Source organism: Vicia villosa, unplaced genomic scaffold (assembly GCF_029867415.1).
Source record: "Vicia villosa cultivar HV-30 ecotype Madison, WI unplaced genomic scaffold, Vvil1.0 ctg.000163F_1_1, whole genome shotgun sequence".
Classification (NCBI taxonomy): domain Eukaryota; kingdom Viridiplantae; phylum Streptophyta; class Magnoliopsida; order Fabales; family Fabaceae; genus Vicia; species Vicia villosa.
In genome coordinates this window covers 344649-416737 of record NW_026705046.1, presented here as the reverse complement: position 1 = coordinate 416737, position 72089 = coordinate 344649, and the positions used below count along the sequence as shown (strand labels likewise).

Genomic DNA, 72089 nt, shown 5'->3' with positions numbered 1-72089 from the left:
TTTTCTAAGTACCTTTTGAGGTAGTCTTCTTCAAGACATTCTTTTTCTAAATACCTTTTCAGGTAGTCTTCTTCAAGACGTTACTTTTCTAAGCACCTTTTCAGGTAGCCTTCTTCGAGACATTCTTGTCCTAAGCACCTTTTCAGGTAGTCCCTTTAAAAAAAAACAATTCGTCATCCCTCTCAAGAACCTCTTCAGGTAGTCTTCTTTAAGACATCTTTCAACCTTTTCAGGTAGTCATCTTTAAAGACATTCTTTATCCCTTGCTAAGAACTTTTTCAAGTGATCTTCTTTAAGACAAATTTCTATCTACGCTAAGAGCCTTTACAGGTGGTCTTCTCTAAGACAAATTGCTACCATTTCGATAAATCATTTCAGATAGTCTTCTTTAAGACAAACATTCACTTCCATTCCAAAAAGACCTTTTCAGGTAATCTTACAGAAGACATTACTTCGTTCCACTCATTACGTCAACCAAACATACGCATAAGTATAAGCATACATAAACATTACAAAGCCAGCATAAGCATAGTCAGGGTATAAGTGCAAGCATGGAATAAACAAGTTCAATGGGTTTGAGGAGATAAAACCATGGGATTGCATCAGCATTAGCATACATGCATACGTATTAGCATTAGCATATACATATCACAAAAGCCCAATTTTTATTGGCAAACCAAACCAGTTCAAAGTCCAGTTCTCGTCCTGGAAAATCATTAAATCCAGTTCCCGTCTGGTAGTCAGTTCCCGTCTGACTATTACATCAAAATCCAAATCACACTACAAAAGCCTAGTCTCCAACCCTCGTGTTGTGAAAGGTGTATTTTCTCCGACCCTATAGTCGTGAGTCTCCAAAACAGGTGAATCTTTTTCGTGCAGGTGAACTTGCTAGAACTATAGCAAGCAATTCTATAGGGGTCCACAAACTACGAAAACTTACCAGAACTATGGTAAGTGAGAGGTTCACAAACTGCGAGTAACTTACCAGCACTATGGTAAGTGAGAGGTTCACAAAATGCGAGTAGCTTACCAGCACTATGGTAAGTGAGAGGTTCACAAACTGCGAGTAGCTTACCAGCACTATGGTAAGTGAGAGGTTCACAAAATGCGAGTAGCTTACCAGCACTATGGTAAGTGAGAAGTTCACAAGCTGCGAGTAGCTTACCAGCACTATGGTAAGTGAGAGGTTCACAAACTGCGAATAGCTTACCAGCACTATGGTAAGTGAGAGGTTCACAAAATACGAGAAGACTTACTAGAACTATGGTAAGTAGGGGTTCACAAACTACGAAGACTTACTAGAACTATAGTAAGTAGGGGTTCACAAACTGTGGAGACTTACTAGAACTATAGTAAGTGAGGGGTTCACAAACTACGAAAACTTACTAGAACTATAGTAAGTAGGGGTTCACAAACTGCGGAGGCTTGCTGGCCATAGCAAGCCGATTACACAACCAACAGAGGTCCTCGCTATGTAAGACTCAGGCTTTAGCAGGACATTTCTCTTCATCCATACTCAAATTCAAGGCAAATTTAAGGGTCTTCCAGTATTTAATAACTCTTCGATCGGAACGACGCGAGGTCTACACGCCCTCTTGTCACCCAATCCAAGGTAATTAAATAGGGGCAGCTGTCATACCCCAAAATTTACCTCCCACACTTCTCTCATAACAAAGGCAAGTTCAAATCTCAAGACATGGCTCATTTAAATGAGCCAGATAATTCACAGTCAATTGATTCAAACTGAAAGGTCAATCACAATCAAGGCATGATGCAAATCATAATCATTGGGCAAGCATCAAGTATGGGGTGCATAACCATCATTTGATCAAGAATTGATCATGATTCCATTAATAGAAACTCAGAGATGAATAAATATGAAAAGGTTCAAATTAGGGTTTCTTAGGAGAAAGTCAACCCAACTTTGACTGGGCATAACTTTCACATGGAACATCAGAAATTCCCCACTCAAAGCCTATTCTGAAGGAAATTGAATTCTCTACAACTTTGTGTCTCACAAGCCAAGGCTAGAAATGCTTCATTTAGGAGATACAAGGCAAAAGATTACAGGTCATTATCAGGCATCCTTCAAAAGCAGTTTTTTCCCAAAGAGAATATGGTCAAGATAAAAGCTTCAAATGAAGAATATGTTCCAAAGTGGCTTGTAGAGGACCTCTTGAGGTTTCTAAAAAGTATTAGAACTCCCTCATAGCTCAAAAATTGAGGGAGATATGCTTGATCAAAGTCAAGTGATTTTTAGGGACCAAATGTGAAAAAGGAGGGTTCAAATGGAGAAACTTTGCAAGAGGGCCCATAGTATTTTCATACAAACTTGGTCCACAAGCTATTAGCATGCCCAAAAATCACTTGCCACAAAAATTAGCATTATATTTGAATTAATATAATTTTTATTTCATTTTTATGATTTAATAAAGACTAAAAATCAAATATTTTGTTAAAATTATATTTTGTTTGATTTCCAATCAGATTTGATAATCAAATATAATGTAATTTCGTGCATAGTGATTGGAGAAGGAAATTAATACAAATTGGGCCAAATATAGTAGCTTAGAATTCAAGAAATCAAGTCAAATTCTCAAACATGGAAAGATTTGATTCAAAGAGTTTTTGGTTCTTTTCTTGACCTAATTTTATTCCCTATAAGTATACAACATCAAGCACCAGACTAGGGGACGCAAAAATTGAGAGAGAAACATAAGGGCAAGAACAAGAAAATCACCAAAGAACTTGGATTCGGATTTTGAGTTTTAGGAGGTTTCAGTAAGAATTAAGAGGCGCAAACGCTTCCTTGGAGACTTCTGAACGTGTCTGGATCGAAGCGCGACATCAGCACCCCCAGAAATACCTCATATCCGTCAAGGTAAGTCGTTTCAAACTTCTCTTCGATCTGAACAATACAAGCATCTTCATAATGTTTTAATCATATATTCTGGTTGGTATTGATGCTCTGATCATGTCTGGATTGTTTTCTTGGTGTTTATGTGCCTTAAGCATGATTTGCCATTAGAGGCCGGTTTGAGTTCTAGGTTTTCCAATTTGGGGTTTCTTATTGGGGTTAAAATTAGGGCTAATTGAATATACGAATGAACTCGCGTGGTTTGGGTGAGACGATTGCAGGGGTCGCGAAAGATTTATGTGAAAGTATAGCCTAATCGCTATTTTCGTATTCTGATTTGCTACGAGTAAAACCGTAGCAATTTCGTAGCTAAACTTACAGGCCTTTAGGGAAACTTGCGAGGAAGATGATGCGTTGGCATCCGTTGGTTGGATCGTTTGAATATTCGCGCGCATGATCTCCATTTAGAGTCTTGTTTTGTATTTGTTGTACTGAAAGCGTATTATAAACAAGCGCGTCATATGGTTGGAATGGTTAAGAAGCGTGTCATGGAGGGTGAGGTCACAGGTTCGAGCCTCCCCTCCCACATATTATTTTTCTGAGAATTTCTAGTGGATCCGGTGCGCCTCAGGGCATAACTCCCATCATGCACCCTCACGATCCCACCTTCAATCCTCCATTAACTTCAGATCTAACGCCCCTGGTTGAGTCCCTATAATATGAATCCTCATGGTTACCACATGGAATCAAAACCTTAATAAACTAAATAAATTCTATTTGTTTTGTTTATTTCTTTAATTAAAATGCATATGTTTAATATATAATAATAATTGTATTATAATAGAATAAATACATGATATTTATATTAAATATTTTTAATTTGTTATTCGTGCCGATTAAATCGATTAATCGCTGTGGGTAACAATAATTTTAATTAAAATGCCATTTAATTAAAAATAAAAATCAAACTAAATTCGATTAAATGGCTGCAATCATCTTATTGATTGTGGTGATTAATCCTGCCTCGTTCTATAATTAATCTGTTATTATTTGTGACCGTATTAACCGGTTATGAGCGGTAACAGTATAAAATAAAATTCATAAAAATAATAAAATACAATAAGTTGTTATTAGTGATAATCGAATTAATCGATTTGAATTGGTAACAATGCAAATCCTTAATCTGTTAACTATGGTGATCAAACCTATTGATCATTGCGGTTAATTGTGCCAAATCAGGGTTGTACGCCCAAACACTTAAAACACACTAAACCACGATACTACGGATTTTAATCCTTTCCAATCAGGCAATTCTAAATGCCTTTCAAATCGCAAACTACGATAGGCCATTCAAAAAGCCTCAAAACAACTTCAAATTCAAATGGCGTACAACCCTCCCCGAACTACGTAGACTCTGATCCTCCCTAAGGAGATACGTAGGCACTTGGCAACAAGGCGAGTCCCCTTCCTCAAAAATCTCAATTTTCCCCCTGTCCAATTCTTTAGCTATAAAACCTTAATAGTTAGCCATAAATCTTTATCTTTGAATGTTAGCCTTTAGGGAAGGGTTTTGGGTGCCTAACACCTTCCCTTAACCCGAATATAGTATCTTACCCTAAATCTCTTAATCATTAAAGGTTTCCTATTCGCCTTGGTAGAATAGGTGGCGACTCTAAAGCTAAATTTTTAGGGCAGGTTGCTACAGCTGGCGACTCTGCTGGGGACATACTTAACAGTGAATTACTATGCTCCTAAGGCTTGAGAGGGTTTAGGTTTAGGTTTGTGGCAAACGGTTTAGGTTTTTGGCGAAATTTTTAGGGTTTGGCTAATACGCCAAAAATTAGGGTTTATTTATTTTTGTAAATATCTATTTTTTTAATTTTTTGTTATTCATTTATTTGTGAATATATATTTTTAAATATTCGCTGCTTTAATATATTGTCTAAACTATAAGCGGCCGGATTTCGAGGTTAGTATAAATATTTAAATTTTATTTATTTATCTTCCTCTGCGATTTCATTACTGCAATGTAATTAAATATTTATTTAAGTGAATATTCTATTTCTATTGCATCTGTTGGGTATATTATATTGTTGTTAAAACCTAAGTGTGGGAGTTAACTTTGAGACCAAAAGGGGACATGAATCGCCTTACGAGTCTCACTGATAACTCCACTCGGAGTGGGTTAGGTATTCGGAAAGGTCCGAAACGAAGCTTGACTTTGTGGAGGGCTGGACTGGATACTTAGCTGATCTCTCCGGGAACCTACCCCAAAAATTCGAACCTCATGGATAAAATGAGTTGTTCCAAAATCCGAAGAGACGAAAAAGTCTCGGAGGCTACGAACGACCCCATGAGACCTTCTAGAACACTCCCAAAAAAAAGGGTAGGCTCCCTAGAGCCGCTACGTCGAACCTATGAACCTAGGACTTTTGTGCTGCTGTTCTCTTCATATGTTTGCAATTTATATACTTCGAATATCCATGTGCTTCGATTTTGCAGGTATCCCCACGTGGTCCCTAGCCTGTAGGGACTCTAATTTCTAAAGATCATGTCTTTCCCACAAAGGACATCACCATCTACGCACTCCTTAACCTGTAGGGATTTTACTTTTATATCCTTGTATCTACAACTGCGTGTCCTTCCCCGAAGGACATTTCCATTAACACACGTCAATTGGCCTCTCGATGGCCATGCGATTCAGTGACTGTCTTAAACGGTCACCCCGTGCTTACTCCTACGTACTCCCTAGCCTATAGGGATTTTCTTTCACACTCGTGCGTTTTCACAACGACGCGTCCTTCCCCGAAGGAAAACTTCACTAGCATGCGTTCGATTGGCCTCTCGATGGCTATGAAAGCTAGTGACTGTCCTGAACGGTCACTCCATGCTCATTCCCGCGCACCCTCTAACTTGTAGAGTTTGGGATCTCCATTTACACATCACATCCCTAGCCTGTAGGGATTTCTCTTCGTCCATATCGTCCTTAGATAGGTTGTGTTCCGCATAGAGAACCTTCCCACGAGGGACAAATTCATTGGTACACGTTGATTGGCCTCTCGATGGCCATGAGATTTAGTGACTATCTTGAACGGTCACTAGCCGCTATCTTCTGCATACTCTCGAATCCAAGGGATTTCCTTTAGCGTGTCATAACATTTATCCTGCAAAGATTCCAAGAGGGTCTAATGTCGCCTCTAAGGCTATCCCTAGGATTACATGTCACTCGTCTGCATTGCATACACGGAGTTACAATATAAGGAGTCTCTCGCGTACGCGTACATTTGCATTTTCATGCATTCATGCATTTACATTTGCATCTTCGCCCGCATCCACACTTACCATGCTAGCCGGTTTCCCGAAACTTCAAAAAAAATCAAAGGATCGTAGACTATGGAGCAAGGAGAATAAAAGGTCCTAGTCTTGCTAAAGAAAAGAGGATGTCTTTCACCATGCTAGCCGCATGTCCATGCCTTGTCATAACAGAATTATAAATACAATAAAGGTTGTCATCGAGCAAGGATTAGTTCAACAAAGAGTTCCCTCATAGACACACTCAAGATGTATCTAATCATAAGGGGTTCATCTACGAACATAACAAACTTACACGGACGCTCTACGATAACCTGGGGGCAAGGATTAGTCCAACTGGGGCAAAATCCTGAACAAAGATGCATGACTACTATGAAGGGAAGGCGACCTGTGTTAACTCCACGCCAAGGGAGAAAGGGTCATAGATTTTCTTCATTAATTTACAAACGCTGAAGGTTGCAAATGGTGTGATACTATCCTGAAAAAAAAGCAAAAGAGGTTCAGTCTAAGGAAACTCATGAAGTTCCGATACGACGAAAACCCACCGCTAACGATTTATTCCCGCCAGGTTTGACATGTCCAAAGAAAATTCGAGGTTGACCTCACCTCTACAAGTTTAAGAATCTAAGGAGTGAAACAAGGTCAGTGGATCTACAAAGGAGATTATCCCTAGGATCAATAGGTGTTTACCGTGCTCACAATTTCAACCCTTACGACCGCTAAGTGTTACTCAAGATAAAAGTTGTACCTTCGGATTAGTAATTCTAAGGGGACAACCATGCAGGTTTTGGAGTCAATTCATTCACTCACTACCATGACTTTCCAGTCACACACTTCTATTTTTAGGGTTATTAACAAACTTGAGGGAGAATGACGAATACAAAAACTAAGTCCAGCTAAATATATGCTTTCAAGGTAAGACCAAGCCGAGGATGTACAGGCATTGTTTCCATTCCCAAACAGTGGAGATATAAGGATGTTAATCCCTCGTTACCCCCTCGAGCCAGGAGTTGGAGTTTGTTTCTACTTTTCAAAAGAACCTTGATTTTAACCAGGGGCAGGGTAGATGTCAACTAATTCAATGATGTATTTTGGTTGCCAAGAGAATCAGTCAATCCAAGCATAAGGTTCAAGCATATCTTCTTCCTCACATTCATCCAAGATTGAGGAAGCAATAGAGGTAACATTTACAACACCTTCTTCCTCATTACATCGTTCAAGATCGAGGAAGTATCAAAGGCGAAGCTTACAAATCAAAATCAACATAGCAGTCACAACATGCAATATCCAAGAATCAATCTCAAAAGGAGCTTTCAAGAATAAAAAACGCCTGCTAAGTCAAAATGAAAATTCCATAAAAGGAAACAAAAAGACTTAGGCAAAATTGGGCCATCCCGATGGGTCAAATTCAAAAGAATTAGCTCATGCAAAAATAAGGGATAAAAACAAAGGCAAAATACAAAGGATAATCTTGTGACTGCTAAACCATCAAAGCTTCACATCAATGCTTGGATCTTTACAACATATGTCATCAAAGTTTGGATCTCTACTAAGGCTTCTGCTCAACATCGAAACTGAAACGATTCTCTTGCAAACAAAGCACATCCATTGGATTAGGCGAATTTTTAGGATCTGGAGAACATCAAGGAGAAAGGGGTGGGATAAATAAAATTTTGAGCCTTATATCCATTGTTTCTTAAAACATGAACCAGGCCAAGTTACAACATTTAAAAGTCCTAATTGAGGCAAGGTTAACTACGAAAGCATATTAAGCAGGAATTTGTTATACTGACTCCTATGTTTGTTAAAACTACTTCTAATCACTATGCTTCTTCAAGCATTCTTTTCAAAACCATCCAGTCCTAATTCATAACGGACTTCGATTTCAAAACTTGCATACGCATTCCATTGGAGCTACTTCTCAAAAAGTACAACACCATCTACGAGTATACACTTAGTATCGAGGAAATCTCGAAATGGGTTAATCAAAGGTGATCATTACTAATAAAGACCCTGGAGTCGGGGAAACCACATCTAGGGGGTTCTCCTAAATAGGGGCAAAAATTTCAAGGAGCACAGGGGCATACAATCGAACATCCTATTAACTAGGGGCAGTCTTCCTAAGGTTCAATCGACTTGGGGCACATCTCAAAGCAATCTCAAACAGGGGCATGTCAGACATGGGAAGAATTCAAATTCAAAGGATAGAACACTATGGATAACCTTCCATGACCTGGAGATCAGGGGCACACCCTTCAATCTAAACATCGAAGCATATGACAAGGCTATTCCCTGGGACACTTCCTTCATAAGCATCTTTCTCCATGAAAATATTGGGGCAATGGATATCAAATCCATAAGACACGCAGCATAAAAAAGGGCGTTCTCGCACTTTACAACATCGAACAAATCTTTCTCCTAACTACGATCTTCCAAGCTCAAACAAAACAGGTATTGGGAAATCGCGCTAGCATCACACCCCATCCTAACAAACAGACCTACAACTCCAGCGAACTATATACGCTTTGGTTATCAATAACCTACCATTGGAGCATCATACAAATACATATAAATCATGCATTTACACACATTGGTTGACACATTACACCATACCTTTTTAGGCAGTCTTCCTTAAGACAAATCTTACGATCCTGTCCAAAAACCTTTCTAGGAGTTTCCTCAAGCTGTCTTATGCAAGACAAATTATCACTATTTCCAAGAACCTCTTTAGGTAGTTTTTTTTCAAGACATTTCTTTTCTAAGTTCCTTTTCAGGCAGTCTTCTTCAGGACATTACCTTTCTGAGTACCTCTTGAGGTAGTCTTCTTCAAGACATTCTTTTTCTAAGCACCTTTTCAGGTAGTCTTTTTAAAGACATTTCTTTTTCCAAGTACCTTTTGAGGTAGTCTTCTTCAAGACATTCTTTTTCTAAGCACCTTTTCAGGTAGTCTTTTTTAGACATTTCTTTTTCAAAGTACCTTTTGAGGTAGTCTTCTTCAAGACATTTTTCTTCTAAGCACCTGTTTAGGTAGTCTTCTTCAGGACATTCTTTTTCTAAGTACCTTTTGAGGTAGTCTTCTTCAAGACATTCTTTTTCTAAATACCTTTTCAGGTAGTCTTCTTCAAGACGTTACTTTTCTAAGCACCTTTTCAGGTAGCCTTCTTCGAGACATTCTTGTCCTAAGCACCTTTTCAGGTAGTCCCTTTAAAAAAAACAATTCGTCATCCCTCTCAAGAACCTCTTCAGGTAGTCTTCTTTAAGACATCTTTCAACCTTTTCAGGTAGTCATCTTTAAAGACATTCTTCATCCCTTGCTAAGAACTTTTTCAAGTGATCTTCTTTAAGACAAATTTCTATCTACGCTAAGAGCCTTTACAGGTGGTCTTCTCTAAGACAAATTGCTACCATTTCGATAAATCATTTCAGATAGTCTTCTTTAAGACAAACATTCACTTCCATTCCAAAAAGACCTTTTCAGGTAATCTTACAGAAGACATTACTTCGTTCCACTCATTACGTCAACCAAACATACGCATAAGTATAAGCATACATAAACATTACAAAGCCAGCATAAGCATAGTCAGGGTATAAGTGCAAGCATGGAATAAACAAGTTCAATGGGTTTGAGGAGATAAAACCATGGGATTGCATCAGCATTAGCATACATGCATACGTATTAGCATTAGCATATACATATCACAAAAGCCCAATTTTTATTGGCAAACCAAACCAGTTCAAAGTCCAGTTCTCGTCCTGGAAAATCATTAAATCCAGTTCCCGTCTGGTAGTCAGTTCCCGTCTGACTATTACATCAAAATCCAAATCACACTACAAAAGCCTAGTCTCCAACCCTCGTGTTGTGAAAGGTGTATTTTCTCCGACCCTATAGTCGTGAGTCTCCAAAACAGGTGAATCTTTTTCGTGCAGGTGAACTTGCTAGAACTATAGCAAGCAATTCTATAGGGGTCCACAAACTACGAAAACTTACCAGAACTATGGTAAGTGAGAGGTTCACAAACTGCGAGTAGCTTACCAGCACTATGGTAAGTGAGAGGTTCACAAAATGCGAGTAGCTTACCAGCACTATGGTAAGTGAGAGGTTCACAAACTGCGAGTAGCTTACCAGCACTATGGTAAGTGAGAGGTTCACAAAATGCGAGTAGCTTACCAGCACTATGGTAAGTGAGAAGTTCACAAGCTGCGAGTAGCTTACCAGCACTATGGTAAGTGAGAGGTTCACAAACTGCGAATAGCTTACCAGCACTATGGTAAGTGAGAGGTTCACAAAATACGAGAAGACTTACTAGAACTATGGTAAGTAGGGGTTCACAAACTACGAAGACTTACTAGAACTATAGTAAGTAGGGGTTCACAAACTGTGGAGACTTACTAGAACTATAGTAAGTGAGGGGTTCACAAACTACGAAAACTTACTAGAACTATAGTAAGTAGGGGTTCACAAACTGCGGAGGCTTGCTGGCCATAGCAAGCCGATTACACAACCAACAGAGGTCCTCGCTATGTAAGACTCAGGCTTTAGCAGGACATTTCTCTTCATCCATACTCAAATTCAAGGCAAATTTAAGGGTCTTCCAGTATTTAATAACTCTTCGATCGGAACGACGCGAGGTCTACACGCCCTCTTGTCACCCAATCCAAGGTAATTAAATAGGGGCAGCTGTCATACCCCAAAATTTACCTCCCACACTTCTCTCATAACAAAGGCAAGTTCAAATCTCAAGACATGGCTCATTTAAATGAGCCAGATAATTCACAGTCAATTGATTCAAACTGAAAGGTCAATCACAATCAAGGCATGATGCAAATCATAATCATTGGGCAAGCATCAAGTATGGGGTGCATAACCATCATTTGATCAAGAATTGATCATGATTCCATTAATAGAAACTCAGAGATGAATAAATATGAAAAGGTTCAAATTAGGGTTTCTTAGGAGAAAGTCAACCCAACTTTGACTGGGCATAACTTTCACATGGAACATCAGAAATTCCCCACTCAAAGCCTATTCTGAAGGAAATTGAATTCTCTACAACTTTGTGTCTCACAAGCCAAGGCTAGAAATGCTTCATTTAGGAGATACAAGGCAAAAGATTACAGGTCATTATCAGGCATCCTTCAAAAGCAGTTTTTTCCCAAAGAGAATATGGTCAAGATAAAAGCTTCAAATGAAGAATATGTTCCAAAGTGGCTTGTAGAGGACCTCTTGAGGTTTCTAAAAAGTATTAGAACTCCCTCATAGCTCAAAAATTGAGGGAGATATGCTTGATCAAAGTCAAGTGATTTTTAGGGACCAAATGTGAAAAAGGAGGGTTCAAATGGAGAAACTTTGCAAGAGGGCCCATAGTATTTTCATACAAACTTGGTCCACAAGCTATTAGCATGCCCAAAAATCACTTGCCACAAAAATTAGCATTATATTTGAATTAATATAATTTTTATTTCATTTTTATGATTTAATAAAGACTAAAAATCAAATATTTTGTTAAAATTATATTTTGTTTGATTTCCAATCAGATTTGATAATCAAATATAATGTAATTTCGTGCATAGTGATTGGAGAAGGAAATTAATACAAATTGGGCCAAATATAGTAGCTTAGAATTCAAGAAATCAAGTCAAATTCTCAAACATGGAAAGATTTGATTCAAAGAGTTTTTGGTTCTTTTCTTGACCTAATTTTATTCCCTATAAGTATACAACATCAAGCACCAGACTAGGGGACGCAAAAATTGAGAGAGAAACATAAGGGCAAGAACAAGAAAATCACCAAAGAACTTGGATTCGGATTTTGAGTTTTAGGAGGTTTCAGTAAGAATTAAGAGGCGCAAACGCTTCCTTGGAGACTTCTGAACGTGTCTGGATCGAAGCGCGACATCAGCACCCCCAGAAATACCTCATATCCGTCAAGGTAAGTCGTTTCAAACTTCTCTTCGATCTGAACAATACAAGCATCTTCATAATGTTTTAATCATATATTCTGGTTGGTATTGATGCTCTGATCATGTCTGGATTGTTTTCTTGGTGTTTATGTGCCTTAAGCATGATTTGCCATTAGAGGCCGGTTTGAGTTCTAGGTTTTCCAATTTGGGGTTTCTTATTGGGGTTAAAATTAGGGCTAATTGAATATACGAATGAACTCGCGTGGTTTGGGTGAGACGATTGCAGGGGTCGCGAAAGATTTATGTGAAAGTATAGCCTAATCGCTATTTTCGTATTCTGATTTGCTACGAGTAAAACCGTAGCAATTTCGTAGCTAAACTTACAGGCCTTTAGGGAAACTTGCGAGGAAGATGATGCGTTGGCATCCGTTGGTTGGATCGTTTGAATATTCGCGCGCATGATCTCCATTTAGAGTCTTGTTTTGTATTTGTTGTACTGAAAGCGTATTATAAACAAGCGCGTCATATGGTTGGAATGGTTAAGAAGCGTGTCATGGAGGGTGAGGTCACAGGTTCGAGCCTCCCCTCCCACATATTATTTTTCTGAGAATTTCTAGTGGATCCGGTGCGCCTCAGGGCATAACTCCCATCATGCACCCTCACGATCCCACCTTCAATCCTCCATTAACTTCAGATCTAACGCCCCTGGTTGAGTCCCTATAATATGAATCCTCATGGTTACCACATGGAATCAAAACCTTAATAAACTAAATAAATTCTATTTGTTTTGTTTATTTCTTTAATTAAAATGCATATGTTTAATATATAATAATAATTGTATTATAATAGAATAAATACATGATATTTATATTAAATATTTTTAATTTGTTATTCGTGCCGATTAAATCGATTAATCGCTGTGGGTAACAATAATTTTAATTAAAATGCCATTTAATTAAAAATAAAAATCAAACTAAATTCGATTAAATGGCTGCAATCATCTTATTGATTGTGGTGATTAATCCTGCCTCGTTCTATAATTAATCTGTTATTATTTGTGACCGTATTAACCGGTTATGAGCGGTAACAGTATAAAATAAAATTCATAAAAACAATAAAATACAATAAGTTGTTATTAGTGATAATCGAATTAATCGATTTGAATTGGTAACAATGCAAATCCTTAATCTGTTAACTATGGTGATCAAACCTATTGATCATTGCGGTTAATTGTGCCAAATCAGGGTTGTACGCCCAAACACTTAAAACACACTAAACCACGATACTACGGATTTTAATCCTTTCCAATCAGGCAATTCTAAATGCCTTTCAAATCGCAAACTACGATAGGCCATTCAAAAAGCCTCAAAACAACTTCAAATTCAAATGGCGTACAACCCTCCCCGAACTACGTAGACTCTGATCCTCCCTAAGGAGATACGTAGGCACTTGGCAACAAGGCGAGTCCCCTTCCTCAAAAATCTCAATTTTCCCCCTGTCCAATTCTTTAGCTATAAAACCTTAATAGTTAGCCATAAATCTTTATCTTTGAATGTTAGCCTTTAGGGAAGGGTTTTGGGTGCCTAACACCTTCCCTTAACCCGAATATAGTATCTTACCCTAAATCTCTTAATCATTAAAGGTTTCCTATTCGCCTTGGTAGAATAGGTGGCGACTCTAAAGCTAAATTTTTAGGGCAGGTTGCTACATCACGAATTCAACCATGGTCTTAATTTGGCATAAAAGTTCCTGTATAGAAAAACCATAAAACAAAACCTAACACCCAACAATGGCGTTTCACAATATATGCACGCAACCAAACAATTATCCAGCCAGAAACACTCCACACATCATAATAAACAAGATTATGCAATCAAAACATGTTTATGCATTGTGAATTAAAGCAATCGAAGAAGTTTAGATTCATACATACCGTAGCTCAATGGAGGTAAATCTGGGGGTGTTGATGTCGTGTAGTAATCCAAACACCTTCAGTGATCCTCAAAGAGTGTGTAGCAATGCTCAGAATTGATTGAATCGCTCCCAATCTCCAAAATCGAAGTTGCTTGTTCTTGAAGTTTTTTTTGAATGGCACTAGGGTTCTTGAGGCAGAGAATTCGTGAACTAGGGGTCTGAAATTGTTGTGATCTTATAGGAGAATGAATTAGGGTTATAATTTGGACCTGAATCTTGTTAAATATTTGATTTGCCATTGAAGAAATTTGATTGGAAATATGGTTTTAAAAACTTCCAATTTTGGCCAATTTGATCCAATCTTATTCCAATGAATTGGTGCACGAAATTTGATTGATTTTTGGAGTTAATGTTGATTGGATTTGATTAGAATTATGAGCCAAATTAAATCTTTGCTTTTTCCCTTGATTTATTTGAATTTAATCACTTTTTAAATGAATAAAAATCCATAATAAATCAAATAAAACAAGTAAATTCGTGGCAATTGAATTTGGAGTCTTGGGTAACTTGAGGATGAAGATTGTGCCAAAAAAGATTGGGTCCCTTTGCAAAAAAAATCATTTTGGAGCCTTTTATTTCACATTTTTTTCTTTAAAATGGTCCAACTTTGACAAGGCATATCTCCCTCAATTTTTAAGATATGGAGGATTTCTAGAACTTTTTGGAAACCTCAAGATGTCCTCTACAAGCCACTTTGGAAGCTTTTTTCCATTTGAGGATTTTATCTTGATGATATGGGCTTTGACAAAAAACTGCTTTTGGTTGACTTTCAAAAAGGACTTATAATCTTTTGATCCATAATTCTCAAATAATGCATTTTTAGACTTGGCATGTGAGAGACAAAGTTGTAGAGAATTCAATTTGCTTCAAAATGAGCTTTGGATGGGAAATTTCTGATGTTCCATGTGAAAGTTATGGCTGGTCAAAGTTAAGTTGACTTTTGGTCAAAGAACCCTAATTTAGAAACTTCAGGTTTTGTTGATTTCTGAAATTTCCTTGATGAATCATGATCAATCCTTGATCAAATGATGAATGATACTTCAAAATAAGGATGTTGATAGAAAATCAGGAATTTTGACTGTACTTTGACCACAGTTGACTTTTAGGTCAAACTAGTCGACTGTTGACTTTTTGAGCAATTGACTAGGCAATCCTTAGAATTGAAGCCTGAATTTTGTCATTGAGATAGTTTGAAACATCATAAGTCATCTGAATTCCATTGGGGACCTTGATTTATTAATTTTCTTCAGAGAAATCAAAACCCTAGTGTCATACCCCAAAATTTGCCCATCTTATTTCTCTTAAATCAAACTTAGATCAAGGTACAAAGCTCAAAGACATCCCTCATAAACAAAGGCTCAAGAAACTAGGGTTTGTGTTGTTCTGAAGAAAATCAATAGATCAAAAGCTCCAATGCATCTCATATGGTTTATGATGTTTCAAATTACCTCCATGACAAAATTCAGGGCTCAATTCAAAGATTTGATCACTCAATTGCTCAGAAAGTCAACAGTCGACTGATTTGACCTAAAAGTCAACTGTGGTCAAAGTACAGTCAAAACTCCTGATTTTTTGTCAACATCCTTATTTTGAAGTATCATTCACCATTTGATCAAGAATTGATCATGGTTCATCAAGGAAATATTATAAATCAACAAAACCTAAAGTTTCTAAATTAGGGTTTTTGACCCAAAGTCAACTAAACTTTGACCAGCCATAACTCCTACATGGAACATCAGAAATTTTTCATCCAAAGCTAATTTTTAAGGAAATTTAATTCTCTACAATTTTGCCTCTCACAAGCCAAGTCCAAAAATGCTTCATTTGGGAGATATGAGCAAAAACATTACAGGTCCTTCTAGAATCTCGCAAAAAGCTGTTTTTTGTCAGGAGCAATATCATCAAGATAAAATCTCCAAATGCAAAATATGTTCCAAAGTGGCTTGTAGAAGACATCTTGGGCTTTTCAAAAAGTCCTAGAACACCTCCATACAATAAAAAATGAGAGAGATATGATTGGTACAAGTTGGTCGATTTTCAAGAAGAAAGCGAAACCCTAATTGGCAAATTCTTAATGTTTGAGTAATGGGCTTGTGGTTTTGAGTTTGTCACGTGATAACAAGCCCAAGGAGGATCCATTAGTCCAATATTATTTATTTTATGAATTTATTTTATTTATATTTGATTTTATTCAAATAAATTCAAATAAAATCAAGTAAATCATAAGATAATTATATAATGAATGGTCCAATATTTTTCCCTTAATCAAGATCTGATCAAATATAATTTGGTGACTAGGATTGAGGAGAAAATATGCAAGAATAGAATTAAAGTCAAAGAAGAAAGATTTTATGCAAAAAATCAATAAGATCTCTTTCAAATTTCTCTCACCAATCAACTTGATCCTCAAGCAAAGTTATAACCCTAATATCACCATTATAAATAGGACAGCATACTCAGCATAAGGGTTTACGAATTGAAGCCTCCAAGAACTTGCAAAAACGTGACAAAAATTCAAGAAACAAGACAATATCGTATTGCCTCTTCCAGCAAGTTTCAAAGTCTTCCAACCCTTCCATTCATCTTCTAAGGTGATATAAAGAAGGTTTGGTTCGTTACATATGTTTGAATGCACCTGGAAAGTAGTATGCCATGATCTCTATATTTACATGCTTTCTTGGTTTTTGTATTTTACGATATAATGTGTTTAAACGAAATCTAACCATATGTGCAAGTTCATGATGATGATTAGAGCAGGTTTGAATCATTGGAAGGAAGGTTCAGTGCCCAGATCACGTATTGCCATTGTTAGGGCATGAACACGTGATGCTTTCGTTCTCTATGTTACAAGCCATATTAGCCAAAAACAACATCACCCATGGACTCAAGAGGTCCAATTTAGGGGAATAGGATCCTTTTTGCCTATTTATTTGTGTTGTTTTGCAGGATCGGGATCGTTGCCATGGAAAAGCTTCGGATTTATAGAAATCCGCAGGAAATTCTGCAGCTAAGGCCGCAGGAATTTCCGCATGTAATTTTGAGGAAGAAGACGAACAGCAACCCCCACACGTGGTGCTGTCTCGTTCGTCAGTCAGCAGGTTGACTGTCCCAGCGCACGCGTGTCTCACCCTGTGTGGTGAGTCAAACGTTTCAGTCTCTCTCTCCAGCTCTCATTCGTTCCTCCCTGTCCAGTGGGCCCTAGTTTGACTTGGTTTGAAAAAGGCAATTATTAATTCATGTTTTGTATATATTGCTTTGGAGTCATATTATTATCAGCTAATGAATACAGGCTAGTTGGTTATACAAGAGAAGGTTAACCGAGGGAGCATTGGTTCGATACTGGGAGGCGCCAGTTCTTTTTTTCTCTATCTTTTTTATAGTGTGTGCATACGAATCCAGTGCCCCTCACATACGAGCATGCACAATACTCCCTCACCTCTCCGCCACCGGATCTCCACCAAGCAGGATCTGAAGGAGTAGAAACGCAGCTCTATGGTGTACCCTCAGAAGCCAGCCACACAGAATCTAGAGCTAAGTTCTCTTTATTTTATTTATTGTATTTTATTTATTTTTAGTTCTAATTTATTAATGACTTCTATTTTTCTTTTCTTTTATTTATTTAACTTATTTTATTAAAACATTTTACTTTATATAACAACTTATTTTTAATCGAAAACCCGAATTTTCTTATTACATTAAAAATAATCGTTTTTTTTTGCTGATATTTATTTTAGGGTAATAATTTAAGTTTTGGCTAATTAAATTTATTTTATGCCTTAAACCTTGTTTCTATCATGATCACTAATCACTGTTGTTGGCAGGTGTTGTCCATTAACCTTAGTCTATGTTTTTACCTGTTTTTCTATTAACCATGAATTAACTTCTGTCTTTTTCGGGGTTTGCCTTTTACCTTGCCTTTTTATTTTTTTTCCTAAATTATTATTATCTAAATTTTTAATCTACCACGTTATAATTGTTGAGGTCACTCATACACTAAAACATTTTTCTTTTTTTTGTGCCCAATTTTCAGGGTTAATTAAAGATCTTTCAGCCATGCGCCCTACCAGATCAAAAAAGCTAAGTTTCTAATTTCTTTTGTTTAAACATCATTTTATTTTTATTTCGCCTCTTGACTTGAAATAAGGTTTGCCTCAGTAAATAATAAATCTGTAATACACTAACCCTTATTATTTTTCGTTTAATTCTCAGATGTTCAGAGTCAATCAAAGGTTCGAGGAAGATCAAGGCATTCAAGATATGCAAATTAATTATTGCCCTCTATTATTTTCTGCCTTTATTTTTCTGTTACCCTATAAGGGTTTTATTGTAATAGGTTAGGGTTTATTTTTCGCCTTTTAATTTCCCCCATCCCCGTAGGTGTTTATTGTAATAGCGTAGGATTTTAACTGTTTTATTTTCTGCCATGGTTAGTAATCCTAGGGAGTGCAAGCCTGCTAAATAACTTAGATCACTAATTATAAGATAAATATCATCGAAGCTAACCACATGATTGTGCACCCACACACCTTTAGGGTAACCCCTCTTGTTGCCTGTTGCCTTATCACTTGCTGCCTTGTTGCCTTAATTTTGTTGCCTAAAAATAGTCAAGTCCCTCGATTCCGAGGATACCTAAAGCAAATGTTGCCTTTAAAGTTATTGAAACTCCCTCGAAGTTGCCTCGGTAAAAGATGATTGTCCCAGTTGCTAAGGTATCCTCGCATGATGCCTAAAAATTTAATGACTATTATATCCTTCCCCTAGACTACCTTCCCTCTTTATGGCATGGGACAGTCTTATGGCGGACGATATCTCGATGACCCTTCAAACATCCAATTGAAAGACTTCCTGCCTTCTCATGGTATGGATAGACTCTTTCGCCCGAAAGACTAAAAGAACAATTTTTCTAACTTAGCGTAGTTGCTACTAATTGCTTGCTCTAAATTCAAAAATCCTTTTCACACCTCCTTTTCAAATCAAACTCAAAAAGACTACGCTTATTTACAAGCTAAAGTTCTTATTCAAACTTATTCAAAATCTTTTCAAACAAACAAACAAGTGAGCTAAGCAATTAAGAGCCCATGGATACGAAGGGTGCCTTAAACCTTCCCTTTGTATAACCTACCCCCCGAACTCAAAATCTTTCAAAGGTATTTTCCTGTTCTTTTAGCCTTTCCTAATTGGATAAAATAAAAGTCGGTGGCGACTCTTGCTTACCGCGACATTCCGATAAAGTCAGTTCACCGTATTACACCTAGTTTATGAGGTCATTGTTTAAGAGAGTATGTCCTTAAGTCTTGAACTTTGGTATGAGCTTTGAAAGATGAAATGAGATGGGAAAATTTTGGGGTATGACAGCTATGTTAAGCAGATCGCCAAGTGATTTATGTAGAAATCACCCTACAACGAGACCGGTCAACAATTTATGTGCTAATGTATGCGAGAGAAGTGATATATAGATCACTCTCCTAAAGCAATACCGCACAAAAAGAAAATAGGTAGCAATATCGTCTTTATCAAGAATCCATAAGAATTCTCAAGATATTAAAGACTTTCATCGATCAAAAGAAAAAGAAATAAAAGATGGAACCACATTCAAAAGTTCCTTCCTTCAAGTTCAATCACTTAATATTGCGGATTCAGATTTGCATCCTATCAACGCCCTAAGTCCATTGGCATTGGAGAGGAATTAGACCTCTAAACTTGTGATTTAAAGAAAATAACAAAATAAGGGAGTAGGAAAAGAGTTAGAACCAAAAACAAGGCAAAACAAGGCAAAAAACACATCCTGCTTAGCAAGCAATCGATTGCTCTAAGATTGCAATCGATTTCTCCTTCTTCAGTTTTCAAAATCTGCGCAGTTTTCAAGTGTGCAATCGATTGCACACAGAGAGCAATCGATTGCACTATATATTATTTCAAAATAAAACAGCAATCAAAAGGAGTAAAACTTGTTTAAGCATAAAACCAAACACCTTGTAATCTTGTATCAACTTGAGCACGAAAATACATCAAATAAGCAAGCAAATAGCATCAATGTAGCACCAAAGGTGCATCACACACAAACAACAAAGGATCACATCTTTGATTATGAAATCGATCAAGAGAATTACCACTTATTTCAAAAACTTTGAGTCTACTTGAAGAACACAACCACAAATGCTTTGATCTTCCACAATTGATGATGAACAACAAAAGAAAAGAGTGAAACGATGAAGGTTTAGTTCAAAATTAGTAGGATTCAAGGTGAATCTTACTAATTCTATGGAAATGAACTTTGAGTGAGAGGTTTAGAAAGGATGAGGAGAGAAATGGCAAGAGTTTCTTTGGCTTTCAAAGCTTGATGAATGAAGAGGTGAATGCCTCTATTTATAGGATTTAGGCTTGGGATTGGTGGTGGTTTGGAGTTAGGCTTGGTAAATGAAATTAGGTTCGGTAAATGGATTTGGAGCCAAAAATATAATCCAATGGTGTGTATGTCATCCAACGAAGGTACATGATAAGATTGATCAAAATGATGTAGGGAATTGCTTGGGCAATTTAGAAGCTTCACCCCACACATGAAAGTGGTGACACAGGCCTCAAAAATGCAGGGGCTACTTATCAGAGGTTGATGGACAAGGTCTTTTCCATGCAAATAGGTAGGAACCTCGAAGCATCATGTCGAGGACTTAAATGAGACCTTCCAATCTGTCAGAAGCTTTGACATGAGACTGAACCCAGAGAAATATACTTTCGGGGTGCAGGCCGGGAAGTTCCTCGGGCTTATGTTGACAAACCGGGGGATCGAGGAAAATTCGGATAAGTGTCAAGCAGTCCTTGATATGAGAAGCCCCACTTCCAAGACTGAGGTCCAACAATTGACGGGAAGGTTGGCAGCCTTATCCCGGATCCTATCTTGCGCAGACGACAAAGCCATTCACTTCTTTGCAACAATTCATAAGGCCGAGGAGTTCGAGTGGACACCAGCTTGTGAGGAGGCATTCCTTGCCGTTAAATATTTCTTATCATCTCCACCAATCCTGACCAAACCCAAAGAGAATTCCCCTCTGGTACTATACCTCGCATTAACCGACAATGCCATGAGTTCGATTCTAGTACAAGATGGTGCAGAGGGGAGAGACCCGTGTACTACGTCAGTAAGGTGCTGAAAGGCGCAGAATAGAGGTATCATAAGATTGAGAGACTAGCCCTAGCTTTAGTCACCACTGCTAGGAAGCTAAGGCACTATTTCCAGGGGCATCAAGTCACTATGAAAATGAATTATCCCATAAAGCAAATCCTCATGAAGCCAGACCTGGCCGGGAGAATGGTTACCTAGGTAGTCGATTTATCAAAGTATGACATCCAATTTACGCCAAGAACCAGCATCAAGTCTAGGGCCCTAGCCGATTTTGTGGTTGAATTGAGCACCCCGGGGTCTAGCGAAGACATCCCCGGTTGGGTCCTTCATGTAGACGGTTCGTCAAATCTAAAAGGCAGTGGAGCTGGGATAGTGCTCGAGGGACCCCGAGACTTCATCTTAGAGTACTCTCTGTGTTTCAAATTCAAGGCTAGCAACAACCAGGCAGAGTATGAGGCGCTCATTGCTGGGATGAGACTCGCCGAGGAGGTGGGTGTCACCCATCTAACCGTGAAGACGGACTCTCAATTGGTAGCGTCACAAGTAAAAGGGGAGTACCAGACAAAATATGATTCATTACCAAAGTATTTGGCGAGGACCCACGAGCTGGCTCAGAGGTTCACTGAGTTCATAATTGTACACATTCCTCGTGAAGAGAACGTTCGAGCAGATATATTCGCACGGCTAGAAAGTACCAAGGCTCCCGGTTTAAACAAAATGGTGATTCAAGAAGTGATTGAAAAGCCAAGTATTGAGCGGCAGGAAGTCATGCCCGTAGAACAACAGGAAGGCTGGATGACCCCTATAATTCAATACCTGACTTCCGGGGACTTGCCCGGAGACCCCGACCAAGCATTGAGGATCAGAAAAACCGCAGTCTGGTACACTATAGTCGGTGGGAAGCTCTACAGAATGGGTCGTTCATCCCCAATGTTGAGATGTGTGGCTGAAGAGGATGTCAAGCTAATCATGATGGAGGTGCACGAGGGAGCGTGTGGTTCACACATAGCAGGAAGATCTCTGGCAAGTAAGATCCTTTGAGCCGGATACTACTGGCTTACGCTTCAATAAGATTGCTCCGACTTCATCAAGAAATGCAACAAATGCCAGGAGTTTGCTCCGGTCAGCCAAGTCCCTGCTGAGGTACTCCACCCAGTTTTCTCTCCATGGCCCTTCTGGCAATGGGGTGCAGATATCCTGGGCCCATTCCCCATCACTCCCAGGCAATTAAATTTCTTAATTGTAGCTGTCGATTACTTTACAAAGTGGATTGAGGCCGAGGCCGTGGCCCGCATATCAGCCGAGAAGGTACGTCGTTTTTATTAGAAAAATATAACATGCAAGTTTGGCTTGTGTAATACGGTGAACTGACTTTTATATGGAAATGTCGCGGTTAAGCATGAGTTGCCACCGACTTTTATTTTATCCAAATTAATAGAAAGGCTAAAAGAAACAGAAAAAAATCTTTTTAAAAGAAAACGGGTTCGGCGGGTAATTTATGCAAAGGGAAGGTGTAAGGCACCCTTTGCATCCATGGTTTTCCATGGGCTCTTAATTGCTTTGCTCTTTGTTTTCAAGTAATGTAGAAGAAAAAGAATATGGACTTTAGCTCGTAAATGAGCGTAGCCATTTTTGAAGAATTATGAGAAAGAATATAAAAAATGTTTTAGAGCAAAGGCAAAGCAATTAGGGGCAATTACCTTATAGTTTGAAAAAGAGGTTCTTTTAGCCTTTCAGGGTGAAAGGGTCTATCCTTGCCATAAGAGGGCAGGAAGCCTTTCATTTGGAGGTTGAAGGGTCGTCGAGTTATCGTTCGCCTTAAAACTGTCCCATGCCATAGAGAGGCAGGTAGTCTAAAGGGAAGGATCAGAATAGCCTTTTCGTAGGCAGCCAGAGGATACCTCAGCCTTTTTTCGTAGGCAACTTTCGAGGGTCGAAGTCATATTCGTGTACCGACAGCAGCATCATTTTAGGGACTTATGACTTTTATTTGTATCGAGGCAACATGGCTGAGGTATCCTCGTATTCGAGGGACATGGCTATTCTGCAGAAAACACTAGGCAACAAGGCAACAGGCAACAGGCAGCATAAGAGGTTACCAGAAAAATGTGCGTGGGTGCAACAATCACGTGGTTAACTTCGATGACATTTATCTTGTAAAATTAGTGATTCTAAATTCAATTCAAAGTTATCACTCCCTAAAATTACTAACCACCGCACTTAATAATTAAAGCAATAAAGGGAGAGGGAAATTGAAACCAGCGGAGGGAGAGGGAAATTGAAACCAGCGGGATAAGATTTATAGGTTTGAGACAAGTAATAATTAAGATTTGAGTTTAGGGTTACCAATTATTCATAGCCTTGGCAATTGACAAACCCTGAAAAGGTGGGAAAAATAGCAAGTGAAAGTAGGGTGAGTGCATTATCAATTCAGCCATAAACAGGGTTAACCCTAATCAATAAAAGTAAAAATACGAGAAAGGGAGAGAATACTTAGCTTCAATTGACGAAGTTTGATAGGCAAAGGTTTGCCTCGAGCCTTAAGCATTGACCCTGACCATTAGAGAATTGGCAAAGAAAAAGGAAAGGAATGAATGTAAGAGAAATTCTATGTGCGAGGAAATTAAACCTTAATTAAACAAAATAGAAGGTAAATAATATTAATAAAAAAAAGGTTTAGAAATTAGCTTCGTTCTTTTGACGTGGTGCATAGTCGGAGCGAATTCGAGAAGTGAACCTGAAAAAAGGCATAGAAAAACAGATATTTTTAGTGTAGGACAGATTCTCGTAAACCCTAATAAAAACGTAAACGATTTAATTAATTATTGGTCTCGCGACCCAATTAATTAAATCGGGTAGAGAAGATGAAATCGAACTCAAAGATATTTTTTATGAATTTTTTAGAGTTAAAATAAAATATATATGAATTTTGAATAAATATCCATAATAAATATAATTAAAATAAATATGATAATAAAAAAATAAATAAAATAAAAGAAATATGTAATTATAAATAAATAAATAAATAAGAATAATAGAAAATAATATATAATAATAATTTAAATGACATATATATATATATATATATATATATATATATATATATATATATATATATGAATTTAATATATAATCTAAATATTAAAATAAATAAATTATTAATCATAAAAAAAAAGTTTCAAAAAAAATAAAATAAAATAAAAATATAATAGTTTTTATTTTTTAAAGAAAGAAAAAAAAAAGAAAGAATTTAAAACTATATATATAAAAACAAGTTTATATAATAATAAAAAAAATTTAAAAAAAACTTAGCTTGATTGTATGTGGCGCGCATGTGAGGCGTATGATGGACTCTCAGGCTTTGAAACGTCGGATGGGAAAAGCCAAGGATCTGATGGCCCTAGGGTAAGGGCGTATGGTAGGCTCTTGTTGGCGACTCACATGGGATCTGCAGGTTAGTTCTTTTGAAAAAATATGTTGGTGATGGGAGTCGAACCCACACCCTCTTGTTCATCATTCAACACTATTGCCATTCCGCCACTTTTACCAATTGTGAAACTAACGCGCGATGAAAAAAATATATTAAAACTTACAGAGTTTCCTGACGCGCGCCAAAACTTCATCTTCCCCGTTTTGAAATAGACCCTTTTTAGCTACGAAGTAGCCATGGATTTGCTACGTTTTTCAACGGTAGCGATACCTGCAAATATCAAAACTCCACCAATACGCACAGTAAACATGAACCATAACCATGGTTCACCTTAAAATCGTACCCTGAGCACAATAGAATCATTCTTTTAACCTAATTCCTCCTATTATAAGAAACCCTAAATCTTACATCAAGAACCCTAATCATGGAAGGTCCTCGGATTTGTCAAAAAAACTCAATCAAAGCGCCCAGATTGCATTAACACATAGTTATAATCACAAATATGTATTGAAAACGCATTAAACATGTGTGCACATATGAATTCGATGCAAAGTTCTTTAGAGACAAACCGAGGGTGAGGGAGAACGATTTCTGCGCTTCTGATTGCTGGGGAAGGTTTGTGCACGTCCAGAATTCGTCCAGGAATCGGTTGGGATCTTTTACTTGGTCTGAATCGAGCTAGGGCTGGGAATTCGGGTTTGCCCTTTTCTTGATTTCCTTGGACGAAATTCAAGCTCTTGGGGTCTGCAAAGCCTTATGAAAATTCGTCCCCCATCGTTTTGACAAGTTGTCTACTTATATGAGATTGTTTTTAGGTTAAGAATTTCAATCAATCTTTGGTAATTTGTGAGATTGATATTAGATTGAATCTTGATCTAAAACTTCTAAATTTGGCTCAAATATCCTTCATCTCTTTCCAATCTCCCTTGCAACGAAATTGGCTCAAATATTGGTCATTTAAGTTATTGAAATTGATTGGAAAATAAATCCAAAACAAATCTTTTGTATTTTCTTTCAAACATTTGATTAAATTCATTTTTTAATGAATAAAAATTCATATAAAATCAAATAATCATCAATAATTCGTGGCCTTGGATATGGACCTAATTTGGTAACTTGTGGAACAAGATTGGATCGAAAAATATTGGGCCCATTTGCAAGAAAATTCATTTTGGAGCCCCTTTATTTCACATTTTCTCTTCGAAAATTGTCCAACTATGACAAGGCGTATCTCCCTCAATTTTTAAGATATGGAGGTGTTCTAGGACTTTTTGGAAACCTCAAGATGTCCCCTACAAGCCAATTTGGAAGATTTTCTCCATATGAAGAATTTATCTTGATGATATTGGCTTTGGCAAAAAACTGCTTTTGGTTGACTTTCAAAAAGTACCTATAATGTTTTAGGTCATATCTCTCAAATGAATCATTTTTAGACTTGGCATGTGAGAGTCAAAGTTGTAGAGACTTAAATTTCCTTCAAGTTGAGCTTTGGATGGAAAATTTCTGATGTTCCATGTAGGAGTTATGGCTGGTCAAAGTTTAGTTGACTTTCTCCTATACATACCCTAATTTAGAAACTTTTTGATTTGTTGATTTTTGATCTTTCCCTGATGAACCATGATCAATTCTTGATTAAATGGTGAATGATACTTCAATATGAGGATCTTGACAAAAAATCAGGAGTTTTGACTTTACTTTGACCACAGTTGACTTTTAGGTTAACTTAGTCGACTGTTGACTTTCTGAGCAATTGAGTGACCAATCCTTTGAATTGAGACTTGATACTTGTTATAGAGGTAATGTGAAATATATTGAGCCATATAGGGTGCCTTGGAGCCATTGATTCACTGATTTTCCTTTGAATGAACCAAACCCTAGTTTCAGAGCCTTGTATAGGAGAGTGTGTCCTGGAGCTTTATACCTTGCTTTTAAATTTGAATAGGAGAAATAGTATGGGCAAATTTTGGGGTATGAAAACTGCCCCTGTTCAATTATCTTAAACCTGAAGATGTAGAATGGTTTGTATGCCAGTCGGTATCTGAAGGTGGAAGATGATTGAACACTAGAATACCAAGAAATTTGCCCTAGCTGAAGTAGGGACTCTTGTCGGAGATGGGCTTAAAGATGCCATCCAGGCCTTGAGAGAAAGTTTATTGGAGATTGATCGTGTCAGCACTATTCGTAGTGACTGAATTAGATCTAAGTCCTTTAAACTATTCATGGAGGATACTCGAAACTAAATATCAGAACTAAATCGTCGTCTTGATTATCTCTGAACTATCTTCGAAATAATTGTCACAATTAAATCTCTATCTTGATTATCTCTGAACTATCTTTGGAGGATACCCAAAATTAAGTGTCAAAATTAAATCCATGTCTTGATTATCTCTGAACTATCTTTGGAGGATACCCAAAATTAAGTGTCAAAATTAAATCTTCGTTTTGATTATCTCTGAACTATCTCTGGAGAATACCCGGAACTAAGTATCAGCATTAAATCTTTGTTTGGATTATCTCTGAACTATCTCTGGAGAATACCCGGAACTAAGTATCAGAATTAAATCTCGGTCTTGATTATCTCTGAACTATCTCTGGAGAATACCCGGAACTAAGTATCAGAATTAAATCTCGGTCTTGATTATCTCTGAACTATCTCTGGAAGATATCCAAAATTAAGTATCAGAACTAAATCTCTGTCTTGATTATCTCTGAACTATCTCTGGAAGATATCCAAAATTAAGTATCAGAAGTAAATCTCTGTCTTGAATGAGTGTCAGAATTAAATCGTTGACTTGATTATCTCTGCACTATATCTAGAAGACAATGTTTATTTGATTGTAGAAATAGGATGAAAAAGAAACATTAGTTTCATGCAATGTCGTGATGCATGTATTGTAATTTTTTGAAATGAATGAGAGTAATATGCCTATGCAATGAGGCGTATATATGTTATGTATGAATTTACTATGATACATGATGTATGAACATGATTTATGCTATTTTGGAATATCTCGATTGAGAAAATAAATCTCTAGGTCGTTGCGACTCTGATGCATGATTTTGTTTTGAAGATACACAGCTGGGGATTTATGATTCTTGCTTGGGGATGATCAGTAACTTGGTGGACCCTGATTGGGGACAAAAGTATTAGTAACCCATGTTGGAGAAGAGCAAAGTGTTGGAGAACCAGTGGTGTTGAAGATGTAAACTTTGTTGGGGAGCCATGTCTTTGTCGGGACGAGAGCATTTGAAGATATCTTCATGAGGATTGCTCTGTGGGGATATGATCTTGTGACGTCAGGAAGGCATGGATGCCCTGAACATTGCCCCCAGTATTATAGTAACTACCATTCCTGGATTCGTATTGATTGGAAAACACCAATAAATATTTATCGAAGCATTGAACATGCCTTGTGTACTTTGCCCCCAGCTAGTAGGAACTTAAAGAGATTCACCTTGCGGGGACTTTATGAAGTGTATACTGTAGGCGACATGCCCCTAGTAATCGTAAATTTAGGATGATGCCCCTGACTGTTTGGCTTTTTGAGAGATTCTTGGAATCTTGACTTGATTGCCCCAGATTGATTGGGAAGAACGTGCCATGCCCCTTGTATACGTAGGAGACATTGCTTCTGGAGTGATCTTGTCTGTCGGGATAACTGTTAGTCATTAGTTGTACCCTGTGCAAATTCTTTCTGTTGCTAACATTTGAAATTATGTAGCAGAATTTGTTTAATAATGAATTCATGAGATGCAATGCATACGTTTGTCTTGAGTTTTTGAAAACATTTAAAACAGGAGATGTAAAGGTGTGATATTTGTAAAAACATGATATTTGTAACAACGTGATGTTCGTAAAAACGTGATATCAACTCGGCATTTGTGGTAAACTTTAAGGAGTCAGGATACACTTTTGATGACAGTATGCTTTTGAACTAACCATGCTTCAATTAGGACTTTCAAAGGTTGTAACGTGGCTTGGTTCACAGTTCAAGAAACCAAGGATAATGGCTCAAAATTTGATTGTACCCACCCCTCTTCGTGATGATCTTCAGTCCTAAGCTCAGTTAATTCAACTTATGCATTCAGGTTCCAAGAGACTTTTGGATTTGCACCTTTGATAATGACGATGGTTCACAAGCAAAGAGAACTTTTGAGATGGCAGACACTTCTTCCTTTTGGTAGTCAAAACATTGTGTTGTTCAGGAATTTATTGACTTCTCTTTCATCTTTTTGATATCCCTAACTTTTGCCTGAACTATCTATTTTGAGCTTACAGTCAGCGGAATGCCTTGATTTTTTGCCTAAGTCATCTTTTTGATCTTTGACTTAGCAGGCTTTTCTTTGTATATATGTTTTTCTTTTTTCATATTTTTCTTTTTGAAAGATATTGACTGCCTTGCTTAATGGTTGATGAACCATCATTGGCTTTTGATTGACATCTCCAACACTTCTTTGATGTGTGCGGATGAACGCTTGTGATTGAAACCTTTGTTGAAAGGTGTACGAAATGATTCTCTTAAAATAGAATGCACAGTCAAATTAACTGAGAACTACCCTGCCCCAGGTTATGATCAAGGGTTTTAATTAGTACAAGAAAGAAACTTCTACTTCTTAGGCTCAAAGGGGTTGACGAGGGGTTAACATCCTTATATCTCCACTGTTTAGGAATTGAAACAATGCTTGTACATCATCAACATAGTCCGTTCAAAAGCACACTGTATGAGGTTGCAGTATCGTTTTCGTCATCCTCCCTCAAAAGGCTTACAGCTTAGCAGGAGTTGAATAAACACAAAACATATGCAAAGTAAATACACAATTTAGAATGAGTGATAACGAAATAATGTATTCAAGACAAACATATGCAATGCACTGATGATAATTATTAAAACAGATAATGTCTATCATAAGTCGAATGTTTAAACAAACAGAATAGAAATTGCAAATGAAAGTAAATCTAATGATCTAAAAAGTCCATCCTTCTAGCCATCCATAGCATTAGCAACCTTGTTGTGAATAGGCATGGGAGCATTGATCACATTAGGAGTTGCAAGGGTGTCGAACTCAATTTTTCCAGCGTCGATCATATCTTGAATCTTGTTCTTCAACGGCCAACAATTCTCTGTATCATGTCCAGGGCTACTAGAATCATATGCGCACCTCGCATTGGGCTTATAACTAGGAGCAGAGGTGTTAGGATTCTTAGGAGGATCCCTCAGGGTGATCAAATTTGCCTTTAGCAGATGTTGTAAAGCTTGAGCTAGCGACGTATTGATCTTTGTGAATTGACGTCCGGGTGTATCTTGTTTGTTTTGACGACCCTGTTGAGGCGCCGGTGTGGAGCTCAGAACTGCCCCAATAGATTGATCACGGTTTATCCTTTTCTGCCCATACACAACATTGGAATCTGACCTCCCATTGAAATGCTTCTTTGTAGTACCTGAGGATGTAGCCATTTGAATCTTACCACTTCGAATGCCACTCTCGACACGCTCTCCAGTCAGTATGAGGTCAGTAAAACCAGACGAGGAGCTACCCAGTAAGTGACTATAGAACGGCCAAGTTAGCGTGCCCATGAACATGTCCACCAACTCTCTTTTATTCAAGGAAGGTCGGACTCTTCCAGCTAGATCTCTCCACTTTTGCGCATACTCCTTGAAACTTTCTTTAGGTCCCATAGACATGTTTTGTAATTGCATGCGAGTTGGTGCGAGGTCGGAATTGTATTGATATTGTTGGTAAAAGGCAACAACCAAATCTTCCCAAGTACAGATGTTAGTACTTTCCAGTTGATAGTACCATTCGAGTTGAGTTCCAGATAAGCTCTCTTGGAAAAAGTGGATCCATAGCTTCTTATCAGCAGTGTGAGGCTGAATCTTCCTTACATAAGACCTCAAGTGCATCTTGGGACAAGAGACTCCATCGTATTTTGCAAAATTTGGAACTTTGAATTTCGGAGGTATAACAACTCCAGAGATGAGTCCTAGATCTTCAAAATCCAGTCCAGGTACCTTCTGAATTTCCACGGCTTTCATACGTTCCTCCAACAACTTGTATTTTTCATCAGGATGTTCATCCTCATGGTGATAGTCCTCTTCTTCTTCAGAGGGTTTGGCGGAATCACGATTACTTTTTGCATCAGTTTTGACACTAGCATCATCATCTTGCTCGTCCTCGTCACTGTCTTCAGAGGTTTCGGCATCCCTGAGTTGCAAAATTGGTCTAAGCTTTTTCACCTGAGCCTTCTTACCCTTCTTCTTCTTCTTTTTAGTCAGCATGGCTTTCAACTCTTCTTGCCCCTTGGACAAATTCAGAATCAAGGCTTGGAACTCGGTGTTTTGAGCTTGGAGATCCTTAACTGATTGTTCGAGATTCATGATGCTGAAATAAACAGCGAGGAAGGATGAGAGACCTATTGTAAGAAACCTGTTATGCGATGCCATTAGTGCAAATGCAATATTTTCAAGGATCTTTAGGTATTTAGTTAGCAACATTAGAAAATGATTTGGTCGCGTCTTTGTCTGAAGAAATCTGAGTTTTGTCTTTGAACGTCTTTCTTTGAGAATCAAGCTCACCATATCGAGTGGGTCATCGCCTCTGATTCGAGATACTTCTGAATTTGAAGGTACATGGCTAGAGGAAAATAAATCCTCTTGCCCCTTGATAGGTACTGAATCTCTGAATTGGAAGGCATGTGACTAGAGGAAAATAAATCCTCTTGCCCCTAGATAGGAATTCAGTCGTTGATAAGAGCACCTGAAATTGCGCGCCCTAAATCCCTAAGATCCTTGAAAGGGTTAGTTAAATCATGTTATGCTTATGATGCCATGATGTCATGATGTTATGCGGATGCAGTTCGTTAGGCATAGTGCGAGATGGTAAGGACAAACAAGTCCTTTCAACAAAACCTGCGAGGAAATGAAGGTTAGTAGTAAACACAAACAAGTCACACAAGTCACGCAAGTCACACAAGTTACTCAATTTTTTGCTTAAGGCTTGCATGGAGTCTGATCAGGTGTCCTTCCCAAGGGTATTTCTATGGATAAGGAGATTTCAGCAACGGGTTCTAGCAAGTGACTCAGAATTGTCAGCCCCCTCTAAAGCACCCTCGAACATGGTACATGCATACCACGCAATGATACTTTAGGAAGAAACCTATCTGAGCTGTAGTATCGGGTAGCGACCATAACTTGGCATGCACCAAGAATAGCCCTCCCACTACGTTCCTAAAAGTCAGGATGGGTTAAAGGTGACTAAAGGTCCTTGAGATCCGACGCACCCAAAGATACATGCGTAAACCCCTCTCATGCAAAAGAGGTACACAATAACCAGTGGAGGCCTAACTCAAGCGCGAACTTCATTTTGACCAACCCCAAGCATGCACAAGGGGGGTCTCCATGACTATGCCGCTCCTAATCTTAAGTGTTCTTGAATCCGGGAATAGGATTCGTCCTTCATTTAATTCCCAAAACAACCTTGAAAAAATAAAGCAAGCAAAGAAAACAATAGAAAACATTTAAGTGATTCCTAAACTTTTAAGGTAACCCCTCTTTTAATCGAAAAATCCCCAGCAGAGTCGCCAGTTCTGTAATACGGTGAACTGACTTTTATATCGAAATGTCGTGGTTAAGCATGAGTCGCCACCGACTTTTATTTTATCCAAATTAATAGAAAGGCTAAAAGAAACAGAAAAAAACCTTTTTAAAAGAAAACGGGTTCGGGGGTAATTTATGCAAAGGGAAGGTGTAAGGCACCCTTTGCATCCATGGTTTTCCATGGGCTCTTAATTGCTTTGCTCTTTGTTTTCAAGTAATGTAGAAGAAAAAGAATATTGACTTTAGCTCGTAAATGAGCGTAGCCATTTTTGAAGAATTATGAGAAAGAATATAAAAAATGTTTTAGAGCAAAGGCAAAGCAATTAGGGGCAATTACCTTATAGTTTGAAAAAGAGGTTCTTTTAGCCTTTCAGGGTGAAAGGGTCTATCCTTGCCATAAGAGGGCGGGAAGCCTTTCATTTGGAGGTTGAAGGGTCGTCGAGTTATCGTTCGCCTTAAAACTGTCCCATGCCATAGAGAGGCAGGTAGTCTAAAGGGAAGGATCAGAATAGCCTTTTCGTAGGCAGCCAGAGGATACCTCAGCCTTTTTCGTAGGCAACTTTCGAGGGTCGAAGTAATATTCGTGTACCGACAGCAGCATCATTTTAGGGACTTATGACTTTTATTTGTATCGAGGCAACATGGCTGAGGTATCCTCGTATTCGAGGGACATGGCTATTCTGCAGAAAACACAAGGCAACAGGCAACAGGCAGCATAAGAGGTTACCATAAAAGTGTGCGTGGGTGCAACAATCACGTGGTTAACTTCGATGACATTTATCTTGTAAAATTAGTGATTCTAAATTCCATTCAAAGTTATCACTCCCTAAAATTACTAACCACAGCAATTAATAATTAAAGCAATAAAGGGAGAGGGAAATTGAAACCAGCGGAGGGAGAGGGAAATTGAAACCAGCGGGATAAGATTTATAGGTTTGAGACAAGTGATAATTAAGATTTGAGTTTAGGGTTACCAATTATTCATAGCCTTGGCAATTGACAAACCCTGAAAAGGTGGGAAAAATAGCAAGTGAAAGTAGGGTGAGTGCATTATCAATTCAGCCATAAACAGAGTTAACCCTAATCAATAAAAGTAAAAATACGAGAAAGGGAGAGAATACTTAATTTCAATTGACGAAGGTTGATAGGCAAAGGTTTGCCTCGAGCCTTAAGCATTGACCCTGACCATCAGAGAATTGGCAAAGAAAAAGGAAAGGAATGAATGTAGGAGAAATTCTATGTGCGAGGAAATTAAACCTTAATTAAACAAAATAGAAGGTAAATAATATTAATAAAAAAAAGGGTTTAGAACTTAGCTTCGTTCTTTTGACGTGGCGCATAGTCGGAGCGTATTCGAGAAGTGAACCTGAAAAAAGGCATAGAAAAACAGATATTTTTAGTGTAGGACAGATTCTCGTAAACCCTTATAAAAACGTAAACGATTTAATTAATTATTGGTCTCGCGACCCAATTAATTAAATCGGGAAGAGAAGATGAAATCGAACAAAAAGATATTTTTTATGAATTTTTTAGAGTTAAAATAAAATATATATGAATTTTGAATAAATATCCATAATAAATATAATTAAAATAAATATGATAATAAGAAAATAAATAAAATAAAAGAAATATGTAATTATAAATAAATAAGTAAATAAATAAATAAGAATAATAGAAAATAATATATAATAATAATTTAAGTGACATATATATATGAATTTAATAAATAATCTAAATATTAAAATAAATAAATTATTAATCATAAAAAAAAAAGTTTCAAAAAAATAAAATAAAAATATAATAGTTTTTATTTTTTAAAGAAAGAAAAAAAAAGAAAGAATTTAAAACAATATATATATATATATATATATATATATATATATATATATATATATATATATATATATATATATATATATATATATATAGATGTATATAAAAACAAGTTTATATAATAATAAAAAAAAATTTTAAAAAAACTTAGCTTGATTGTATGTGGCGTGCATCTGAGGCGTATGATGGACTCTCAGGCTTTGAAACGTCGGATGGGAAAAGCCAAGGATCTGATGGCCCTAGGGTAAGGGCGTATGGTAGGCTCTTGTTGGCGACACACATGGGATCTGCAGGTTAGTTCTTTTGAAGAAATATGTTGGTGATGGGAGTCGAACCCACACCCTCTTGTTCATCATTCAACACTATTGCCATTCCGCCACTTTTACCAATTGTGAACCTAACGCGCGATGAAAAAAATATATTAAAACTTACAGAGTTTCCTGACGCGCGCCAAAACTTCATCTTCCCCGTTTTGAAATCGACCCTTTTTAGCTAGGAAGTAGCCATGGATTTGCTACGTTTTTCAACGGTAGCGATACCTGCAAATATCAAAACTCCACCAATACGCACAGTAAACATGAACCATAACCATGGTTCACCTTAAAATCGGACCCTGAGCACAATAGAATCATTCTTTTAACCTAATTCCTCTTATTATAAGAAACCCTAAATCTTACATCAAGAACCCTAATCATGGAAGGTCCTCGGATTTGTCAAAAAAACTCAATCAAAGCGCCCAGATTGCATTAACACATAGTTATAATCACAAATATGTATTCAAAATGCATTAAACATGTGTGCACATATGAATTCGATGCAAAGTTCTTTAGAGACAAACCGAGGGTGAGGGAGAACGATTTCTGCGCTTCTGATTGCTGGGGAAGATTTGTGCATGTCCAGAATTCGTCCAGGAATCGGTTGGGATCTTTTACTTGGTCTGAATCGAGCTAGGGCTGGGAATTCGGGTTTGCCCTTTTCTTGATTTCCAAGGACGAAATTCAAGCTTTTGGGGTCTGCAAATCCTTATGAAAATTCGTCCCCCATCCTTTTGACAAGTTGTCTACTTATATGAGATTGTTTTTAGGTTAAGAATTTCAATCAATCTTTGGTAATTTGTGAGATTGATATTAGATTGAATCTTGATCTAAAACTTCTAAATTTGGCTCAAATATCCTTCATCTCTTTCCAATCTCCCTTGAAACGAAATTGGCTCAAATATTGGTCATTTAAGTGATTGAAATTGATTGGAAAATAAATCCAAAACAAATCTTTTGTATTTTCTTTCAAACATTTGATTAAATTCATTTTTTAATGAATAAAAATTCATATAAAATCAAATAATCATCAATAACTCGTGGCCTTGGATATGGACCTCATTGGTAACTTGTGGAACAATATTGGATCGAAAAATATTGGGCCCATTTGCAAGAAAATTCATTTTGGAGCCCCTTTATTTCACATTTTCTCTTCGAAAATTGTCCAACTTTGACAAGGCGTATCTCCCTCAATTTTTAAGATATGGAGGTGTTCTAGGACTTTTTGGAAACCTCAAGTTGTCCTCTACAAGCCACTTTGGAAGCTTTTTTCCATTTGAAGAATTTATCTTGATGATATTGGCTTTGACAAAAAACTGCTTTTGGTTGACTTTCAAAAAGGACCTATAATGTTTTAGGTCATATCTCTCAAATGAATCATTTTTAGACTTGGCATGTGAGAGACAAAGTTGTAGAGAGTTAAATTTCCTTCAAGTTGAGCTTTGGATGGAAAATTTCTGATGTTCCATGAAGGAGTTATGGCTGGTCAAAGTTCAGTTGACTTTCTCCGATACAAACCCTAATTTAGAAACTTTTTGATTTGTTGATTTTTTATCTTTCCCTGATGAACCATGATCAATTCTTGATCAAATGGTGAATGATACTTCAATATGAGGATCTTGACAAAAAATCAAGAGTTTTGACTTTACTTTAACCACAGTTGACTTTTAGGTTAACTTAGTCGACTGTTGACTTTCTGAGCAATTGAGTGACCAATCCTTTGAATTGAGACTTGATACTTGTTATAGAGGTAATGTGAAATATATTGAGTCATATAGGGTGCCTTGGAGCCATTGATTCACTGATTTTCCTTTGAATGAACCAAACCCTAGTTTCAGAGCCTTGTATAGGAGAGTGTGTCCTGGAGCTTTATACCTTGCTTTTAAATTTGAATAGGAGAAATAGTATGGGCAAATTTTGGGGTATGAAAGCTTGCCCAAGGTCATCATCACGGATAACGGAACCCAGTTCGCAAGCGCCTCAGTGGTCGACTTCTACAAAGATTTAGGAATCCAGAATCAGTTTACCTCAGTAGAGAATCCACAGGCCAATGGACAAGCTGAAGCTGCCAATAAAATAATCCTTACAGGGCTGAAGAAGAAGTTGGAGAAAGCAAAAGGACTCTGAGCCGAGTACTTACACGATATCCTCTGGTCATATCACACGACGCCTCACTCCACTACCCAAGAAACTTCTTTCCGACTAGTATACGGAGCAGACTCCATGATCCCAATCGAGATCAACACTCCAACCTGGAGGCATGCACATTTCAACGAAGATGATAACTTAGAGGGACTTAATATCTCAGCCGACTTGGTTGACGAAGACCGTGAATCAGCACAAATCCGAGAGTACGTGGCTAAAGACAGACTTGCAATAAAGTATGGTTTGAAAGTCAGGCAGAGAGATTTCAGCAAAGGCGGTCTGGTTCTTAAGAAGGTGACTGAACCTGTGAACAAAGGGAAGTTGTCTCCTAATTGGGAAGGGTCATATCGTGTAAAAGACAAACTCGACAATTGGGCTTATAAGCTAGAAACTTTAAATGGGGTAGAAGTACCTAGGACTTGGAATGTTTCCAATCTTAGGATTTATTTCAGTTAAACTCTCTTGTAATAAGCCAGTATAATGAATAAAATAAGGTGCACTCTTTTCCCTTGCAGTTGCAAGGGTTTTTAACAAGGCACCCATGTAACAAATTGTGTTCTAGCTACTGAAGCCGGGTAAGTCTCCGGACCTCTGTCCGCCACCTAAAGACGGTTCAACCTCGCCAAGTCTCTCAAATCAGTTTCCGGTGATCCCTTGAAAGGGGCTCTGTCCGCACCTAAAGACAGTTTAACCTCGCCAAGGCTCTCAAACTGGTTTCCGGTGATCCATTGCAAGGGGCTCTGTTCGCACCTAAAGACGGTTCAACCTCGCCAAGGCTCTCAAACCAGTTTTTGGTGATCCTTGCTAAGGGCTCTGGCCGCAAAATCAAAAGCCAAAGCGCACTCTTAAGCCTCTGGCATAATCAGAATCGGGTAGGCTAAGTAAAACTTAAACCTCTAGCCTAAACCAAGTACATTAGACACCTCTAAAAATTACTGAAAGCTTTGAGCACTCTCATGAACTCGGACATTGAAAGACCTTCTTTGTTTGCTAGAAAAATGGTTTAAAAAATAAAGTCCAAGCACACTCTTAAAGTCTCTGGCATAATCATCTCTAGCAAAGCTAAGTAAACTACAGCCCTTGGCAAAGGCGAAAGCCCAAACATGCTTACAGTTTCGAAATTCAAGCTTCTAAGCACTTAAAAAGCTTTGGGCACCAATAAAAAATAAAAGCTTCTCTCAGAGTAGTTAAAACGCCCTAAGTATCGCGCTTAAACAAGTCAGGTATACGGGCTAAGAATCATCCAAGTATGCTATGAGTATCTACACGGATGTCGAGTAAGCTACCCGGCATAACGATCGGAAAGGTTGCATGGTTCAATGCAACTCGAGAAACCTAAGAACGTTTGATACCAGCTGTTAAAGCAAATAACAAACGCTTGGGGCTTACATCATATGAGCACTCATCCGGTTAACACAAATCTGAGAGAAACATTATAAATCGTCATTATAAAAGCAATAAAGGGACAAACTTTAACTCTTTATTCGTAAATTGGGCGGTAACAACAAACAATGCAAAAACACAAGCTCCTAACGAAATCCAGTTTCAAACCGGTTTAAGACTCGGCAAATGACTACTCGGATAAAGTATGAAGCGAATAGCAAAGTGATCAGCAAAGTGCCAAGAAGCTGAAAGCGGATTCCAATGGACCAAAACTTACACGAGCTTTGTCTAAAAGATTTGGAACTTGTCATAACCATATCCGAGTTATGTAAACCCGACAAATGATAACTCAGGGCTCGCTATCAAACATTCAAGTTCCTAAAAATTTACGCAAAGCAAAACGCACATAAGTTCACATATAAGGACAAAATGCAAATGCTAGATAAATTAAAAAGGACAGTTGAATTAACAAAGATTCATAAAGCGTGAATTTAAAAGCCTCAACAGGGCTAAATTTGGATTACATAAGGGCAATTCGAAAGAGGAGGACACACTCACTCCATAAAATAAGCATTACATAATTGCATCCTTAAACGGATGACTAACAGGAACAGAGGGTCAAAAACTTCATCTTCACACGGCTGCTTGATAGGGCTCGGCGGTATTGTCGGGTTCAGTCTCGGCGGCTTTGGGGGAGGAGTAGGCTCGGCTTCCAATGGATCCACAAGGCGGCCATCCCGCACCACCTTAAGGAAATCCACCTCGGTGAGGTCAACTTCAGGATAAAGGACCAAGACTTGCTCTTTGGCCTTATCAAAAGCTTCATCACCAACGGTAAGCACCTCAATCTGCAACTTCTTCAAATAATCCCTCAGATTTTCATTTGCGTCCATTATCGACTTTAATTGATCCATCGGATCGGTGATGGTCTTGTTGAACTCGGAATCAGAGGACTCCTTCTTGGCTTTGAGCTCGGCAAGGTCCTTTTCAAGGGAAGAAGCCTTGCTTGCCACGTCCTTCAGACTCTTCTCCAGCTTGGACATCTCCCCGACTGGAGCTTTTGGTCCTTCACCAAGTCACAGGTCCTCTTCATGCTGTCGTCCCCGATTTCAAAGAGACCCTTGGACAAAACCAAGCTCCTCCTGAGGTAGGCGCTGAGATTATGAAAGAGTTCCTGGGGACCCACGCTTTTTGCCCTTTGAACGTCCCCCTCTGCGTTCATGTAGTCATAGGCATATTTAAGCCCATCAAAATCATTGGTCCAGAACCTGAACTCCCCGGGCTTGTCACCACTGCCTTCGCTGGGACCCTTCATGAGTGCCAGCATGTCAACATCATGGTGACTGGCATCCCCGCTCATGACCAACCGCTGCTTTTTGGGAGTGGGCTGACATTGTTCCCCGGCTGCATCACTAACCGATAATTCCTACTCGACAACATCTGCAGACGAGGACTTAGAAGCCATCACTTTCTTGCGCTTAACCCGGATCTCAAGGCCGGTAAGGTCGAACTTGTTCTTGGCTGGACCTCTGGTCCCCCTCCGAGCAGCACGGGCCTCGAGCAGAAGCTTCTTCTTCTCGGTGAGAGACAAGTCAGTCATCTTATCTGCACAAAAAGAAATTAAATGGATTAGATACGTTTCAGGAAAATAAAAACAAATGCTTATCCGATAAAACGGGCATTACCAAGGAAAGCCAGAAGTTCCTTGTCAGGAACCGGAAGCAGGGTTTTAATTTTCATCATTCTAAAGGATTCTAAAACCTTTAAACAGACACGCTCCATCTCGCTGAGCTTCTCAAAGGTAAAACCGCAAATAGGAATTGGGTCCTTCGTCCAGTAATGAGGGAACCGGGCATGGCCATCAGCCGCGTACAAGAATTGAGGGCAAGTCGGACCGCCCTTCACCCTCACAAACTTACCTTTGTAGTCTTTATAGTTGCTGATAAAAGCAATCAGGAAGCTTCGAGAGGGAATGTCGCTGATCTGAATCCAACTGTTCTTCTCTAACCCTTTCACTTCGAAGAAAGAGAAGAATATGCCTATTGTGGGTTTTATGGAAACAGCCTCACAGACTCTCTAAAAAGCCTTTACGAAGCCCCAACTATTTGGACGAAGTTGTGAGGGCGCGGCGTTCAGAGTCTTGAGATGATCCACTTCAAAGTTCGTGAAGGGAATCCTCACATCAAAAAATTCTATCATGCTTGGGTAGAAATAAAACAACTCGTCTTCCGAGCTGGTCGGGCGCAGAGTACAAACCCTCTCCCCGGGACCATAGGGCTCTAGAACGACGTCTTCCTCATTCCTGGTCGAAGATATTTGTCTGAGGGAACGTAGTTTGGCAATCTCAACATCATTGAATAAGCTAGATTTATAGCTCATAACCTCATCGTCGAAGGGAGCGGCAGTCTGCATGATAAATTGTACGGAACCTGAGGAAGAAGAGGAAGATGAATCAGGGTTATAATAGATGTCTCTAAGGATCCTATCTGCTTCATCCTTCCCTAAACTCTCCTCCATGTCCCTTAAAATCGAATCCCACAACTCTCTTCTCTCAACAGCATTAGTGGGTTTGGCTATTAGTTCATGGTACTTACCTATGCGTGCCATTTTCTAAAAATACGCTTACACAAACAAAAATGAATTAAGAAGAGCGAAGAGAAAGAAGGAAAAGCAATACCTGAGATTTAAAAAACTTGCTTTGAAAAAAGGGGGCTTGAAAGAGGAAGAACAGTGTCGCTTTACGGTAATGGTGGAAAGAAGCGTTGGAATGAAAGGGTTTTTATAGGGTTTAAATGTAATAATGAGGGCTAAGTGGAACAGTTCCCCTAGAAATACTCGTTTCCCATAAAAAGCCATCATTACAAGCCTAGAAAATCGCTAGACATGCAACCTTTCGCTCCACTGACACGTCCTCAAACGGCTATAAAAGAATCTGAGGACTTCATCCGAGTACATCCTCTCAGCAAACGAGAACATATACTCGGGGTGCTTATTCCGGGATCGAGATTCTTACAAGTCGCGGCCTATAGAGACAAACTTCCTAGAACATGCCTCATTGACCTAACCCAACGATAACCTCCAAGGCTGGTCGAGTATACAAGCCGGAGTGAGTAGCCGTATGAGTCTACCCGGGTTATTATGACTGGAGACCGAGGAGTCATGAACAAGTGTTAGCCGGGTACCGGTAAAGTCCGAGTAGGGAAGGAATACTAGGGGTTACAGCACAACTCGGAGATAACGCATGGAAGTTACACACAAGTTGGACGTAACTGATGATTAAATACATCATCATTGAGCCTTGCATTCAATGATGAAACCAATGTCTCTAACGTTGGAAGGCCAAAAGGTGCTTCTTTAATGAGGCATTCAAGGTCAAACGTATCTATAAAAGGGGCTCCCACAAGAGGGATAAGCAAGACACTCATCTTGGAGAAGTATTCAGATACAACCTCCATATCCCCAAAGATACACAAAAACACCATCTCTTTCAAGCTTCCCTCGCCTCTGAGGGCAAGCTTCCTTGTAATTTAGTTTTTCACACAAGAACACCATCCAAAGATTTTCTGGATGTGTGTTCCAAAGTTCATTCAACGCTCTTCTGAATGTCTTTGACGATCTTTTCCAGAGTTTATTCAATGCTTTTCTGGATATCTCTAATGTTTGCTTCTCGTACGTTCAACGTTTTTATGGATGTACTTGATTCTTTTCCAAAGTTCATTCAATGCTTTTCTGAGTGTCTTTGATGATGTGTTCCAGAGTTTATTCAACGCTTTTCTGAACATCTCTGATGTTTGCTTCTCGTACGTTCAACGCTTTTCTATATGTGCTTGATTCTTTTCCGAAATTTATTCAATGCTTTTCTGAATGACTTCGATGATCGTTCATGTTGTTATAACAAGATTGAGAATCTATGTTCAAAATCTGGTTTTGATGATAACAAGCACATATTTTGTGAGTAACAATTTTATCACTAATGGTTTCATTTAGTGTGCAGATATTATGATATAAACCTTATACAGGATTCATCAGAAAAAGAGTACAGCGACTACTTCATAAACTGGCCCAGATGTGAAATCAAACATCCAGAAAATTGACAAAGCTAAACATCATTCATCAGATGTTCTGATTAACATAAAACAAGCAGCAATGAAGAACAAGACCATTCAGAAGAACAAGCAATACTAACGCTTACATAAAACAAGCAAAGAGTCAGAAAATGCATCAGAAGATTCAAAAGAGTTTAAAAAGAAATATCAGATACATGAAGATCTGGTACAGCAAGAAGATCATATATGAAAAAGATTACAAGTTCTGAAGCTACAACGCAGTGACATGCAAGATACCAACAGAAGTCACGTACAAGCCAATGAAGAATCTACAACTCAGCATACAGAATAAATAAAATACAAAGAGCTTAGAATCAAAGGGAGAGCCGTTAGAAACATCATCACATGCAAAACGGTTACAACATTTAAAAGGAACAATTCCCAAGGTTAAAAGAAGAAGTAAGCTACATGCAGCACATTGGAAAAGAAAAACCAGAGTAGCACGCCACTGACTAACATCAGGATAAGGTTCTATCATGGACACATGCAGCCAATCAATACGAAGCGTTCAAAACCATACTCAACCAGATTGCAACGGCTCTATTCCAACGGTAACTCATCAAGCTATAAATAGAATCAAACTTCAAACTTGATGTGTATGGGGTGACCATCGTGTATGGAATCCATCCATCCTGCACAGAGTGAGGAATCAATCTATCCAAAATGGAGAGTGAGTGATCATCCATCCTTTGAATGGATCCGGAGAGAAAAAGAAAATATCCAGTGAGGATCATCCATGGAGATAAGAAGAAAGTGTGCAACCAAAGATATATTCTGCACAAAAGACGAAGAAAGAATCTGTAGAATGCATCTGTGCATCTGTAGACGAAGCAGCTGAGCATGTACATCAAACTGAAGAAATATGAAGACATGCATCAGAAGATACAAGAGGCAACACATACTCTGTATGTGATAAGCAACAATGTTGAAATGCACTTATCATATGCCTGTACCTTACAAAAGAGAGAAAATGTGTGAGAAAGCAAACACACATCAGAAGATACACAAGAGGAAACACATACAATGTATGTGATCAATCCACAGTGTTGTTATACACTAAACACATGCCTGTGTGAAGAAAGATGGAAATGGAGAGCATGAACATGAAAGCTGATAAGCTAATTCAATTGCCCCATTAGAGGTAACATACACTATGTGTATGGTGATTAAATATTGAAATATACATCATATGCCTACCATGAAGAAACTCTCAAAGGATGAAGAAGCTGAACCTACATGCTCTCAGAATGCTCCACTGGAGAAGATGGGGACATCCAAGAATACTTGATCAAGCATTAATTGATCATGTTGAAAAGCAGAGGAAACTGAATACACCGAGTTGTTGCTCTTAGAGTGTTTCATGCTTACTGATGTTAATCAATGTGTTATTAGATGTGATCAGCTTAATGATCAGTATTGAAGAAGAAGATGAAGATCAAGACAGAAGCAACCAACATAAGAGCTGATGCTCTTTATCTGCTTTCAGAAGAAGAAGATCTCATCCAGAAGTTCAAGAATAGAAGACTACAAGATTATGTATTATTTTTGTAATTAATTGTAAAACACATAGAGTTGTTGCTCAAAGTGTGTTATTTCTTAGGCTCTAGAAGTGACTTCTAGTCAGTGAGTCATAAATATATGTACTTAAATTAGGAGAAAATCTGCTTGTACAAGAAGCACTCATGTAATCTCCAAAAGATGCCTTGAGCGACCAGTTAAGGTTAGAAGCTTGAGAAGACAATTGGTTGTGGTCATTGTGAAAATATCTTGGAGACCAAGTGAAGGTCAGGAGTCCAGGAGTCAATGGATATTATATCTCATGGAGATCACTGAACAGTCCATTGCAGTCAGTCACAGCAGGTAGCTGTGCAGGGAGTTAGTCACAACGCGTTGTTGTGCAGGTTACTAGATTGATGAACGTTATATCAAGATGGGATCACTGAACGGTTCAGTCATCTAGGGGTTAGTCACTCTCGGGTAGCTTGTGTAGGGTTAGTCACAACAGTTGGTTGTGCAGGTTGTTAGTCACGACGGATGATCGTGCAGTTGTAATCATGATTGGTTATAGTGGATTAAGACCTCTAGACAGAGGCATATCACCTGAAGAAGGTGGACTGGAGGTAGCCTTATTCAGAAGGTGAACCAGGATAAAAATGAATGTGTCTTTTACTTTCTGTACTTTTCATTTTAACTTAGAACATTCAAGCAAAAGTTCTTTAGAAGTGTACTGAGACCAGTCAGAAGTTCTGATGACACACAGAAGTTAAAATGAACATCTCATTGGTTATGTAGTTCTACTTCCACATGCTTCCACAACACCAAAAGCATAATCCAATAAATGGTAAAACGAAAGAAAGAAAAGACGTTAAAAAGAAAGGGAATTTTAATCTGGTAAAGAACACAATTCAATCCCCCATTTCTTGTGTTTTTCTCCACCTTCACATGTTGCTTTCCAGAGTTTATTCAACACTCTTCTGAATATCTCTGATGTCTGTCACCTTTATTCTGCTATCTCTTTCATCAAGTTTTTTTACTCTTTCCATCATTAGTTTATCTCTCGTGGCGCTATATTCCCCACAGAGATTTGAGTCTGTCTCATATCATATCATACAAAAACAAAAACAAATAAAGTCCATACATTCATAACATATCATGGCATTGCATCAAGAGGAAAAATTCAGGTATTTTAGTATTTAATTACCTTTTGTCACTGGTAACTAGATGACTAAGTCATCCAAGCTACTTGACTAAAGATAATTAAATAAGGGCAGCTATTGCACCCTAAATTTTGCCCCGAACTTTTCTCCATTTAATGCATATCTCGATTTAATTTCATATTATCCATAAAATTATTCATTTGCATTGATTTTATAAAATAGGCAATAATCATTCATCATTCATTAACTTTTTAAAAAAAAAAATCAAATTTAACATTGATTTTAGTTTAATATTAATTCATGTTGAATTTTTATTGAATTTTAAATCAAATATTAAATTACAAAAAATATATCATGCATTCATGTGATTATAATTGTCCTTCCTTTCATTCATCGATATTTTTGTTGTGAATTTTAATTTTAATTTAATTACGAATTATCATTAAAGTTTAAATCAATTTGTTTTAGTTCTCTTTTTTCTCTTTATTACTAGTAACAAACCCGTGCGTCTGCACGAGTTTTGGTACTGGACGCGCATTTGTTTCAGATTTATATTTTTTAATAGAAACATGTTTGGTACCCGTAAAAAATAATAATGGAATGTATAGAAAAAAATCTGGTACCCATGAAAAAATAATAATTGAATGTATAGAAAAATATCTTGTACCCGTGAAAAAATAATAATTGAATGTATAGAAAAATTTCTAGTACCCATGAAAAAATAATAATTGAATGTATAGAAAAATGTCAGGTACCCGTGAAAATAATAATAATTAAATGTATAGAAAAATATCTGGTACCCGTAAAAAAAATAATAATTGAATGTATAAAAAAATGTCTGGTACCCATGACAAAATAATAATTGAATGTATAAAAATGTTTGGTACCCATGAAAAAATAATAATTGAATGTATGGAAAAATGTCTGGTACCCATAAAAAAATTGAATGTATAGAAAAATGTTTGGTACCCGTAAAATAATAATAATTGAATGTATAGAAAACTGTCTGGTATCCGTAAAAACATTCCGATCAATAAAATTTTCAATACAAAATATAATTTTGTAATTAAAATGTTATTAGAAATGTTAGATGAGTTAGATATGTAAAAAAAAATGATGCAGAAATTTGTTGTGTTCCTAAGAAAATGCATGTATGTAAATCATGTGCAATATAGAATCAAAAGTAAGTTTATGTAGTTAAACTCGAATTCGACCGATTAATATATATTTATTTATATATATATATATATATATATATATATATATATATATATATATATATATATATATAACTATTGTTTTAATTTTAGCCTATTACTATAGTGAAAACTTGTCTGACAGGAAAAAATGGAGCCGTGTGCCTCTTTTCTTTTCATGATGTAGCCTGCTGTAACTGTCTAACTCCAAGCAAATGTCTAATCTCTCTCTTATCACAATTTAATTTTTTATAGTATTGAGATCCACCATCACTCTCACAACTTTCTTCATGTTATCATTGTTTCACTCATCACTACCACCAATCTCACAACTTCACTTTTATATTCTCCTTTTGTCATCAATACAATTAAAAATTCAATAATATGAAAGACAATAATGTAATTGGAAATAAAATATTTCAAGATGCAATTAATATTAAAGATAGACAATAATATTGTTTTCATATTAAAGATCATAATAATATATTATTGCAGTAACAAATATAAACAAAGGGTACAACAAATAGAATAATAATAAAAGTTGCATTAACATAAAGAACAAATATCCATTTTGAATTAATCTATAATTGATTACAATATAACAAATACTATTGATGTCAAATTCATAATCTTCTTGATACCTCTTGAATTTGGATACCATCCTTCCATTGTTCCATTTCATAATCCTATTCAATACATATAACAAATTAAAAATCTTAAACATAAATTAAAAATACAAACTTAAAAATATTTTAAAAAATAATAATTATTTGACAAATCTTTGCTACATTTAACTTACAGAAAAATAATTAGGATAAAAAATTTATAGTTGTTGTTACAATTATAAATAAATTTTAACATATCGATTTATTTAACAAATAACTCATGGGATTGGCTACCCAGATATCAAAAAACAATTGCACATATCAAAACATGGAAAACAATGGCAAAAGTGAATAGACAGACCTTGTAAGTATGAAGAAGATGAGAGTTGATTTCAAATCTGGTGGTTTTGATATCAAATTCAGTGATTTCAATTTCAGATCCGATGTTCCCGTGGTTTCAATTTCAGATCCGCTAGAAGTCGTTTCAATTTTACACGGTCTCATTCCAGATCTAAAAGTTTTTGCTTCATCTTATTATAGTCAAGAACTGTGAAAATTAGCACCAAAATTATCAGTGAAATGCAAATAAAATAATGCTTAAAAAACGAATAGAAGAAATGTTGTATTTTAAAAAACAACATTTTTTTAAAACTCACCGGTAAAACCGGATCCAACCTATAACCTGGAAAATAAACCACAAAATCATCAAATCAACCACAAAAATCCTATCTACAGAATCAAAACCCTAAGTTTATAAGAAAACCAAACAAAACCCATACTTTTTTAGCTTCAAAATTCACCGGAAAAACTCGATCCGTCTATAACCTGAAAAACAAACCACAAAAGAGTTAGAAGAGGATGGTGATGATGTTATTACAGAATGAAGGTGAGGAAGAAAACGAAGGGGGAAGGTTGAGGTAGAAGACTCAGTCGTCGGATAAAAAGAGAAGAGAGAAAAAGAGAAATATATATAAAGATTGAAATAATATGAAAGAAGAGAAATAGAAAGAGATGATGTAGCAAGAGAGAGAAGACATTGTAAAAACAGAGAAAGGTGGAAGATGGGTTTGAGAAATCAGAGAGATGGAAGAGAGAGACATCAAAGAGAAAAAGGTTGGAGTGTGGGAATTGATAAAATTGTGTTTTCAAGAAAGATTTACAAAATATATTATTGGAAAAGCTTTTACTTAGATTTATTGGAATATCTTTTAGTTGGTAGATTGACATACGTGCATAGTTAGAAAGAAAGAAGAGCATTCAAGGTACCCACGTAGGTACCCACGTGGCAGCCTGTAGAACAAAAGGGGTAATTCGGTCTTTTCCAGAGCATATAACTTTCTTATATTGTAGATTACTAACCATTTTTTTCTATCTTTTTAGTACTATTTTTGCTTTTGTTCAAGTTACAGAAAATAAAAGGAAGTTGAAATTTGTTGGGACCACTCTCATGCATGCACCATACAACAACTCTGCTGTCCCAAAACAGTCCAAAGATTACATTGAAATAGCCAAAACAAAAACATACATTAAAAAGTGAAAAAATCAGTACACCAAATTGGCACAAGGAACCTTAGCAAGCAAGGGTTCTATTTCAAAAATTCCCCCCAACTCTCACTCTCATTCACCTATAAAATAGACTATTCAGCTCACAGAAAAGAGGAAGAAAACAGCAATAATACTCTGCATAGATATATCAAAACTTCCTCCAAACTCTTGAGTCAATTCCAAAATTCTGCTTCCTCTACAATACAACTCTCACTTGCAAAATTCACGTACCTTCAATCCATCTCCATAAAATCCCTCAGATTCAATACCATATCACCGACCCATTCACCTTTGAAACACCATACAAACTACACAACTTCATTATCTCCATCATGAATTCACCTTTGAATCTGCATTAGTTTCAATCCGCAAGCAGAAAACACGCAAACAATTAATTTAAACGTCCATCTCTGAGCCAGCTTTCATCACGCAAATATAATAGGTAGCCACATCACAAAAGTGTTCATCATCTGCAACACAACCATTGCAACGTATCCAAATCAAAACGCACAACAGCATCATCAACTTTGCATCGTTTCCATCAATCATCTCCTCAGTGTCATCACTAACAACATTCGCAATAACAGAGCTGTAATACTCTCATCACTACCAAACGGCTTCACGCACCTGCATCATTTCCGCAACAACAATAACAAAACGCGAAGAGAAGCGGGTAGAGAAGAGGAATTGATTTCAACTCGTGATTGTCACCTCCGAGAATATTTGGAGTCAGTTTTTCTTCTGAACCTTTCGATTACACTTGCTTTGATATGTATCATTGTTTGATTTGAAATACCATTGATTTTCTGCTATTAAACTTGAATAAGATGTTCTTGTTATTGTTATGCCTTCAATTTGAATATTGTTGTTCGATTCGTGCTTGCCGTAGAGAATAGTGACAACGAGTTTGTTCTTCTTTTCTGGAAATTTGAAAACCGAGACTGAGAGATGAGTCTAATTGTTGTTGTTGTTGTTGTTGTGTTAGCGTGAGAGATTGAACCGGGTGTGAGGTTCGTTGTTGTTTGCTTCGATTGAGAGTCTGAGCGTGAGATTAGAGAGAGACTTAGGTTGATAGAGAGGGCGGTTTATTTTGTTTTCTTTTTCTCAGAAGCGTGGTAAGATAGCAGGGGCGGATTTGCAGAGAAAGTGGGAAAAAACAGCCAAACAAGGTGGGGGCATTTGGTTTTCACTTGTTTAGATCATTAGGGTTTAATTTAGGAGTCTTTGGGCAATTTCCTTTTCTTTTTAAGAACATGTTAATTCCTTTCCACGACAATTGTGTAAGTCTCCAAAGGTCGAGCAGCAGTGGAATGCGACGTTTAACATCGTTCATTTTAAAAAACACAAAACATACAAAAACTTGTAAGCCGAACTACGGCTGCTCTGATTCCTTAATAGGGATACGTAGGCATTAGGTCGCGGGGCCTGAACGAGCACAATCTTTGTAAATATTTCTTTCTTTTCCCCGTGTTTCTTTTCTCTTCCTTTTTTGTGTGTTTCCCTTTAGCTTTTAGGTTTAGAATTTTAGATAACACCCTTAGATTTAGACTAACAAGAGCAGATCCCGTCGAGTACGACGGACGTGAGGAGTGCTAACCCCTTCTCCTTCCTTAACCGACACCCTTACCCCTTTCTCTGGGTCGTAAGACCTTTGCTTGTTTTTTCCCTTTAGGTTTTACTCGATGTTTTTCCTTTCCCATCTCTTGGGATAAATAAACAATCGATGGCGACTTCATTGATTTGATCTGATAATTTTGACCCGGTTGTCACTAGTAACATGGAAGAAATTTGTGTCAAAGATGAAGTCCTTCAAGAAAAATCATGTTCAAGACTCTGACTCAGATGCTGGTGAAGATTGGGTCAACTACAAGGACTCAGATGGAAGAATTGGGTAGTTTTTTTTTCTATTTTCAGTCAAATTAAAAAAAACACACAAATAATGTTGTTTCTTGTTTTTTTTTCTTCAGTAGGTGTCTTTGGTAGTAGTAGTAAAGAGTGTTGAATGGCACATGTCTTGACATGTTATTTAGAAGGGTATGTTTTAGTTGCTTGGTATATGCAATTATTTAGGGGGAGCTAGTGTTTGTTGTTGTTGCTGCCACTATTGGTACTGTTGTTTTACTTCTGCTGGTGTGTACAGGATGTTCTACCAGATGTTTTAACATTCTGAATGTTAAGGTCTATGAAGAACCTTGGCTACTGTGAGTTGAGTTATGTCTACTACTTCTGCTGCATGTTCTTCTAATGAGATGAACTTGGATATTTCAAGTCTGAGTTCAAGTTGGTTTACATGTGCTTCGTGAAAAGTTTCTTCTTCAAATTTAGGGGGAGAATTGGTTTTCAGTGACAAGAATTGGTACTGTGAGGGTATTCTTGGATAGATCTGAAACAGCATGTTATCCCTGATACTTGCTTGTGTTTAATTGCACAAGCTATTAAGTTGTGTTAAAGAGATTGTCTGATTTACAAGCTATTGAGTTGTGTTAATGATGATGTAATTATATGATTACAGAATTTACAAAGTTTACATGTTCTCATGAAACTTGTGTTGTTATTGTGGTTTTATTCCTATCTCCAAAATTAATTGTGATTTGGTTGTTTTAGCCAAAATTTCCAAAAGGGGGGATTGTTTTCCATGGTTTTAGGGTTGGCAACAATTTTGCTAAACATGGTTTCTGACATATACTGAGCAAGATGTCATAACATCTTGATTATACTGAGTTTGAGCTTATATTGAAGATACATGTTCTAACATATGTCATGACATTCTGTACCAAAACATTAGTACATGTTATTTTAAATCTTGACAGATTTGTTTTAATTTTGTGATATTTGTTTCAGATATATATCAATAATATTCGCTGGTCTAGAAGGTTTAATCTGGAACTATAGAATCAAATCTCTAACAGAATTAAAATTTCTAAAATTGGATGATTGGAAAATTTAGGAAACTTGAAGATTTGTTCCAAGATTCGAAAAGATTTATCTGCAGACTTGTTACAGTTTTCAGCGTGTGTATCAAATATAATTAGGAAATGGTTCTGAAGTCCATAGACTACTGAAGACTATTTAAAGAGAACCCTAACCCAATGTATTAAGTCTTTCACAAATGTAAAATTAGGGGAAGATTAGAAATCTTAGGTTTTGAGAGTCTCTTGTGTTTTTCAGTCACCCATGTATCTTTTGATATTGTGTGGTAGACTGTTTGTTACTTGAGAGTTAGTCAAGTTGTTGTTCTCACTCTTAAAGATTTTAAGCATGGAGATGAGTATTGTTCTTGGTTGAAGCTTTTAAGCAAAGTATTTTGTATTTGAAGTGTAATCTTCTAAATTTAATTGTTTTTTATGCCGTCACTGGGATTGAGACTGTTAGATATCAATGAGGTGATTTAGGAAGCGGGATGGCGATTTCCCATATCTAGATGTCGATTTCTAGGTAGAAGTAGCACTGGGTAGTGATTAAGAAATAAGTTGTAAAATGGGACTAATTAGGCTTTGAACTAATACTGCTAATAGTGTATTTCCTTTCTGGCTTTGTAGCCTCTAGATTAGGTGTCGTTGCACTGAACTGGGTTAACAATTTTGTGTTATTTACCATTCTGCAATTGGATTCTTCATGCTTTTTTGTTTGGTAAGTATGTGTTATGTCAACAGATGATGTCAAGACATCTGTCCTGATATTATGATGTGTGTTGAAACTTTCATCTTAACTTGTGATTTATGTTGGTTGCCATTATACGATTTATCTGCTTGCAAAAGTTACAGGTTGATGCTATTATTTTGTATCAGGAGCATATGCCACAACATATGTCTTGATATCATGTTTTGAGGTTGGAACATCAGTATTAACATGTGTTGACCCTGTACCTCAGAACTTCATGGCTCAGTGCCACCTTCGAACCTTCTTTGAGGACCAGGGTTCCACCTAACTCAAAGGTCGGTGTCGAATTTGCCCTAGTCACTACCAACGATGGTAAAGCTGCCTCCCAGGAGGTTTTTGATACTTACTTTTACATGTTTTACAATTGTAAGATCTTTGTCTCGATGTTGGTACCCTTTTCCAATTGTCAGTGTGGGTCTACTTGGTTTAGGAAGCCATTTCCCCATCCTTCGTCCAAAGAAGAAAAGGAGATCCATTACATTCTGCTGGAATATTTCCAACCTATTGCATAATGGACAAGACTTTATTCTGCAAAGAGTGAGCTAAGGGGAGCTCCTTACCAATCCAACTTGGTGGCAGGGAAATTTGGGTTGAGCCAACAATTGCCTAGGTATTTTATCCCTGTTTATGATATTGTTTTCTTTTCTACCGATGAAGCTAATGAGCCTTAGCTTGCAAGTTACCTAGCTTTCTTCAAGGGAAAAGTTGTTTTTCTTGATTCTCTCCCCTTTTAACTCTATTATCTTTGAAAAAAAGAGCTCAAGGATTGGTGAGCCCTCTATTCCCAAGGCTTAAATGATCCTCATCTCATAGACCAACGCCAGCTAGACACTTTCTCCTTTCTGCGAGATTTAGGCAAGAAAGGCAAAGGTAATTCTCCTCAAATACCTCTAGAAAAATATAAAGTCTTAGAGTTAAACTTTCTTTAAGCTTTATCTTGAACTCTAACTCATTTTTGTTGACTTATTTCAGGCGTCTCCCATAATCCAACATCAACGACAGACATCCCTCAAGAGACAAACACTGTAGGAGGGGGATCTGAGCCTACTCAAGACACATTACAGGTGGATTTTTCTACCTTAATTTCCTTCAAGTTGTTATTTCTTGTTGACTTCCTAACCCTTTATACTGCTTCTTTAGCATCAAAAGGGAGGTAGGACTTCTTATGTTGTAGGACCTTCCCGAAGAAAGAGCAAAAAAGGGAGTGCTATTGAAGCTTCCATTTGTGCAAAAACTTTAGTTCGTGTTAATCATTGTTCCTTATCATTTTCCTAAATCCACCTATCTTATTAACTTCTATCACTTTATACTAGTATCTGCAGAAAGAGGTAGAGTTGGAGGTCAGCAATGAAAGCCTACAATCTGCTGCACCTATCCCTCCAAAATATCTTATAGAAACTGTTGTCTGATTTATTGATGATGATTTTGTTGATCAACGGGAAGGTGAAACCCTGCTGAATCTTTTGATCCTCAATAGAATCAGAAAAATAAGAAGAAGAGGGTTAGACGGGAAGCTTCCTTGGTCATTGATGAAAAGGTTGTCAAAGAAGAAATTCCTCTAAAGAAAAAGAAAATATATCTAACTTCTCCTTTTAAGCATAATCAGAGCCCTATGAGTGCACACTCAAGCCTGCATCATGCTGTTAATAAGATAACTTAATACCCTATTTCATTCCTCAGACTCCATCAGTATTTAATTTTTGACCAAAACCTTCTGCTTGTGAAGCCTATCAAAATCGAACCTACTATTTCTCAGGAAGGAGCGGGGGTATCTTGTTCACATGTTTCATTTTCTAGCATCAAGTATACCTTGCATTCTTATACCAGTTCTACATAAGTTCATCCACATACTAGTGCTCAAGATGTCATGATGGTTGTTAACCAAGTAGCAAGAACAACTTGTGCGAATTTGACCCTTATTGCACAAGCTGTTGAGACTCAGGCAAATCAAATCATGCCTACAATGCAAATCCCACTCATGCATGAAAGAAATTCTCTCAAAGGTAAAGAACACAACGCTTTGACGCAACAAAATCCCGCATATACTGGTCAAGTAAAAAACCATATGGTGCTTCTGTCGAGAAAAACCCTGGTCTTGATCTACATAACAAGGTTCTATAAATCCCTGACTCTCTGACTCATATGGATAGGATGGAGCGGATACACTCAACTCTTACTTCAAACCTTTAGTCTCTCACTTTTGATAGCCTCAAAAGCACCTCTAGCTTTCATTCTTCTGTATTGACAATCTATGCAATAGAGACAGAAGCCCATCAGAAAGAGAATATGGTCGAAGCCTTCAAAAGACAGCTGGAACGCCATGAGGATCTTCATGATTTGTCTCCTGCTTTGCCTGAGGTCTAAATAGACTATGAATTTGCTGAATTGTTTCAACAATTGAAGTGTAAAACGGTTAGTAGAGACCTCTTCCAATCTGTCAAGGATGGCCTAATTGTTATTTTCGAAATCCAAGGGTTGTTTTCAAAACTGAACAGGCTTGAAGCACCAAAAACAATTGTTGCAGTTGTTTTGGATGTCGAGTCTCTTCTCGAACAAGTTTTTCAAGTTGTCAGTCTCAAGAAGGATTTTGCAAGTCGACTTAAGGAAAGAACTAAAGCCCTGCTACAATAAAAAAGGATTGGTTTCTCAATCCCAATGACGAATTGCAGAATAGGAGGCCAAAGATAAAGACAGGGATACTAAGAATGGTGTCTTTGTCAACAGGACTCTCAGAATATGACATGAAATATGTTCCAAGAGGAAGCATCAAGTATCAAGCCCGAGCCGACTTTGTAGCCAAACTTAGCTCACCCCTCGAATAAGATACACCTTTAGAGTGGGTGTTATCTTTAGACCGAGCGATATTGTTATTGACCATACGTTGAAGTATGAATTCATCGCCAATATCAACCAAGTGGAATATAAAGCACTCATCGGCGACATAATCCTCGCCCTGAAAATGGGAGCTATTAAACTATAAGCCAAAAGTAACTTGAAACTGGTAGCCCACCAGGTCTCTAGCAAGTATCAGACCAGGGAGCCTATGTTGATAAAATATGTACAAATGGTACGAAATTTGTCCTCATGTTTCCTTTCTTTCGAAGTAAACCACGTACCATGTGAATAGAACTTTAGGGTAGACCTATTATCAAAATTAGCTACCTTAAAGGTTGTGTGGTTTAACAAGACAACCATACAGAAGACTCTCGCCTTCCCTAGAGTTACAGAGGATGAAGTATACTCAGTGGAACTCGTCCCTGATTCTAGTTGGATGTCGCCTAAACTAAGCTATTTGCAAATTGGAGAGCTCCCGCCTGACATGGGAAAAGCGAGAAATATCATAAGTAAAGCTACCAAGTACACCCTATTCTCAGGTAAGCTTTACATACTAGGGAGGGCTACTCCCATGTTGAGCTTCCTGGATGAGAGCGATATAGCTTTAGTTCTCGTGGAAGTCTATATGAGAGCCTGTAGTAGTCATATTGGTGGAAAGGCTCTCGCCCATAAGCTATTAAGGGCGGGTTATTTTTAGCCCACATTAATGAAGGACAATATTGCCTTCGTCAAAAAATGTGACCAGTGCCAGAGTCATGCTGACCTTCACCACGCCCCGGCAATATCCCTCTGGTCGATGAACTCGCCTTGGTTGTTCTACTAGTGGGGCATGAACATCCTGGGGCCATTCTCTCTAGTGTTAGGTCAGTTGAAATTCCTGATAGTAGGAGTGGACTACTTCACAAAATGGACTACTTCCTCAAAGGACTTAAAAAGAAGTTGGACGATGCCAAAGGTCTATGGGAAGAACTGCTGCCCGAGATACTATGGTAGTACCACACCACGCCTCAATCTTCCACAGGGAAACTCTATTTTCCATGGTTTATGGGGAGGACTCAATGCTTCCCATAAAAATCGAGATGTCGTCATGGAAGCAAGCCCATTTCAACGAGTAAGCTAATAAGATAGGATTAAATTGTGTAACAGATCTAATCGACGAGCTACGAGAAGCCGCCCACGTCCGATAATTTTCCGCCAACCTCAGGGCCACCAGGAGGTACAACTTTAAGGAAAAGTCGAGGAAGATGCGAGAATGCAACCTAGTCCTAAAGGAAGTTGTCATACCTGCACAACAGGGGAGGCTACGACCCAATTGGGAAGGACCATATCGCATATATCAAAAGCTCCCTCACGGGGAGTACAAGTTGCAAGAACTCGAAGGACCGCTTCTACTCTGGACTTGAAATGCAATCCATTTTTTGATATTATTATAGTTCAAGTTATTATAATGTTCATGTAAATATTATGCCTGTGTAATTCTTTATTGTCTTTCAAATGTTTTGTTTAATCAGAGACCCCCTCTTTGAAACATCTCGCTTACTGGAATTCATAACGAAGATCCTTGCAACATATCAAGGAAATATGAATATGTTGGACTTCATACCGAAGATCCTTGCCGCCCCTCGAGGCAATCACATTGTTCGATTTCCACCAGAAGACTCTTGTCGCCTATCCAGGCAATATGAAGAGTTGGATTTCCATGAGAAAGTCCTTGTCACCCCTCGAGGAAATCACATAGCTGATTTTCACAAGAAAGTCCTTGCTGCCCCTCGAGGAAATCACATAGTTGGATTTCCACAGAAAGTCCTTAACACCCCTCGAGGCAATACCTGAATTTCCATAGGAAAATCCTTACCGCACCGCCTCTCAAGGATATACATGAGAAATGGACTCTCGTTAGAGGACTCCTTTCGCCCCCAAGGGTGACGCGAACAAATTTCATTTAAACAACCCGCCCGAAGGACTTAGAGTTTCCTCGAGCGGGACGAGGCATACAAATTACGCCTAATAGGCCCGACTTATATCAAGCCTCGGAGACTTAGTGTGAAGTCTTGCTAGAGGGCTCGATGGAAGTCGCGCCTAAAAGATTAATGTTTCGTCTAAGGGACTCAGCGCCTCTTCAACCGGATTATGTAAATACAATCTCTGAAGGACTTAGTATCATCAAAACTGATAAAAGCTCTCGCTTAAGGGACTTAGTATATCCTCAGGCGAGAATTATGCCTAATGGGTGCGGCCAATATGAAGCGAGACTTAGTGTCTAGTCTTGCTAGAGGGCTCGATAGAAATCCCACCTAAAAGATTAACTTTCTGTCAGAGGGACTCAACCTCCTTATCATGCCTTTATTTTGTCCGTAAATAGATTTTTTCTTTAATTTTTTGACTTGCATTTTCTTTAAAATATCAAAAAGAGAAATCATTCAATTAGTTTTTTTATTTAATCAAAAGAAAAAATCTCAAAAAATTTATACATAAATATTAGGAATTTCTTTTATTTTGACCGGTATTTAGAAAATTCAAAAAAAAAATGGTGACATTTATTTGTTTAGTGGTCTTTAATAATATTTTTTTTATAATAAAATTTAGTAAGCTTTTTAAATTTATATACTACACGAGGGTAGATTGAGTATGGAACAAAAATTGGAAAAGCCCTAGCTAGCTACTCCCTCCGTCCCAAATTATAAGACGGTTTGGAGAAAAAATTTGTTTCAATTATAAGTCATTTTATGATTTCAATGCAACATTAATACAATTGTTTCCAATATACCTCTATCATTTATCACTCTTTCTTTTTCATACTCTTTTAATTTCGTTTTCCAATGTAATTATTGAAGGGTATTTTTGTAAAATTATATATCATTTCACTTTCCCATAAAATAATAGTTATATTTCTTAATTCGTGTGAAATGCTCAAAACGTCTTATAATTTGAAACGAAGGTAGTGGTATATAAGTGAACAATTGGTACCCAAATGAGGAGGTAGTCGTTGCTTTCTAATCCACCTTTCACTTATCGCAACAATCATTTATTCAGATCTCCCAAAAAGAGAAAAAACAAAAATAGATAAAAGGGAAATCTTCTTCTGCTTGGCCATTCACGTGAACTGGTTCCTTTTTTCTCAATCCGTAGATACCATTGTCATACCCCGATTTTTCCCCTCACCACATCCACATCATTAGGTCTAGATATTTCAAGTTTCATTGAATTACTCCGTAGCATCAGTCATTCTATTATTCATCTTCTTAATCACGACCATGTCATTTGATCACTTAGTCTCATATATTCATCGTTCATCTCATTTTTTCATTTTTTACCCTTTTCATGGTTAGATTTTAAAAGCATTTTTCTTACATTATAAAACACCATCTGAAATCCATTTAATTTAAATAGACACTTAACTTTGTTGCTTTAAAATAAGTGAATTGACGTACAAGTTATGCATTCACTTGCACCTTCATTGTTATGTCTATTGGAGTTAATTTAGAATTTGAGTTTGTTTTAAGTCATTAGGTTTACTTCAATTAAGCTATTTTGTTTACACTAAGTGAATTGAGGTGATCTAAGCCCTTTGAGTTTGTTTTAAGTCATTAGGTTTACTTCAATTAAGCTATTTTGTTTACACTAATTGAATTGAGGTGATCTAAGTCCTTTTAAATTTAATTATCAAAGTCTTACTCCATACCTTGCCACGGTTCTTAGCATTTTTGTACATATTTTGGTACTGATTACACAGCCAAGTTTAATTATGAAGTTAGTTGATTTTAATTTGAAAATTTTGTTTTTTAATCAGAAGCAACTCGACTCGTTTCAACTTAGGTCCACGCCTCTCTTCTTACTTGAGGCACCTCGCCATGTTCTTTGTCCTGCCACAATTGGGCCCCAGTACTGGCCCAACATTTTTTCTTTTTTTTATCTATAATCTTTTCCATTTTTTTAAAAGAAATTTTAGTGTCTTTTTCTTAGATTAACTAATTATTAATGTTTTATTTAATTAATCTCATGGATTAAATTTTGACTATTCTAGTTAATTAATTAAATATAGTTAATAAATTAATTTCATTAGTTAATCTTTAATTAGTTTGATTAATTAATTAAATACATATTTTTTTTTAAGCAAGGGATATATTGAAGGGAGAACTAAGGGTTCTTCAACCCGAATACAAAATCGACCTAAAGCCGACAAAAAAACAATATTACAATCAATTACAATTACGACAAAGAAGACCATGGGTTTTTGAAAAAGTCGTAAAAACAACAATTAAAATAATGTTTAATGTGTATAATTGCAAATAAAGTAAAAAAACCTAAAACAAGTTTTCTAAGTTTCAAAATCCTTGATCACTTTTTTTCTCAATAAAGCCATTCACCGCTCATTCATCAGTTCATAAACAAATTTAAACTATTTTCACAATAAACATAAAAATCAATTAGTACATTTCAAACATTTAAAAAAAAAAACTAAAAATAATTCAAACTCACTAAAGACAAATATACATAAGCTAACATTCGGTCCTAAAACTAATTAAATAGGTACTGTTGAGTACAACAAATATGAGGGGTGTTAATACATTTCCCTTTTATAATTGACTCTCGAACCCTAATTTGGTTGTGATGATAATCTTATCCTCTCTTTCGCGGGTTTAATCGATATTTTCTCTTTTCTTTTGGAATAAATAAAGTTCGGTGGCGACTTTGTTATATTTCGAGCGTGCGACGCGCTAAAGTATTTTTCGTCGGCTTCCACTCAACCTGCAGATACCACCAATGAGTTCCATGTTCTGCCACCCTCCACAACATTAAAACCAACCTGAACCTCTCAATCTCATCGCTGCAACATCCACAATCATCTTCCGGACGCCACTTGAAACTCACAAACCACCATTAAATCAACAAGTCTCGACATTTGTGGTAGAAATGAAGCGCCCATTTCGGTGACGTAGGTGGTATGGGGCATCCCAGTTTCAAGTAAACTTGTACAAAATGACTCGATTTTGTAACTCATCCAATACACATGATGTGATCATTTGAATTTATAGGCGGTGCAGTGCGGAGCGAGAAAAAGATTTTCGAAAACGCGTATCGCGTCAAGTCAATGCACACCCTATCATATGCACATGCAATAAGATGTCTCGTTTATGGGAATCTCATTCATTTTGACACCAGTGCATAATCATTCAGTCAAGGAACAAGAGCTTCATAAACCGCTTCAAATTTATCTTGCTCTCCATATAACCGCGTGTACGAGTCTTTATGCGTCTTCAACTCTTGGATAAGTTGATGAAGGATAAGCGTATGGCATCCTCTCCATTATCAAGCAAAGTCGAGATGGCCCGGTAACCGCAATTACCGTCCCTCTCAATATTGACGATCCGCTCGATGTATTTGTGCATAAAAACTGGCATCTCTTCGATGAATGGAATTTTCAATGGAATAGGTGTCGGAGGAGGTTTGCTTATGCGTGCTCCTTTGATTGAACTTTTTTGAGATTTTTGAGATTTAGGAGTCGGTGAGTCAAGAAAAATTTATCAACGTGTTCACCATAAGAAGGAGTTCGTGTAGTCGAGTTTTCATTCAGTGTAGACTTCACTTTCTTCGGAGCACCCTTTGTCTTTACCGATTGAGAAGGCGGTTTCATGTCGGTTGTTTCGGCATATCGAATCTTCTGCAATTATTCTTTGATGTGGAGTTTCATGTTGTCATGAGCCCTTGAAAACTTCTCTTGTATCGCTTCCAATTTTGTAGAAATAAAGATATTCGATTTTTCTCCTTCAATGCAACCATCATCATCAAAACTAAGTCTTTTTCAATGAAGGATAACTCCGTCCATTCGTATTGGCTCACCTAGTTTCATCTTTTTAGCAATAACACAAGCACACGGGAGACCATATGTTTTAGTAATGGTGGAACTACATTTTGCGCTATCGGAACCTAAAATTTCACCTTGTTTGGCCTCGTGAAAAATATAGTTCAACCGGGGCCGAGACATATTGCCTATCAATTGAGAATAAAGAATGTTATCCTTAAATCGATGTTCCAACACCGTAATGCTCCGACCATATGTGGTTTGTATCTCATTATGTTGGTTTTTAATCATGAGATTTATGGACTTCCAATCTCGACACAAATCACCCTTGCTATTAACCAACCAATTTTTCAAACTAGCATATGCCGACTAAACTCTGTTGGTGGTTGTATTCCCAAGATGTCAGACATTATCAGTCCATGCATAGACAAAATTCTCCTTCACATTATCAAGAATGGTGCTTTTAACATATTTTAATAAATCATGATACTTTTCACACACTTTCCAAAATTAAATGATGGAATCGGCATATAATTCTTTTGTCGAAGTATTTACAATATGATTCCATGCATCCATTATTTTTTCAACAATCACACTGGGCTTCACCAATTTTCCACTTTTGGTCTCTAATTTTTTCATCCCTAGCGCGGGTTTAACTTTACTTCTCACATTACATGTTATGTGATATCGACAAAGTAATGCATTAGAAGAAGGAAATACCTTTGCCACCGCATTCATCAATGCGGTATCGTGGTCCGTAACAATCGCCTTAGGCATATCAACTTGTTCCTTTAAAAGTGAATGACACACCTCTAATGCCCACCTAAAATTATCCTCTTTTTCACACTCCAAAAAAGCAAAACCAACAGCGTATGTCTTATCGGTAGATGTAACACCAACCATCTCAAATAGTGGAAGTCTATACTTGTTGGTTTTGTAGGTAAAATTAAGAATGAATATTGTGGAGAACATGTTGAACAACTTTATTGATTAATCCGGATGATTCCAAAAAATATCTCGAACTGTAACTCCACCGTCGCAAGTTTTGTACCGCGACATGTAACTGTTATCACCCAACAATTTCAACAGTTGTTGTATCTCACTTCTATCTCCCCTAATCGCCTTATTATAGTGGTATCGAATGTTATACACTTGCCTTATATTTGATATGTTGTCGGGTTCCTTCCGTTTCAATGTGGCAAGTATATTTTTCGGTTGGATAAGATTCGAGGACATGTCAATAATACATTCTTCTTTTCCGGTTTGAGCCGACCTACACTAGGATGACCTTGTAACTTTGAGCACAATTCATGGTTATGTAAACCACAAATAACACTAAATTTCCACTTCTTGCTAGCCAACACGTAACCACAAATTTTAAATGGACACTCACATTTTCTACTACATGTGTCGTCTCTTTTAAACTTCCGTAGAGGAGTATGGTATTTCCCGCTTCTTTCGTACAACATTATTACAAAAGTGTTTCTTCTTTCCAAACCATTATCTGATCTTCCTATTACCACACCAAAACCAATGCTAGTTGCACTCCTACGAATCCATGTGAGCATGCTATCACGATCATCAAACTCTTTCTTATTATTAAAGTCACTGCCGATATCTACCGCCTTTACGACAACCCCATCAACATTCGGAGAAGCATTGTTTGTAGAAACTAATTCTTTTGAGATATATTGGGGTGCACCATACCTATTTGTAAACAATAACAAAAATAACACAAAATTACAAAATTGTTGGAAAAGAACAGCACAAACATGTTCCAGAGATGTACCTACAGAACGTGTTCATCTTCAACACGCTCTGGAGCTGTACCTACGGAAGCAACGTTACATTTTTTACTGAAATTTGATGCATAATGTGAGCAATATAATGGACAAAGTTGAATCTTTACCTGAAATTCAGTATTTTCTTGCTCCCTTTGATTTGTTGCACCAAAAAGTTGGAGTTTTTGAGTGAAAAATGATATTGACGATGTAGATTTTTTAGGTTGGTGGAGACGAGTGTTGAAGAAGAAAAACAATAATGAGGGAGTGATCATGCTAGTTCAAAGTATATCAGATATTTCCGGAGCAACACCTACGGTATATTCTGGCGCTAAGACGTTCCGCAGATGTAGCTACAGAAATACTCCTGAACTGAATTAATTTGAAATTTCTCAATGTTCTCTAGTTTATAATATTTTCGTAAATAAAACTCCGGAAAAATATATATTTTGGCAAAAAAAAGGGATGTGTTGATGTCCTTATGCACGGTGCATAAATACTCAAATATTATTTATATTACTCAAAGTATTATATTTATTACTCAAAATAATATACAGATTACTCAAAATAGTATAAATATTACTCAGAACAATGAATATATTATTCAAAATAGTTAAAATTCAATATTACTTAGAATGGTATAAATATTACTCAGAATAGTGTACTCATTACTCACAATTAATAATAATGCATATATTATTCATGAATTATGATATTATTACTCGTTTCTAACTAAAATGTTATTCGGAACAATTTAAATATTACTCATGCGAGACTTATGCACCGTACATAAGGATATACCTTATGCATATCAACCTGACCTAAAAAAAGATGTTTGTTGATGTATATCAAGAAATGCATTGAGATATTCTTTGAATCAAACCTATAATAATACACGAGCCAGATTTAGACCTTGAATATTTTTAGGAAATTTCTTTACCCACCTCCCTATTTTCTTGGTCACCTTTGGTGAAAAATCCAAAATACCCCTAACTTCGGAAATGCATTTCCGAAATGCTTTTTTTTCAAAATTTGTCTTATTTCGGAAATGCACTTCCGAAAACACGAAAGAAAGGTGTTTTCGGAGATGCATTTCCGAAAATACCTTCTTTTTTGGGTTTTCGGAGATGCATTTCCGAAAACACCCCTTTTGGGAGAGAGGTGTCTTCGGAGATGCATATCCGAAATATTTCAAGACCACATTGGTCTTGGAATGTTTCGGATATACACTTCCGAAAGAATTCAATAATTATTAAAAAATTAAAATCAAGGTGAATCAATACAATTAATAGGTATAAAATCTAGGTAAATCAATAAAATGAAGATGAATCAATAAAATCAAGGTGAATCAAAATTTTCTAAACAATTTTAAAGTTAAAAATTATTTTACTAACTTATATAAATCTAAAACATTTTAATTTCATAATAAATTTTGAATTATACATAATTAAATATAAAATTTATTCATTAAATAAAATTAAGACAAAATCTTTTTTTAATTTTTTTAAACTAGATAAAAAATTATAATTCATTTTTAATTATGAATCAGAATAGAAATATATAAATATATAATAATAATTATTAATTTTGTAAGTGAAATATATAAATATATAATATATAAATATATAATAATTATTATATAAATATATAAATATATAAATATATAATAATTATTATAAATTAGAACACTCATTTTTTTAATTTTTTTAATTATTATATAAATATATTTATAATTAATATATAATAATTATTATATAAATATATAAATATATAATAATTTTTATAAATATATAATAATTATTATAATTATTATATAAATATATAAATTAAAACATTCATTTTTTAAATTTTTTTGTAAATATATAAATATATAATAATTATTATAAATATATAAATATATAAATAAAAAATTATAACTCATTTTGTAGGTGAAATTATTTTAATTTTTTTAATTAAAATTATTTTAAATTTTAAAATATAAATCAGAATAGAAATATATAATAATTATTATTCATAACTCATAAATTATATTAAAATATATAATTATTATTATTCATTACTCATAAATTATATCAAATTTATGATATGTGAATTAATTAATATCCTAAAAATTTTAATTTTTGGGATTGTTAAATTTTTTTTTGTTTTTTCGGAGATGCATCTCCGAATTAATCAAAATCCTAATTTTTGAGATTTTTTCGGAAATGCACTTCTGAAATCTGGAAAAATTTAGTAAAAAAAAATATTTCGGAAATGCATTTCCGAAGCAGGGATAAAGTGGAGTTTTCGCCTGGGGTGACCCCATAAGGACATGGTAAAGAAATTTTCTATTTTTATCAGACTAAACTCTTAGGCCTTGCAAATTCTAAGTCGATCATGTCTATTAAAACCTCTAGTGGTACTAAAACACCCACACTTATACCATCTTATATTTGACCACATCTTTAGTTACCACATCTTTAGTTAGAATTTATCTTTTATTGATACACAATATTATATAAACTATTTTAGTGCTAATGAAATGAGCTAATTTTATAATCTCAATAAAAAAAATCACTGGTAAGGGTTACAGCTGTAGTTAGAATCTTCTTTGAATTAGCTCAAAATTTCCATAGTTACACCTATAAATAAACCATAAAATATTGTTGGGATATATTTTGTTAATTTAGAATATTTTATAATGTCATTCAATCATATTTTACAAAAATTATCAAATATGATTGTGTAATAATATAAAAAAATTTACACTACCATATATATTGTCATTAAAAATTAAAATTAAACTTATAATAGAAAAATGAATAAAAGAGTGTTAATGATTAAATACATCGTATTATAAATAATAAATTATTTCTTATAGAAGGAAACATCCAAAAGTTAAACCGATAATGTTATACCATATTTTGTTTTTTTGGGCAACTTTATTTATTTATTTATTTTTATTAAAGGAAGCATGTGGGTTAATCTAACAACCTATATTCTTCTGCACTTAAAATCTGGTTGCAATGATTTTGATCTTTTTAAAGATCCAAAATCCTAGGAATGCTTCGCAAAATAAATAAAAGGGTTAAATATTTTAGAGGTTTCTATAAATAATTTCATTTTAATTTTTAATTTTTTTAAATAATGATCTTTTAATATTTTATGTCTATAATTGTAGTTCCTTCCATTAATTAGCTGACGCGGCATGTCACGTAAAAAGACTGATTTTCACTAACGGGTGGTGCTAACGAGTACCCCCGAAATACTAGTTAAGCATTTCAAATAAAGAAAATATTATAAATTCATTGCATTGAATACACATAATATTCTTTAAAAAAGATAATTATTTATGTTTTCAATGCATTGAATACATGTATTTTGCGTAAAAACATATCTTTTTACTTTATTAAACAAAACTCAACTTATATTTTTTAATCTCTTAACTCGTGCCCCCGAGATACTCGTTAGCATTACCCTTCACTAAAAGCCAAAAACTATCACTAAAATTATCTTAGAAGACGAAGATTCATGACAAAACGCAAATAATGTCACTAGAACTCAAAAATCGTCACTAAAAGTATCTTAGAAATGAAGATTCATGACAAAATTCAGAATCCATCACTAAAATCCAGAAATTGTCACTAAAACTATTTAAAAGATTAATATTCATGACAAAACCAATAATTTGTCACTAAAACTATTTAAGAATATTAAGATTCAGTCTAAAACTCAAAATCTGTCACTAAAATCTAAAAATTGTCCCTAAAAATATCTTACAAGATTAAATCCATGTCAAAAACCCATAATTCGTCACTAAAAGTATCTTCCTTTAATTAAAGATTTTCACCCTAAAAAGGTCTTCCTTTAATTAAAGATTTTCACTATTGCCTTGAATCTTCAAACCAATTATCATTCATATTAGAATACTAATTTAAAATTGTAGTTATAAATTAATCATTTTAAGAGTTGTCATTTTAAGATTCATGGTTACGTTGAATGCTAATTATAATTGCTAAGTATACCTATCAAATATAATTCAAGATGCATTATATAGTTTTAAGCTCTTGTAAAAATAAATAAATAAAACTGTTGTAAAATAATATGTCAAATTGAAAAAATTGATGTGACTTGAATGTCAGAGATAAAAGTGTTTCAGTTACAAGAAATAAATAAGATTAAGAAAAATTTAACTTTAATGACAATTATTAATTGTTCATAGATAAAACCATTTTTCAATCATCAAAAATTTTTCTCGTAGTATGTCACGTCAGCTTCCGTTAAAGGAAATTAATAAAAGAGACTAAAAGTGTGGACGAAAAAACTTTAAAAGTGTCATTCTTTGAAAAAAATATTAAAGAGACTAAAATTAAATGTTAATTTATTTATAGAGACTAAAAATATTTTTAACCCTAAATAAAAAATAAAGAAATAGGAAGTGTAGGATTTTCTCTAACTATGGAGAACAATAGTAAAGTGTGTACCATTTGTAACAAGTCCTTTTGTAACGGGAAATCCTTGGGATGTCATATGAAGTCCCACTTTACCAAATTGTCGGTCCCTCTAAAAGCTCTAAGCAATAATCAGGTGTCTGAATATAAATATTCAATTGAATCAACCCAACATCCAAATAACTCTATCATCATTTCTTCTTTATCAACTCACAATCTAAGAAGTAACCAAATACACAATCTTCGATCTTTTAAAAAGAACTTTTATTCTACTCAAGAGAACTTTGGTATGAATAATATATATGGATTTTGTCCAAAATACCAAATTCGAAAAAATCGAAATACATTCGTAAACAATTTAATGTGGCTGAATAAAAAGATAAAAATACCCAATTGAACGTGGTAGAAGAAAAAGAAGAGAACATACAATTTAGCGTGGTTAGCGAAAATGAAGAGAATACATAACTTAAATTAGTGTATAGTGATGTTGATATAGAAGTTGCAAAAACACTAGTTCTTATTTATGCAAAACAATGGCAAGAAATTGAGGGAAAATATTATGAAGAGAAGTCAAAAGTCTCTAATAACGGAGACATCAGGTTTAAGAGTATTTTTGTCTTGAAGTATTTCAATCTTATCTAGATCGTGCAGGACCGGCCCAACGCGTTTTGAGACCTAAGACGAAATTTGATTTAAATTATTTTGAAAATTATATATATATATATATATATAGAGAGAGAGAGAGAACGTATCATATGAGAATGACATTTTTATGTGAGAATATGAGAATGAATCTGAACCATTAGATTTTAAAATAAATGGTGGATATTAAGTGTCAATATTTTTTTCTCTTTCCTCAATATTTATTTTAATAATGGAGGAGAGAAAAAAAAAGATTCACACTTAATCTCCACCATTTATTTTAAAATCTAATGGTTCAGATTTATTCTCATATAAATTACCCATTCTGACTAGATATACCCTAAGCCATTATGTTTCCGTTGTATTTCGTGAATCGCTTAATTATATAAAAGTCGAGGCCTAATTTTTCTATATTTGAAGCCTATTTAAAGACTCGAAAATTTGAGGCCTAAGATGATAGCCTCACTCGCCTTAGGCTTGAGTCGGCCCAGAGACCGTGTTGGACATAAAGAAATCCACGAGGAAATCAACAATATATCTCAAGGGGTTGGTAAAAGTGAAAATGAAATGAAGATGATGTTGTAAATGAAGAAGTGCATAACCGTTAATAATGCTTCCAACTCTTTGAATATGATCAAGTCCTTGAGCAGCACAAGAAGGTAAATCTATCTGGTTCTTCTAATTCTAATCCATAGAAATATGTTTTAAAATTAAGGTTGTGGTCGTTGGTTTAGGTTTTAATGTGATTGCTTTTTTCTTTGTATAATGTTAAAGATTTGAGTTTTACTTCATTCTTTTGATTTGCTATTGAAGGATGTTAATTACGTTACACTAACATAGTGTTACTGTTAAACAATCTCCACTATTGATTTAAGATCAAACGATTAAGATCTATAACTTTGTGATGCAACTACAGTTGGAAATTCAAATTCCTTGATTCTAATTAAAAGCTTTTTATTATTAGGTACACTAAATTGGAGTTATTAAAAAAAAATTTTGACGGTAAAACAAACTCATTCAATAGATAAAAACGAAAGGTACAAACATAGTGAAAGAGATTGTGTTAGGGTATTTCTCATCCACAATTTAACAACAACACTAATAATTGAGCCAAACAAGCTATGGACTTCAACAAACTTAGCGAAAAAAGAACCTAAAAAGGAGTTACCAAACCAATTTCTTAATCCAATCCACCAAACAAAACTCTTTCGCAAGATACAAATGAGTTTAGGAACCACAATCTTTATATCTATCCAATTAAGGATCATATCTTTAGCTTTAACACTAGCTTTATCACGCGCAAGTCGATTATACCGGTTCACAATATTGAAAAAACTCACAATTTGTTGATGAATCAAATGTTGAATGGAAAAAGGAGATTGATTTGCACCATCCCTGAAAAGGTTCTTCCTCAAAAATACAGCACCATCATCCGAGCTTCTTTGAGACCTACCATCAAACACCTTGAGCACGAGTTGACAACACCCTAAGCCTAAGAACAGCTCACACAGCAAAACAACATAAACCAGAAACAACAAGAACAAGAGAGACACCAACACCTTACAAGACACAAAACTCTTATGAATCATCTTGACAAAACCCAAGAGTGCAACATTTACCCATGGCGGCTTCGGTGGAGGACGAGTAGTTCCGGGCAACGAGAGAGAAGGAGTAGCCGAAGAGCGAGAAGCATCCGCCGAAAAGGTGTGTGGGATGTGAAGAAAACCCACAACTAACTTGTTCTTTGTTAGTGGTGGTGGCTCCGGTGGTGGCCGAAACAGAAGAAAGGGAGACTTAACCATTGGTATTGTGAAGACTTGAGAAAGACAACGGATGGGAAGGAGGGTGCTCTCAAAAGAGAGGGGCGTGACCACCATAGGGGTGGAAGACAAGGGCCACCATGAGGATGGGAAAGAGCCACCAAACCCTAAGGATTTGGGGAGAAATTTCTAGAGAGAAGGAGGAGCATCTCTCTCTAGATTTTTTTAGTTTTTTATGTCTAGGTATAATTGAACATACATAAATTGGAGTTATTAATTAGTATAGCTAAAATTAATTTTAAAATCTTTGATGAAGTCTTTCAACGTTAATAAATATACAAGTCAACTAAGTGATCAAGTAAAAAAAAAATTCTTTTCCCATAAAAAAAAAAAATAGAAAAGATTTTTTTTTTCACATTCAATTAGTTAAAATTTGAATTTAAAACTTTGTTGGTGCAATTTCAAGGTTGATTTAGTTATATTATCGAGTAAATTTTATTTGGCCTATTTTAATTTTATTTTTTATTTGCTACCACCGTCCGGCACGTGGGACATTTCTCAATCGTAGTTGTGAAAGATCGAACCATAATTTTCTCTATCAAATACAATGACATTCTTCATTTGACCAACTAACTATTAATTATTCTCTTATTTATTTTAACATTAACCGTGTCCAAATATAATCATTTTACATTCAACTCAAATATTGTAGAAATCGATTTATGTAATACTCAATAAAACAACACTACAAATAGTTTCGTTTATCACTAACTAATTCCACTAATTCTATTTTGAATCTGGGTATAAAACAAGTTTTATCCGCATAGAATTTCAAACACATTAAGTTTAAAGAGAGTCAACACTACAATTTTACTCATAATACACCTTTTTACTTGAATATATTTAAGGCATATTTGTTAAAGATAAAAAATAAAAAAAAACAATGGTTTTTCTATTTAATAGTTCACAGATTAATGTTTTAGATATTGTTTAGTGGTAATTTTAAAATATAACAAATGGATAAAAATGTATAGGATTATATTTGAAAAACTAGTAACAGACCCGTGCTTCCGCACGGGTAATTGAATTATGATATTGTATAAATAACTAAAAAAAATAGTAGTTTAGAATCTTTAAATAATAGTCATGAAATAAAAATATAACAATAAAATATTTATTAATGTGAAAACACATGAATGAATTTTAATGTCATAACACTTATAATTTTAATGTCATAACACTTATAGTATCACATACAAATGTAAAATTTTAAATATAAATATAAAATTTGAAATGATTTATTTATAAAAAATGAACAGTAGTCATATATATTTAATTATATTAAATAATCATACACAAAGAAAAAGAAAAAATATAATTATGAGATGGAGAAAAAAATAATATTTAAAAATAAAGATTCTGTCTCTTAAATTAAAATAATAATTGATAAAATTAAAATAAATATTGTCATGTTAGTGACCCGTGAGATAAATATTTTAATATTATTAAAATTAAAAAATATATTATACTATATGCAATTGATACAATATAAAATTATTTAAATACAAATAAATTTAAAATAAATTATTTAATTATTAAATATTAAATTATTATAAAAAAATTTAATCCATATGAATATTGGAAATAAAAACTATTAAAAACTCATAATATGGTAATATGAAGTTTCTTGAATAATGTGAGGTGCAAAAAAGGTGCAAGGTGCATAAAAGGTTATATGACATGTAGGGGGCCTGCAGTAATCGAATTTTTTTTTGAATAACCATTTTTTTAAAAAAAATTCCAAAAATAACTAGGTTTTCAAAAAAATTACACAAATGTCACTTTTTTGCTAAAAACAACACGTTGTCGCCAGGGGGGTGGCGACAACAATGGGCCATAAGTGTACTCGCCAGTGGGCCTGGCGCCTACGTGTATGTTTTAGGTGTTGTCGCCACCCCCCCTGGCGACAACACCCCCCCTATTTTTTTTTCTTTTTTTTTTGTAATTTTTTTTCTTTAACATAATTTCTTCTAAATTTTTTTTATGTTATATTTTTCAAATATTATTTCAACATGGATTTTTTAAATAATTTTTTTTTCCATGGTATTATATTTTCGGTAATTTTTTACTTTCAATATTAATGTTTTCGGTATTATTTTCTCTTAAATGTTTGTAAATTTTATTGGTTCCAAATATTTTTTCCATGGTAATATTTGGTAATTTCTTTCAATATGTATCATGAATCAATTACTTTTTTGGTAATCTTTTTTGTGTTGTAACCCATAAAATTTATTAAAAAAAGTTCATTTCATTGAAAAAGTAAATTACAAACATCATCGAAACTAATAACTATGTTGTGGAACTAGATCCACGATTGGGACATTTGGTCCTATTATGTCCTACCTCACGACATATACTACACTTCCTCTGCATTTTCTCAGTTACGTCCATCTCGGTTCTAATACGCCTGCTGTTTGGTCGACCGCTTTTATTCCGACGCATTAAATCGTTATGCCAAACTGTTTCCCCCTCGTACACAGGCCAATATGCCTCCATTGCTACCACCGGAAAGTAGTTGTCGTATACGTTGAGCAACGTTGATACTTTATAAATTTCTGATACCAAAGATAATGCATCAAAGTGAGTATGTGAACATGCTGCAAGGACATGGGAGCAAGGCATGCGATATGCTTGAAATTGGCCACAGTCGCACCAACGACCTGGGATATTGACGCGATACTCTTGTCGTGGAAGCCCCTGGTTATGGTCAATTGTTTCTTTGACACTGAAGGTGTGGCCATGACGGTCGAACTCGGTCACTCGATGAGTGTTACCCTTGGCAGATTCCTGTTGTATATATTTCATGCAGACATCGCTATATACCTGTTGTGTTTGTAACACTGAATTCCACCTCTTACCTCGTGTGGCGAACAAAGTTGCCATCCGAAAATACGTAGCACTAACAATGGCAGTTACAGGTAGGTTTCGTATGCCTTTGAAAACCCCGTTCATTGATTCCACAAGATTTGTAGTCATGTGGCCCCACCTAGCCCCATCGTCGTATGACCTAGTCCATCTTGCTCTATCAATGCTGTCAATCCACCTCCCTGCATCTGGATTTGTCAACGCTATTTCTCGGCGGTAGTATTGAAATCCAGGTTGGTTTAAGGCATACCCCGCGTTCACCAAGTGGTTCTTCAAAAATT

General features: G+C 36.1%; 1 protein-coding gene and 1 long non-coding RNA gene across 2 annotated transcripts; one reads left to right on the top strand and one right to left on the bottom strand.

The window, feature by feature from the left end:
• Positions 1-20747: 20747 nt before the first annotated feature.
• On the top strand, positions 20748-22204 carry LOC131624793 (uncharacterized). The gene is made up of 2 exons (XM_058895708.1): positions 20748-21184; positions 21403-22204. The coding sequence occupies exons 1-2, from the start codon at positions 20748-20750 to the stop codon at positions 22202-22204; spliced, it is 1239 nt and encodes a 412-aa protein (XP_058751691.1).
• Positions 22205-46374: 24170 nt separating this feature from the next.
• Positions 46375-47569, bottom strand: LOC131624816 (uncharacterized). The gene is made up of 4 exons (XR_009290664.1): positions 47207-47569; positions 47084-47109; positions 46789-46974; positions 46375-46508 (listed from the first exon to the last, which is right to left on the bottom strand). It is a non-coding gene; the product is annotated as an uncharacterized LOC131624816 (long non-coding RNA).
• Positions 47570-72089: the final 24520 nt, after the last annotated feature.

Coding starts and splice junctions, on each gene's coding strand:
- LOC131624793 (XM_058895708.1), top strand. CDS start 20,748: ATGAGACTGAACCCAGAGAAATATACTTTCGGGGTGCAGGCCGGGAAG. Junction 21,185..21,402: donor CCGTGTACTACGTCAGTAAG/GTGCTGAAAGGC, acceptor ATTTACGCCAAG/AACCAGCATCAAGTCTAGGG.